The sequence below is a fragment of the Lithobates pipiens genome, unplaced genomic scaffold (assembly GCF_037356315.1).
Source record: "Lithobates pipiens isolate NorthernLeopardFrog02 unplaced genomic scaffold, aLitPip1_a1.2 Scaffold_22, whole genome shotgun sequence".
NCBI classification, from domain to species: Eukaryota; Metazoa; Chordata; class Amphibia; order Anura; family Ranidae; genus Lithobates; species Lithobates pipiens.
This window is the reverse complement of record NW_027507784.1, coordinates 310,083,179-310,155,267: the sequence shown is the minus strand read 5'-3', so window position 1 is coordinate 310,155,267 and position 72,089 is coordinate 310,083,179. Positions and strand designations below refer to the sequence as shown.

The 72,089-nt window shown below is 44.5% G+C and overlaps 1 protein-coding gene across 1 annotated transcript; it reads right to left on the bottom strand.

The window, feature by feature from the left end:
- Positions 1-12,451: 12,451 nt before the first annotated feature.
- On the bottom strand, positions 12,452-53,783 carry ZNF598 (zinc finger protein 598, E3 ubiquitin ligase). The gene is made up of 13 exons (XM_077449373.1): positions 53,695-53,783; positions 51,513-51,694; positions 34,842-34,954; positions 34,612-34,738; positions 33,343-33,554; positions 27,021-27,238; positions 24,653-24,755; positions 23,486-23,673; positions 22,876-22,975; positions 19,578-20,365; positions 17,608-17,743; positions 16,002-16,146; positions 12,452-13,194 (listed from the first exon to the last, which is right to left on the bottom strand). The coding sequence occupies exons 1-13, from the start codon at positions 53,720-53,722 to the stop codon at positions 12,844-12,846; spliced, it is 2,691 nt and encodes an 896-aa protein (XP_077305499.1). The 5' UTR covers positions 53,723-53,783; the 3' UTR covers positions 12,452-12,843.
- Between the last annotated feature and the right edge of the window lie 18,306 nt (positions 53,784-72,089).

The following is a 72,089-nucleotide window of genomic DNA, read 5'->3' as shown; positions in this document are numbered from 1 at the left end:
TACCTGGCAAGCACTTTGTCCTTGAGCCCTGCTAACCTGCACCTGTTGTACCTGATCCTGTCTATTCCTGCATCCCTGGAACCTTGTCCTGCAACCTGATCCCTTTCTCCTAATTCCCCCATCTGCTGACCTCCTGTTTATGACCCTGGCCTGGCTTGACTACGATTCTGGTATCCCCTTTGATATATATATACTCGTTGGTTTGTTGTCACTGTTATTTGGTTTTCTCACTCTGTTTGGTATTGGTGGCGTATTCACATTATATGCATTTATCTTAATAAAATCACTTACTTCCACCTACTTATGTTTGGTTTACTCTGTCGCAGTCACACAGTTCTGGTCACGTTCGCTTTATGACAGATTCTATTGGTGATCTCATCTTGAAAATGGCACTTTACTAAGCCCACTGGTTTAATAAGTTTTATGTTTTTGACCGCCAAGAAATATACAGATCAGGAGTGGCAGATCAAAGTCAAATCTCCTTATCTGAGTACTTGATCTGGGTCAATGACTGGCATTATCTAGCAAAGAATGTTCAGACTGACAGCCAGACATCTGAGCAATCAAAGCCTTAATGCTGTTAAAGGTGCAGACTGCAGGGCTACCAGCCCCATCCGGGTTTTACTACTTATTGACCCCAAATGTGTATTTGGAGCAGGAATTCAAACCGTTAGGCTCCATGCACACGAGATACGCAAAAACTGCTGAAAAAAAACGCTGGTTAAAAACACTAATATTTGGCATTTTTACCAGCGTTTTTGCAGTATTTAGGAGCGGTGGCATTTTTGTTAAGGAGTGGGTGGCCGCCGGCATCCTTAACCAGTGAACAGCTGGTTGTTAAGGTTCCCCACTGACAGCTGAATAAAAGCGAAACAACCGCCAGCAATAAAAACAATAAAAAAAAAACAGTGTGGCACCTTTGGACAACAGTGTTGTTGATCTGGTGGAAGGGGATTATTAGATGTACTTAGCAGTAGATACACTAACAAATTGAATCCAAACTCCAGATCCTTTGCGATAACTGCTACATTTGCAGGACAGCTTGTTCTGTTGAAAAACAACAGATTTACTGGCAGGATCACCAAGTGAAAATAAAAGAGAGCCTCAAAAAGGAAACAATGCAGCCATCATATTCAACAAATTGGTAAGCTGCAATATAATAAATATTTGGTTTAATACCCCCTTAAAGAGGTTGTAACCCCCCCCCCCCAAAAAAAGATCTCAAAGACATAATGAGCTAGTATGCATCGCTTACCAGCTCATTATGAAATACTTACCTTAGATGGAAGCTGTTGCACACCACTGTGACCAGAGACAGTTATTTCCAGGTTCGCATGCTCTGGCGATGTGATTGGTTGGAGCCGCAATGACGTCACTCCACCGGTCACGGCATGGCTGCTAAAGAAACGGCATGAGTGGCCCTTTTCTTCAGTGCGCATGCACCGATAACGTTGGCACAAGCATATATATGGGAAATATCCCCTAAACCGTACAAGTTTAGGAGATGTTTACAGTACCTTCAGGTAAGCCTTATTATAAGCTTACCTGTAGGTACAAGTGGTGTAACTAAATTTACAACCATTTTAAAGTGGTAGTAAGCTTAAAAAAAAAACACTTCCTGGAAATGAATGTCATAATGTGCTAGTATGTATCGCATACTAGCACATTATGAAAGACTTACCTGAAAACAAAGACTTCCAGCAGTGCACGGTCACTACTGAAAGGGCTTCCATCTTTACCCGGTCTTCCTTTCAGGTTCGCGGCCAACCGCTGTTTGACTGGGCAAGCCACAATGACGTCACTCCCGTGCATGCGCACTGGCGTCACAGCCATGGCACAGCTCTCTCTATGGGTGGCACGCTGTCCATTAACAGCACAGTGTACACGCGCCAGTGATATCATTGGCAATGCTAAAGTAAATATCTCCTAAATGTTGCACGTTTTGGAGATATTTACTGTACCTACAGGTAAGTCTTATTATAAGAGAGGAGGGGGAGAGAAGCGAGGCTTCGAGCGGCCGCATTGCTGGACCGTAGGACGGGTGAGTGTCTGTTTATTAAAAGTCAGAAGCTACACTTTTTGTAGCTGCTGACTTTTAAATGGGTGGAAGTCTGCTTAAAAAAGCCTTTACTACGACTTTAAAGAGGAAGTAAACCCTGATGAGTTTACTTCCTCTTTCATTCCCTGCAAAGGTAAAGCATAATGGACTACTATGCATCGCATAGTAGTCCATTATGTGTCACTTACCTGACACAGGAGCCAGCGAAGTCACCGCTGTCCCCTGTAGTCCGGAGCCTCCATCTTCTCGGTGGGTCTCGCTGCTCCGGTGCTGTCATTCATCGGAGCCGCGATGACGTCACTCCCGCACATGCGCATGGGAGCCGCCACTCGCAGCATATCGCCGTTAACTGAGGTGCGCTCAGTACGCCTGCGCGCCGCTGTCTACGGCGCATGTGCCGTAGACAGCAGTTCCTGTCTTTCCGCAAATATCTCCTAAACCGTGTAGGTTTAGGAGATATTTCTTAGACCTACAGATAAGCCTTAATCTAGGCTTACCTGTAGGTCAAAGTGTGTTGTAAGGGTTTACAACCACTTTAAGTGTTTACAGCTTTCATGCAAACTGATGCTGATAGGCAACTGCAAGCAGTAATAGAGCCCTGCTGTGCCAGACTGAGCAAACAGCAGCTCCACCTTGTGACCAGTTATGATTACTGCATACCAAACCAATTTCAGTTTCTAGGACCTGACATTATTTTAATTGTGCAAAAGCCTTGCAAATCCTGCAATGCTGTATGAATACAGCTGCCACCATTTAGAGAACTCACCTAATGGGAATGGGACATGCATAAAATGTCTGAAAATTAAGGTTTTTGGTTTACCTGTAAAATCCTTTTCTTGGAGTACATCACAGGACATATAGGACTTCATATTCATGAACACTTTGTTTATGCTGCCGCTTTCAAATGAAAGGACACTTATGAAAGGACAAAAATAGTCAGGAATCCCCACCCAGGCATTTTGTAGCAAGTAATGAGGAACAGACAAGAGGGAAGGCATCTCTGAGACCTGGGATGTACTCCAAGAGAAGGAACCTTGCAAAGACCCTCACAGAACAAAAAGGAACTCGGACTGTCGGAAAAAAAATATAAACTTCAGATAAACTCGAACATATTCAACAACATCCTCAAGTGAAGCCCCTTCTCATTGGGATTAGGACAAAAAGGTGGTAATGCAATGTCCTGGTTCAAGTGAAACGAAGAAACCACCTTAGGTAAGAAAGAGTACTGAGGCCTCAACAGCACCTTATCGTGGTGATGAACCAGGAAAGGTTTCTTGCAGGAAAGCGCAACCAACTTTGAGACCCCACGAACCCAGGTAAGGGCAAACAAAAAAGACAACCTTGCGTGTAAGAAGCGACAAGGGAATCTATCAGAGAGGTTCAAAAGCCCCACAGAGACCATCCATCTAACACCCTGCAGAAAGGCTTTTTACCAAGGAATGAGATGTGATGGTTCTCTGAAACAGAATGGCCAAGGCTGAAATCTGTCCCTTGATGGTACCACACCAGGTCAAAAAGGCTCTCCACAAACCATGGTACAACTTCTTGAAGGTTGGCTTCCTTGCTTTAAAGCAGAAGTACAACCAAAGCTCGTTTCGCTGTACTTCTCCTGTGGATCACAGGTGTGCAGTACGTTTTGCACTCCTGTGACCCATTTTCAGTCCCTCGTCTGGCACCCAGTTCAGAGTCTGAGCTGGCTGCTCCCTCTACAGCCCAGTGCTTCAGTGAACGCTGGGGGGGTTGGGCAGAGCAGAGAGCCGCTGTCTGCTCATGGAGCTATGAGAACTGAGCGATTGGTGGTGTTTGATCGCTTGGTTCTCAGTGTTAGAGGTGGCGGGGGACAGATGCAGCATCGGACCAATGCTGCATCCATCTAGGTAAGTATGATACAAAAAAAACATACATCTCTTTTAAGGAGGGTAGGGATAAGTAAGTTTTAGATACCCCTGTATCTCAGGACTTTGGCTTTAATAACCATGGAGTCAAAACCAACAACCATAAAGCAGGATAAACAAAAATCCCTGTATCAGCCTGACGAGTTTCCACTTTTCACAGGAATGTCAACAGTGGAGAGAATCGGAACGCAAAGTTCTCCCCAAGACAAGATCAGTTCTGCTTGGTCTTTAGGTCTTCCTGAGAAGCACAACTTCTTGTCCCTCCTTGATGGTTGATGTATGCAATGGACATGGCATTGTCTGACTACACCCTGATGGGGAGACCTCAAAGGCAGAAAGGCCAGTGTAGTAGAGCCAGCTGAATCGCCCAATGTTCCAGGAGGTTGATCAGCAACTTCCACTCCTCTGATGACCATTTCCCCTGAATTTGGAGGCACTCCAGAACACCTGAATCCTCACATGATCCAGTGCTGTCCCCGGCTGCAGCACCACTGCTCCTTTTTTCTGATCTCACAGAAGACTCAGAGGAACGTGAGCCATAGGTTCCTGCTGCTGTCAGGCGAATCCTTTGAGGAGAGAGTAGCGGGTGTATTCAAGCTTTGCTGTGTCTATGGATGCACACAGCCAGGCTCGGGAGAGCACTCGCACGGGTGCTCTCATAGCACATGGCTTGCTATGGGGGCACCTGCAAGAAGAAAGAACAGAGAATGCCAGCAGCACAGTTTTCAACATCCTGAAAAAATGTATAGGGACACTTTTTTGTCTGTAGGTGGAGTATTATTTTAATCAGGGGGTGTGACATTCATTTGTAGGTGTGGCTTAGAGTGCAAAAATGTGGCACACTCAGAGTGAAAATGGGCATGGTTTAAACTATGAGAAATATTAGGCATGGCCTAAAGGGGGGTTTGGTTAAATAGAGTCTGAAATGAAAGGGGGCTGGAGGGAGAAGGAAGAGAGGGATGAAGGGAGAGAAAACGAAAGGGGGGGGAGAGAGAGTGCCAACATGATACAGGAGATGGTCAGGGACTGCAGACATGATACAGGAGATGGTCAGAGACTGCAGACATGATACATGGGATGTTCAGAGATTGCAGACATGATACAAGGGATGATCAGAGACTGCAGACATAATACAGGAGATGGTCAGAGACTGCAGACAGGATACAGAAGAAGGTTAGAGACCAAAGACATGATACAGGAGATGGTCAGAGACTGCAGACATGATACAGGAGATGGTCAGAGACTGCAGACAGGATACAGGAGATGGTCAGAGACTGCAGACATGATACATGGGATGTTCAGAGATTGCGGACATGATACAAGGGATGATCAGAGACTGCAGACATGATACAGAAGATGGTCAGAGACTGCAGACAGGATACAGAAGAAGGTTAGAGACCACAGACATGATACAGGAGATGGTCAGAGACTGCAGACATGATACAAGAGATGGTCAGAGACTGCAGACAGGATACAGGAGATGGTCAGAGACTGCAGACATGATACATGGGATGTTCAGAGATTGCGGACATGATACAAGGGATGATCAGAGACTGCAGACATGATACAGAAGATGGTCAGAGACTGCAGACAGGATACAGAAGAAGGTTAGAGACCACAGACATGATACAGGAGATGGTCAGAGACCGCAGACATGATACAGGAGATGGTCAGAGACTGCAGACATGATACAGGAGATGGTCAGAGACTGCAGACATGATACAGGAGATGGTCAGAGACTGCAGACATGATACAGGAGATGGTCAGAGACTGCAGACATGATACAGGAGATGGTCAGAGACTGCAGACAGGATACAGAAGAAGGTTAGAGACCACAGACATGATACAGGAGATGGTCAGAGACTGCAGACGTGATACAGGAGACAGTCAGAGACTGCAGACATACTACAGGAGATGGTCGGTGACTGTGGACATGGTAGAGATAGTAAGTGACTAGGGACACAGCTGACAGCAGAGGCTTCTCACATGACCATAATTGTGTACAATGTTCTGTGTATGGGGGAGGGATGTTAGTGCGTTAAGTACACTGCTCAGATCAGTGCAGTTTGCTCAGTATACAGAGTGTGTGTGTGTGTGTGTGTGTGAGAGAGAGTATTTGAAAACCTGCTGCTCGCCCACACTCCCTCACAAAAATAAACAGAGACAAACAGCCCACCTATATTGTGATTTTCCACAGACATTCACATACCTCCCAACTTTTTGAGATGGGAACGAGGGACAGCTACTAGGAAAATATGTAGGCATAGGACACGCCCCCTGCTATGCTCCCTTCAAGGAGAATTGTACAAAAAAATGATTGGTTAAGCCCACAAATTATTTTTTTTACCACTATTATTCCATTATTCTGGTTTTTGAAATTTACAAAATGCAGCAATTTAGAAATTGGATGCACTGGGAAACACTTTTCAAAAATAAAAAGTGCATTATATATACTATATAAACATACCTCCCAACATTTTGAGATGGGAATGAGGGACACCTACTAGCAAATGTATGTAGGCATAGAACACGCCCCCTGCCAAAAAAGGTTAATTAAATCCACAAGGGCTTTTTTTAACCACTATTATTCCTTTTATATTGGCCAGTGCCCCGGACCTCCCCGCATGCTAATTCATTGGAGAGGAGGAGGTGGGGGGAGGATCTGAGAAATCTCTCTGCTTAACCCGTGTGTTACCTCGGAGCTGCGGCCGGGTTTTCCGATGCACAGTCTAGGCTGGCTGCTGCCCGGGACATTGTTCCAATTTTTGGGATACTCCACAGGACAAAGAATCCCGGGACATCAGTCAGTTTCCCGAGAATGTCCCCGGGAGATCCGTTGGCAGCTATGCCGCAGGGGACTTTAGAAGAGGAGGTAAGGAATCACTCTGTGCAATATCGTAAGTACGGTGGCAAGCAAAATTTTGTGAACCCATTGGTATTAACTAGTTTTCTGCTGTCATTTGCCATAAAATGTGATCTGATCCTTGTCTAAGTCACAACAATAGACAAACACAATGTCAATCTATGTGCTACAAAACTTACACTCAAAGTACCATAAACATACTTCATATATTGTATGTATAAATATATTATATGGGTGCACCAAATGTTTTGGTGCCGAAACTGATACCGAAATGAAAAATACACTAGGCTGAAAACCGAAAATGAGCGATACCAAAATTTACTGTTTTTAAAAAATATTTTTATACAGGAGATGGTCAGAGACTGCAGACGTGGTACAGGAGACAGTTATAGACTGCAGACATGCTACAGGAGATGGTCAGAGATTGCAGATATACTACAGGAGACAGTCAGAGACTGCAGACATGTTACAAGAGATCAATGCAACCTCACCAGTGCCCTTCAAATGGACTTTTTGAGAAAATATAACAAAATACTTTCAGTGGCTCATTTAACATTCAAAAAAGAAGCAAATAATTGTTGGTAATTTGTAAACTGGTTGTACATTCTTAGATGTTTTTCGTTCAGTTTATGGGCAGATTTCTTAATCCATGTTATACAGAGTTTGTATGATGATACTCAGAAGGAGGAGCGGGTGGAGTATACCTAGCAAGACTCCTTTTGAGGCTAAAAGAACAAAACATGCTTCTTATACATGGACGTGCTCTGATGCTGTTAATCAGAAAATATCAGAGCGGCGATCTCCGTGTGTCAAGGAGCTGTGAATTGAATTGCCCAGGCGGCTGCAGTAACAATGTCCCGCCTCCTGTAATCACGTCACGCTGATTCAATATTCCGCCATTGGATCAGTGTGCCGTCTGTCACAGGAGGCAGCAGATAGTTACTGCAGCCCCCTGGTGTTGTTAGTCTTCAGTTACTGTTTTTTTTTTAAGATAGATTAGATACACTCCTCCTTACTTCAGGCCAGTTCACACCACATGCAGTCCAGGGCGTTTTTTTTCTGCTTTAGAAACACATGGATAGTAGGCTATATGGTTTCCAATGGCATAATTCACATTAGCAAGGTCAGTTTCAGTGCATTCCAGTACCAGGAAGAAAAAAAAAAAGTAGAACATGTGCCATTTTTTCTGCAACTGTACTGGAACATGGTAGAAAAATAAAATAAAATATATAACACACTGGAATGCACACGTCCCCATTTAAGGTGAAGAAACAAAGAAGGGAAATAATACACCAGAAAACGCATCAAAAACATGCAGGCAGGAAAGCATTTGGAACGCACCGGGACTAAGTTTTTATGGCGTGAACTGGCCCTTCGTCAATTTGCTCAAAGAGGACAAAAACATTCCTTCACATTGCATCTCCATAAAATATTGCCACCTTTATTAATAGGCGCAAATTTTGCACTTACATGAAATTGTGCACTACAACTGGTACACTAGAGGTAAAAATCGCATACAAAAACATTTGGATCTACTGGCCCCTTAAGGTATTTGCTCAGGCAAAACCCAACCTCACTAGCTTTTGTTGAAGTTATTAGTCTGTTAGTTCACTTACCCATTTATCCATTCCCCACCTCTCTGCCTGGCTAGTCATGGCTTGCTGAGGGTCTGTAGGCCTTTTATACGTTGCAGGGAGTGGCCACACAGCAGAGAGGAGTGTAGGCACAGCCAAATATTGAAGTGGCAGTTATTCCTCTGACCAAGTGGCCTTGGTATACTTGCTGTGCAGGTGTTAGATCTAAAGGCAGGAACACTGGCTGCCCCAAAGCTGCAGGAGTTGCAAACAAGTGCTGACTGCAAAAAGGAACTGGCCAAACGCTCATAAAGGCGCGCTTGATGACATCGTCACTCATGTGCGCAACTTCACCTTTATTGAACACTTACTTCAGTGTAGCACACCAAGGGATGGGCGAACAACAAGTGGCTGTTCGTCGAACTGATTTATTAGGACGTTTGACCATTTGTTTGGCCCGCCGAACAACCACAAGGCACTGCCACACAGTGCATTGAAAGCCCTGATTTTCTGAAGCAATGAAAGCTTGGCCCAATTAGGGCATATAGCACTGTCAGAGCCATGATTGGACGCTGTTATGATGACTGTATCCAATAATGGCTCATTGCTCTTAATCCCGCCCCACACTATAAAAGTATTCTTTCCATAGTGGCCATTTATAGTGTGATAGCGGCGTGGAGAGTGATAGAACAGGGCTTTGTTCAGTGCTATTACACAGTTAGTGTGCTATTCTGATTCTATTGTCAGTGTAGAATATCAGTTTAGTGTGCATTTAGGGATAGGTGTGTGTGTGTGTTGCAACCATTCATCTTTACATTAGTGTGAATGTAGGGCTAGTTCAGCCAGTGTGAGTGTAGTGACCGTTTGCGTTACTGCAAGGTTAATGCCGTATAATTCAGTGTGTTATGTGCCATTTAAAGCAGTACGTCAGTGCGTTACTGCAAGTTTAAGGTCATATATTTAAGTTGCATTACAGCAAGTTTAATGCCGTATATTTCAGTGTATTACGAGCTCTTTAACAGTACATTTCTTGGCGTTACTGCATGCTTAACACAGTAAATTTCAATTGCATTACTGCAAGTTTAACAGCATATATTTTAGTTGCATTACTGTAAGTTTAACAGCATATAGTTCTGTGCATTACTGCAAGCTTAATGCCATATAGTTCTGTGGGTTACTGCAAGTTTAACACTGTATATTTAATTGCAGTATATTATAGTGTATCCATGGAGTGTGTGTCTGGGTAGCGACTACTCTTAAAGTGTACCAAACACCACTTTCCATATATCATCCAGAGGGGAATACTCCCCCCCCCCCCCCCCCCCAACAAAAGAGCCATTACTCTTCAAGCATTTGAGCTTTTAAGTCACCAGGTATCAAACAAATGACAACCACATATCAACATACCCATTTTTATTTTTACATGATATATATATATATATATATATATATATATATATATATATATATAAAAAAAATGTATACATAAAACACATATTATAAGGGGGGGGGGGGGGGAGTCATCATAAGTGAACCCTAAACAAATATCCAGCTCTCTACACGCTTATTGCAGTTAAGTCATATCAAGACAATCAACTGCCCAGTCCCAAAATGGAACCTGTATAATGCTATAAACAATTTCATTTTTCACATAGAGGAAAGAGAAGAGGGTCACCAATGAGCTCTACATGTTTTGCAGCCAAGGCCGCTTCATCAGGGGAAATACATATCAGAATCTGTATTTCAATCTATAAAACAAAAACAGTACATTTATACAATAAAAATGTAAATACAAATGCACATTACATTTCTTTACATATTTTCTTACCAAAGATGTATTTGGTTATCCTTGTGTAACAAACAGCCCAGGACCCCCAGCGGGGGTGAAGTGACTTTAGCCGCAAAATGTGTAGAGCTTATTGGTGACCCTCTTCTCATTCCGGTTTGTTAAAATTTGTTTATAGCAGGGGCTCCCAAACTTTCTAAACAAAGGGTCAGTTTACAGTCCTTCAGACTTTGAGGGAGCCGGACTGTGGCAGGTGAGAGTAGAAAATGCCCTGGCGTCAATGGGGATAAACAATACCCCATCACTGTTATTTAAGGGAGGCATACTGCCCCATTATTGGCATTAGGGGAAGGAATAATGCCCCATCATTGGTGTAGGTGGGAAGAATAGTGTCCTGCCATTGGTGTCAGTGAGAGGAATTATGTTGGTATTAGTGGCAGGAATTATGCCCCATTGTTGTGGTCCATGGGAGGAATAATTCCCCCAAAGGCCAGATAATGGCAAGCAAAGGGCCACAGTTTGAAGACCACTGGTTTCTAGAATTATACATGATCCAGTTTTAGACTGGGCAGTTCGATATCTTGACTTAACAACTGCAGTAAGCGTATAGAGGGTTGGATATTTGTTTTGGATACACCCATATCAAATGACTCAATCTCCCCCCCCCCCTTTTGAATGTATGGTTTATGTATAAAAAAAATGTCATTATGCAAAAATAAAAATATGCATGTTGATATGTGGTTGCCATTTGTTTGATGCCATGTGTCTTAAAAGCCCAGAATGCTTTACGTGATACTAAACACACACTGTTTCATTTACGTTATTCATTCTCTTTTTGTATGGGGATGATGGCACTGTAATTATTTTAAATTAAAAAGACATCCAAGTACCTTTTTCCTAATTAATATACAGCTGTCACATGACCCAGAGCTTTGCCAGCCTGACTGCCGGGAAACATAAGCAGGAGGAGCTTCTAGTACACTGCTGCTGGTCACATATTCAAAAAAAAACAGCAAACTAACATCAATAAATATGTGAAATGATTATATTTAAATCAAATCTATAATTTTTTGGCAATAACATGGTGTGGGCAGATTTCTACCAGAGGCTGTGTCACACCTCTCCAGCCTGTGTGTTAGAATAAGAGGAAGGTGAAGTCTCCATTAATCTACATGCAATATCCCACCCCCATTAGTTTTAGCTGGTTAGTGGGCATGGAGGAGGAGGGACGGAGTGAGTTGTCATTTACCACTGTGTATACGCCCACATATTTGACTCTATAGTCACATGGGCTGCTCAGATGTGATGGGAGAAAATGCTCAGCATAAAAACTCACTGAAAACTGAGCATGTGCAGAGCTGCCACCAGAGCTGCAAAATCCCTAAATGGACATGAACAGAAGGGGTAGATAGAGAGCAGCAGGATCAGCCAAGTATTTGCAGAATACAGAAAACAAATCTCTTAAGCATCGTACACATGATCGGATTTTCCACAAAGCGTTGGACAGGAACTTGTCTTGCATACAAACGGCACACAATTGTCGACCAACAAACACAAACATAGTGACGCATTACGTGTTTTTTCAGCTCTTTAGCGCCTCCCTTTAGACACCTACTGCTAATGTTGCGTTTGGTGAGCATTGATTCCGAGCATGCACGTTTGTACTTTTGACTTTTGTCAGACTTGTGTACACACGATCTGAAATTCTGACCGTTGTCCGTGGAAAATGTATAAGCCTGCCGTCCAGCTGTCTGTGGAAAATCCGACAATTGTCCCATGGAGTGTACAAACGGTTGGATTTTAGGCTAACAGTCTGTCAACAAACAATTCACATTGGAAAATCCGATTGTGTGTACGAGGCTATAGTGACTGAGAACTAACAACATCCAATACAGCATTTATTGATAGCTTTTTATGATGTGGGTTTAGTGACAATAAGTGTTTTTGTGATTGAACCTGTCATGTTTATTGCCACAGCTGCACAGAGTCTCCATTGGTAGTGTGTGCGATAGGGTGACAACAGAGAAAACACAGCTAGAGAGACTGTTGTCACCTTGTTTTTTTTGTCACTGAATTTCTGGCAGGATCAACAGAATACTTTTAACTGTATATTTTTCAGACAAAACAGGGGCATAAAGGAAAGGGTCATTGTTTGGGTTTGCACACACTAGGGAAAAAAAAAAAAAAAAAAAGTTTTATGCCATTACCATATTAATCTGCAAAGCTTTGCGATGAATCAGCACAAAAGGCAGCTCATGATACTTGCAACAAAAATTCATTTGGCTTTTTTTTTTTTAATTGCACAAAATAATTTATGATCAAACATTATTACAGCAATACTTGTGCGGTCTCCATATAATTTTTGGGAGAGAGATAACAGCAAGAGAAAATGGCGCACTGTTGGGACCGACATGGCCCGAGGATGCCCCGGAGGGTCCTGGGACATGAGAAGCAGCACCAATCCAGCCTCTTCTTCTGAACTCTGTTCCTTCCTCAGAAACCTTTTCATTGGCCATTCAGAGCATTGTAATTAACTACAAGATAGCCAGGCAGCTAATCGCAGCCTTCACATGCTCATTCTCTTTACTATTTCTGGCATTTTTGTTGCATTTTATTCTCTTTCCTTTTAAGTGCAAATGCCAATATTTGGGAACAACCTGCCATGCTTAACTGATGATCCTGCTGATGGCTTGGAGTGATGGGAAGTCTTTATCCTCTAGGTGCAATGTTTTGTGATGGGAAACGTCCCGGGGGGCCAGCACCTGTCTGCAAGAGGGGCACACAGAATAGTCCAGGTCAGGCACCCTGGAGTCTGTTAACCAGGCGGACTTCTTGTTCTTCTTTATCTTGTTGGAAGTTTGCTTTTCTTGCACTCGGAGCTCTTGGTGAGCGGTGAGCAGTTCCTGTTGCTTGGCGTTATCAGGGAGCAGCACCAGCAGCTCATTAAAAATTAGACTGAAGTTGTCACCGAGAAGTTTCCTGCAGTTTTTATAATATTCAGAGGCTGAAATCAACCCCTAGAGAAACAAGAATCAGAATCATCAGATACTTTACTCTAAAAAAAAATTAAATGTAAAAAGGCAAAATTTACATGTCAACTAATGAGAATTTTTTTTTTGGTCTGCTTTGGCTGGAAAGGAATGGGGGCCTGGTATTGTGTGGATAGAGGTGCACCATGCCAAGTGTTTTTTTTTTTTTTTTTACAGAGGTCAAGCTCTGTCTTCCCCACTGCAGGCTGTCAATGATGAGACTAGACAGAGGCTGAAGCTGGCTATTGTTCGTTAACCTTAGCTACTCAGCTGGGAGAGGAGTCTGGGAGGGACACAGTTGAAAATGTTCAATGAAATATAACTGCAAAATAAAAAAAGACAAGTTCACCTTTAAGAGCATGTTACACCCATGTTTAGGGTGTAACATGTAACATGCTCCTATCCAGCCACCTTCCACCGCCAGCACTCCCCACTGTGTGACAGCAAATGGGGGGGGGGGAAATCTTCTCTCCGCCCACATGGCAAACTAGTTTTCCTGTATTCTAGCAATTCATTCACAGTTCCCTGTGAATGAGTAGCCAAAAAATACAGTTAGCCATTGCGGCTGATGGCTTGTAGTTCTCAATGAACTGTGAGGGTCCTGATAAACGCTCTCATAGGTCACTGAATCTTCCTTCCATTCGGTAACCGTCTGCCCGTATGGGAGATGAGTAGGTAGTGTACCGAGAGTCTGCAAGATCCAGGCATTGCCCCAGCGATCTTCAGATCACAAGTGCAATGCTTTACAGGATGCAATGTAAACAAATAATACATGTACATTTTATTACCTGCAAAAGATGTACATTTCCTATTTATTTTTTATAAAAAAGGTGAACTTAAAAGGTGTTCTTTAATTTTTGTTTGAATGAAGGAGATTGATACTCTTTCAGGGCCTCCATTAAAGATATTTCCACTCACTGTCAAAGTGACAACAGTTTCACCAGACCAGAAGCCTGGGAAACACTCCAACAGCAAAATAAAAATGCCATATACAACCTAGGCCATCTTTTTATTGCCATCTGTATTTTTGTTGTAGATTTTCATTCACTTCCTCTCTGGTGATGAGAAATCTCTCCAACAGCATTAAAAAAATGCAAAAAAGCATTTCGGTATGCAGATCCTTCTCTTGACTTTAGGGTTTTGTTTTTTTTCCTTCATTTTTGTATGTTTTGTATAATAGCAGAGACTCTAGGGAATAAAATAGTGGTTGTTGCAACTTTTTATGTCACACAGTATTTTATAAACGCTTTTTTTTGGAAAAAATTTGTTTATAAAAAATGTTTAATGAAAAAAACAAAAAAACAAAACAAACACACACCCTAAAGTTAGCCCGATTTTTTTGTATAATGTGAAGATGTTACGCTGAGTAAATAGATACCCAACATGTCAGGATTTAAAATTGTGCATACTCGTGGAATGGCCCCAAACTTCAGGAACCTAAAAATCTCCATTAGGCGACAATTTAAATGTTTTACTGGTTACTAGTTTAGAGGTACAGTGGAGATCTTGTACTAGAATTATTGCTTTTTGCGGCGATACCTCACATGTGGTTTGAACGCATTTACATATTCGGGCGCGAAATACGTAAACGTTCGCTTCTGCGTGCGAGCACGCAGGGAGGATTACATTTTTTTTTAGATGGTTTATTTTACTTTTATATTAACACTTTCCCTTGATTTTTTTTTTGATCACTTTTATTCCCATTACAAGAAATGTAAACATCCCTTGTAATAGGAATAGGGAATGACAGGTCTTCTCTACAGGGAGATCTGGGGTTTTACTACCTGAGGAAACGGCAGTGTTTAAATCTGCCAAGGCGGGACATGACATTAATGTTGCCCCTGGCATCCGAAGGTCATAGGGATTGCCAAGGACCATCTGGTTCACAGTATTCTCTATGGTAAGCGGCCGCTGCCGGCTGGTTTACCTCCCGGTTCACGATTTACACTGGTGAGCCAGTAGAAGCCCCGGAGGGCGTCACCTCCTCTCGCTGCCGCTATGATTATTTTTACTTGACAGAGTATTGCCGGAAGAAAAAGACGAGATCTATATCTGCACAGCTGCAGGCATCAGATTTAACAACTTAAAGTCTAGGACATTTTGACTTCCTTGGGCAGGAAGTGGTTAATGGAAGGTCACCTGATGCTTGTAATTATCCATGTGTATTTTTGGTAGCTTATGACCTTTCCTGAAATTTAACGTATATGTTGTGAAGTAACCGGGTATACCAGCTTAATTTTTGCTTTGTATTTGTATTGCAAACTGAAATAAATATTTGATCACAAAAAAAAAAAAAAAAATAATCAACAGGGAGTTCTAAACCTTCCTCATTCTATCCAAAACTATAAAAGAAAATGTTTTGGCTGGGCCCACACTTTAAGGCTGCTTTCACACTGAAAGCACCAGCCGTTAGCAGTAAAGCGCTGCTCATTTTAGCGGCGCTTTACCGTTGTTTAAGCAGTGCCTTTGACCCCCCAAAAAAAGTGGTTAAAAACTCCCTGTGTTGTGGCGCTTCCGAAGCACTCATTCATTGCAATGGGCAGGGGCGTTTTGGGAGCAATGTATACAGCCCCAAAGATGCTGCTTGAAGAACTTTTCCGAATGTCCCGCAAGCGCACCCATTGTAATTAAAGGGAGGCAGTTTTCTATTTCTGGCACTAAAACACCTGAAAATTGCCTCAGTGTGAAAGGGGTCATAAGACTAGAGCAAAAAGGTAGAAATGGGACAAAAATTCCTACAGCCTTGTGTAACATGCACCAGTACATGCATAAACTAGCAGAACCAGATCTCCTACCTGTCGAAATTGGCCAGATTGGGATTTAAATTCATTGAACTTGGACTCGTCGCTGTGAAGATAATCCTTGATGGAATTAATCAGGTCAATGTTCCTCTGCTGGAAATGTTCAGGTACCAAGTAAGTTTCAGGGCAGAACGACACCCTTAAAAATAAATAATATATGATCGTTATATGCAATACAAGCCATCATTTTCCTAAGTGTAACAGACATGTTAATCCTGTAAATAATAATCAACATGCAGACTTGGTATAGTACAAGAATTATTATTAGCATAGTTTATTTGCAGTGCTGTGATGGAAGCCAAATGAGGGCCCTTATACATAAAACCACTAGACACATCTAAGCACGTACACTGCCCCTTCTGACCATTCTACAATACTGAGAGATGTATATCCATGTACAGACAAAATGTAAGTTCACAACAGTCATTAACTAGATTTAGAATACAGGAGCTACCCAGCATTCAATTTAAATTTGCAAATCTCTCCCCCCCCCCCCCCACCACGCAGAATGTGCAAAGTGACATGGTTGAGTGCTGGGGAACGTTTGTATTTTGAAATTAACTGGGGGCTCTTGTTGTGCTTCTTCCTTGCAGGTTATAAACTGAATGGGCATTTTGTTGGCTTGTTGAATACACATGTAATTTCTACAGCTTTCTTAGGCATATCTGGCTGCATGTCCTGAGCCATAAAGTAGATCTAAACTAATGGAATGACATTTAGCTTGCTAAAGCACTTTGCATAATAAACACCTGCCTCTTTTTTATATATATATATATATATATATATATATATATATATATATATATATATATATATATATAAAAAATACTGCTTTCACCTGCAGCCTCACTAAAGCCACTTTCAAATTAGTTGCATTAAAACCTACATTGTGGTGTGTTTTGAATAGGTTGCCCCACTGCAACGCACCATATATTTCCACAATGCAGCAAAAATGTCCTAATGGTTTCCTAGTTTGTCAGTGCTGACTGCAAAGGTCCTATCATATAGGACAGTGGTCATCAAGCCTGTCCTCAGGGCCCACTAACAGGCCAGGTTTTATGCATTACCTTGGGGAGATGCAGACTAGAATACTGCAATCACTGAACAGCAAATGATATCACCTGTGATGTATTTTAGTTATCTTGCAAACCTGGCCTGTTAGTGGGCCCTGAGGACAGGGCTGATGACCACTGGTATAGGAAATAGAAGGCAAAATTAAGTTTCATAACCAACATAGTAAAAATCAAGCTAAACAAACACTAAACGTATGCTTACTGTTTAACCTATGAAAGATTAGTTATTTTGGCCAGCCTTTCCTGGGACATGTACACCTCTGCTATCCAAGATACTGCTACTTCCTGCTTTACATCACTGATTCCTGGGTCAGCTCCCTAGAGAGAAGTGATAGTCCTGATTTCCTGCCCAATAAGGAGATTGGAGTACATGTATTACAGCACTGCATTTATCTTGCCAGGAGTTTCCATCTAAAGAGGCTCTCACATTCCACAACCCCATGGATACACATGCCATATAAAATGGCTCTAGCAATTCTCTGGAAAACTGATAAATAGCATTAAGGCCATCACACTGTTCAACTCACTCTTTTACTGCTTTGATAGGAGTTTCGGCAGGAATGGGTGTAGAAGAGACACTGGCAAAACCTGGAGGGGGTTTACCCGCAGAGGACAGTCCTGGAGGTGGTGCCAAAGGGGCCACAGATACTACAGGAGAAAATCCTACAGGAAAAAAAGAAAAAGAATTATAGCACAGTCTATTTGTACATCTTTTGTTAACCAGTTTAAGTCCAGGGTAATTTTTAATTTTTTTGCAAAAAACTACTTAAAAAGTGAAACTGTAGGCTATACAGATTTTCTGTATATGTGAACTTACACTTTAAGGTAGTATGGCCAAAGCTTTTTTGACCATTATTTTATGGGTCACACTTACTCTTGCACTCATGTGACCCGATTATAGTGGGCTATTGCCAGCTGTCACTGAACATGGCAGAGCTGCTCCAGGGTCTGGAAGGACCCACCCAGCTGTCTGACAGTTGGCTCAGGCTCTCAGCTGCACCTACCCCTTCTAAGGTCCAGCACTCCAGTGAGAGAAGAGCTCTCTGCTCTGAGCAGACCATGTAATGAACGATCAGTGGTCATGTGAACACGCAGTTCAAGGTCTTAAAGCTGATATGGAATAGCTGCAGCATCACACCTATGCTGCAACATAGGCAAGTATTGATGATTTTTATACTATAAAGTATAAAATGCTGGTAGCTTAAACTATTCATTTGCACAACTGGTTATCAAACACATTTTCAGTAAAAAAAAAAAAAATAAAAAATAAAAATAAAAAATAATACACTAAGATTTTACTGCACACAATCATGACATAACACGAATGCTTTTGGTAACCAACGGTCCAAGTTAAAGTGGTTGTAAACCCCATTCATTAAATTTGACCTAAGCACATATCTGTTGGGTTTACTCATCTCTCTCCAAAGCTCCAAGTGCCGTGTATTTCTGCTGCTCTGTTCTGTTATCAGCAGAGTCACATCTGACAAGTTCTCCGATACAGATAAAAGCAGCTGGATATTTGTATTGGGGAGGGAGCCTTGAGGTAGATAAGCTGGGAGCTTGTCTATTCATAATACAGCTCTGCAAGTTGCTTCCTTCCTCTGCCTATGTGGGGAGGGGGCTTCGCGCCCTTTCTCCAATCAGCTCAAACACGGTGTAAGTTCAGACTCCACACCCACTGCTGAATAAGGAAGCAAGATTTGTAAGATGATCTGCACTTTCTAAAGAATGTAGAAAGGGAAAGAGCAGCTGTACAAGTTTATGTAGGGAGATTTGTTTCATCTCTGCGTATCATCGGAGGCTGTTCACTTTACTGGGTATAGGAGAGGATTTACATGCACTTTAAGTAAAAGTGCCTCTATAGCTCTTTACTGGAAAAGCACAGAGCCTGCTAAAAAAAAAAAGTGATACCAAGCTCAAAGTTGCAGCCATTAACTTGTTTTTTAACCACTTGAAGTCTAGGCCATTTATAAATGGACAAAGGACAAAGTAGTTAATTTTGTTCACTACAATAAAAAATTTAAAATTGTAACTTTTCGCCTTTAGCAAAATTAACATGAAATATATATATAATTTATATTATATTTTATAATTATCTGCCAGCTTTTTAGAAGGCTCCAGATTTTTTTGCGGCGTGCTTTACTGTGATCAGCTTGTATTGCAAGAAGATTTGAAATGCAGGAGAACAAAAGGACATGTGTATATGTACACATGGACTCATTTATTACATACAGCAGATATTGCTATACACTCTTATACACCATATTACCCAAACCCATGGTCTGCATTTTGCAATCCATTCATGAAATGAAGGCAGTAGTGTATAGCCTCATGGAGGTTATACACTAGTATGTGCAACACACATTTTTTCGAATGCTTCTCTATCTCTGTGACACTTTAAAATGATCAGATGCAACTCACTGATTGCTGAGGACAACACAGATATTTTATTACTAGAGATTATTTACGCAGTCCAGTTTTCCCTGAATTCTCTTACCCGGTGGTGGCTTTGTCAGGATGTTGTTGTTCACCAGTGCTGGAAAGTCCTCCTCTGGTAGAGGGTATTTTGGTACAGAGTTTGCCGTTTTACTAAAACCAGGAGGTTCCCTTTCTCTGCCCCCTTTTTCTGGAGGTTTTCGCTCATTAAGTCCATTTACAACAGTGTTTGACTTGTCACTGAGGATGGACGTGGCAGGTGGTGTTGGCATACGCTCGGTCTCTGAGACGTTTTCTTTGAAGGAGGAGACTGAGGACCTGTCTTCTGGCAGCTGAGAACTAGAGGGAGTACTTTGCTTCTCAGAGCCAACTCGCTTCTTCTTGTTGAGCTTAAAGCTGGTTTGTGGATTAGCTGTCAATAGTCTAGAGATATCCATCATGGTCGGAGCATTACGGAATTCTTGCGCGGTAATACCAGTGCCGTCATCTTCGTCTTCTGAGAGGGACAAAGCTTTTTTTGCTTTGGTCAATGCCCCTTTCCCAATGCTCGATGCTGCAGCTTTTTTTGAGATTTTGGCAGTAGAAGCCAGAGTGGGAGTTGTAGATTTTGTTGTGCTTTTTGAAGAGGAAGCAGCCCATGCAGAACCGACAGAGGAAAGTGGTTTTCCAGGCTTGCTTTTAGACACCAAAGCCGGGAAGTCCTCCTCTTGGAAGGCATTGGAAGACCTAGTAGTTGTGGTATATGACATTCTCTCTATACGTGGTGGGACAGACGAGGGTGCTGAGGGCACCGCTGCTCTCAGACTGGGAAAGTCCTCTTCTTTCAGTTTAGGAGGCGGCTTGGCCATGCTGAAAATTCAGTCAAGAACATGAATAATTTTTTTTGACAAATTTTACACAAATTATGGACAAATTAGCCATTTGCTTACCGGGCACCTAAACCGCCCTCCTGCCCAGACGAATTTTCAGCATTTAGCGCGGTCACTCTTTGAATGACAATTGCGCGGTCATACAACACTGTACCCGAATTAATTTTTTATCATGTTTTTTCCACAAATAGAGCTTTCTTTTGGTGGTATTTGATCACCTCTGGGTTTTTTATTTTTTGTTAAATTATTTTTTTTTTTTTTTAAAGAGCGAATAAAAAAAAAAAAAATAAAAAAAAAAAATATATAATAATAATAAATATATATATATATATATATATATATATATATATATATATAAAAAATACAAAACCGTTTTATATTGTGTTAATAGATTTCGCAAACAGGTAATTTTTCTCCTTCATAGATGCACGCTGATAAGGCGGCACTGGTGGGCACTAATAGGCAGCACTGGTGGGTGGCAGTCATGGGCGACACTGATAGACAGCACTGCTAGGTGGCACTGATGAGGCACCACTGGTGGGCATTGATAGGTGGCACTGATTGGTAGGCACGGGAGCGATGTCCCTTCAACAGGAGCTGGTGATCGGCTGTTTTTTCTGCTCATGCTGTCAGCACGAGAAGAAAAAAAACAAACAATGATTACCAATCCTCTGTTTACATCACGTGATCAGTTGTCATTGGCTGACAGACGATCACGTGGTAAGGGGTCAGGATCGACCCCATACTCCGATCTGTGATCACCCGAGTCTTGGGTGAAAACAGCGTGGGGCACGGCCAGCTTTGAAAGCGGATTACGTTTATTGACGCCCTCCCGTCAAAGCAGATCCACGCTGTAGCCGTCATTCAGATATAGCGCGGATCTGAAGGAGTTAAATAGACCCAGTAAAAAACAAACCAAACAAACACCCCCTTAAAGCAGAACTATTCCAACTTCCGCTACAGCAATGATGCTTCCCGAATCTCACCGCATGGCCGACTTTTTGGTCTCAATTGCTGGATGCTTTCATTGGCCGGGCATGAATGATTCACTTTAGCACATGCACAGGAGTTCAGTCAGATTCAGGTTTGCCAAATTTGTACAGTTAGCTGTGCCTGCGTGGCTCACTGTACAGGGGCAGACAGGCAGGTAAACAACTTTAATGTGCAAGAGGCAAAGCATGTCTCTTCTGCATTAAAATTCCTGCCCGTTTGCCCCAAAGGCGTAACTAGAATCTTCAGGGCCCCAGTGCAAGAAGCCACAAAGGGCAGCCCTAATTACATCAGGGTCCCCAGAGAGCCCCCCCCCCCCCTTTACATCAGGATCCCCAGAGAGCAATCCCCTTACATCAGAGTCCCCAGAGAGCCCCCCCTTTACATCAGTGTTCTCAGAGAGCGCCCCCCCTTACATCAGTGTCCCCAGAGGGACCCCCACCTTTACATCCTCAGGACCCCCCCCCTTTGCAGTGGTTTCCCGTGTACCTGGTTGGGGAGGTGGGAGGCGACGATCGGCAGCTCTATGGTGTCCACTGTGCGTTGGGACCTCCCTGGGGCTAGTAGTTCTCTTCCCCAGTGTTTACAGTGGAGAGGGGAGGGGCCTCTGACCCAGGCATGTATCAGTAACAGTGTACAGAGCCGACCCACTTGAAGAGTGAAAAAACTGCTAGATGCCCGGGTCAGAGGCTCCTCCCCTCTCCACTGTATAGAATCAGGAAGAGAACTACAAGCCCCAGGGAGATCTCGCTGCCCACGGGCAACATAGAGCTACCGATCGTTGCCGCTCACCTCCCCCCATTGCATTCTAAATGGACAGCCAGAGGTGTGGGGGGAGTGAGATGCCGGTCTTAGGGCCCCCCACAGCGACAGAACGGTAGGGCCCAGTAGCAAGTGCGAGACTGCAGCGACCCCTATAGTTCCGCCACTCGTTTTCCCCTTTATTTTTGGCCTAAAGTTCCACTTTAAGCAGATGCCCTCTGTAAAAAAAATTTGTTGTATAGTTACTATTCTAGCAGGTGAGTAAACTCTTTACTCTTGCATAGATTAACAATTCAGGCACATAGCAAATGCTCTGCTGGGCACAGTGAATTACTTTTAGTGACCCCTATGTCACTAGAGAACACAATAGTGATGAAGGGTCCCATAAGTGGAAACAAAATAACCCAACTGCCTGCCAGACTGGTACGTATTCTAGTTATAGATAATATTCAACCTATACCTTTTACAGAGGGCAACTGCTGGATATGTTCTATACTACTATCAGGATCACTTTACCGCAGAATTCACAGCTAGTCAACCTTATATGGCTCAAAAGAAAGAACCAATGCTTCATCCGATCATAAGAAGCTGAAACATGGGCAGCAATTTTTTTTTTCACTAGTTGCTTGGTATCTTGGCTGCTGGACTCAGAAGCTAAGACTACATACACAACAAAGTTGAATTCAAAGAATATAGTTTTGATTAATCTGAACTGAAAAGGAGAACCAACTTTCTTACCTTAGTAAAGGAGTGGTCACGGCTGAGCCGATGGCAGGGAAGTCCTCCTCCCTCAAGACGCCATTAGATACGCCAGTCACATTGCTGGAATCACTAGGGCCTAGAAGAAGATAGTACATAACCATGGCAGTCACTGACAAGTATTAATAAGTTGGCTGAATGGCATTGCTGGATATACACAAAGGGAGGTCAACTGAAATGCAGTCAACTTCCACCTTTTAGCCTTCATGTACACTGGAGCTTTTATAAATGCATATCTCCTGGCAGGAAAAAAAGAAGCTACATAAATGCTCCTAAACCAGGTTTTCGCAAACGCGTTTAGGCGCAGCAAACGCTTGGGAATTTACTTAATTGACCAGATTTTTAAATTTATTCTGGCCAATGAAATAAAAAAACGCTCACGCACTAAACGCACCTAGGGCTTAGATGTATTTACCTGCATTTAAGTGTGTCAGGCTTTTCTTTTCCTGCCAAAAAGCTTCTCTCAAGCAATGTTTTTTTTTTTTGAAAGGCCCCTAAATGGAACTGCGGGCAAAAAAGGCAAAAACAGAATCCGCAATGCATGTTGGCTGTTTCTGTAAAATATCGGAAATAACATGGCTATGCTCACCTGCAGCTTCAGCAGGGGGTTTTGGAACAGTCTTAGGTCTGCGCCCCTCGTCAGCATCCCGAGCCTCCTCTTTTCGAGATTTTGAAATATCAGAAACATCCAGTACTGGTTTCCTCCCCATCTCTTCCTGTCGCCTGGCTGCTACAGAGGCTCTTACAGCAGCTGCCACCTCCCGATCTTCTTCTTCCCTGCAAAAGCCACAAACATGTTAGATTTTATTTTTTAAACAGTTAGAAGTTTACCTTTCAGGACCCTTCCATACCAAACTAAGTGAGATGCAGTTGGCTGCATTTTGGACTGCACTCCAACTGCATAGATAGTCCAAAATCCAGGCTAGCCTATGGGCATAGTTCACACCATTGCAGTGCAGAAAAGTACAACATGCTGCATTTTTCCACACCGCAAAAAGGCAATGCATCACAGTGAAGCCCAAGGAAAGAAAGAAGGAAGTGACCTCACAGGACAAATTCAGATAGAAAAAGGCACATCAACATAGGAACAAGGAAAAAAAACGTGCAGTTACTTGCAGTTTCTGGTGTGAAAGTGGCCTTAAGGTCCCTTTTACACTGAACGCAATTGGCTGCTGTTAGACGCATTTTGAACTGAACTCCAACTGCATTGATAGCCCAAAATCAAGGTAATCCTTCACATTATTGCAGTGCAGTTAAAAATAAAAAGTAGAGCATGCTGCATTTTTCTGCACCACAAATGCAAGGAACAAGCTACGAAAGTGCCGCAAAAGCACCGCACCCCTTTTAAGCAAAGAAAGCTATGCCCAAATCTGTATAGAAAAATGTACTGTAAAACGCAGTGCTAAACGCAGCGCAAAATGCATTCACACGCACTTCGAATGCATGTAAACATGCAGTCAAAAACACAGTTATGTGCAGTTTCTAGCGTGAATGGGCCCTAAAAAGGATAAGTTCACCCACATGGTCGCGTCATTCATTCACACAGCTCTGTGTGTATGGGATGTACGGGCACAAAGATAAACAGAAAGATCTGCATGGCACAAACAATCAGCTGATCGCTGGTGCAATGCTTTACAGGCTCTCCAAAAAATAAATAAAATGCTTTTTTTTTTACCTGCAAAAAAATGTGCATTTATTTTTTAAAAGTGAACTTATCCTTTAAATAACGGATCTAAAAGTAGAAGCCACCGCTCACCGTTTATATCTCCAGCTTCCCCTTCTGTTTTGCTGGCCTCCACGTCCTCTCATCTGCCTGTTAAATCTGTCAACCTCTACATAGTCCTCTCCTCCTACCACCGCTAGAAAACAGCACAAAGTAAAAATGGTCAAAAAAAAAAAGAAGTTACATGTCTTTAAAGATGGCAAAACAGCTAAAAGGATATATGGGTGCTGTTGCTGCTAAAAGATTTGTATTTCTGTCCATGCAGTCCTAATGTTTACGCAGCTCTGCCACACAGCACAGTCCTGTCTGGCAGGGCATGAAATCAGATTTCTCTTTTCTATAGTTAAACATTTACAGGTCTTGTCCCCTCCCCAGCTCCTCTCTCTGTTCTCTCCTCCTAACAGTATTAGCTCATTGTTAGCACATGTGCAATGCAAGACACTGAAGAGCAATTTGTGCATTTGTGCATCTTCTCATTCTCCAAGAGGACTGCAAGAGACCAATACCAGGCCACTGATGTATTACTGAACACAGAGCTGCACTGATTTAGAGCTCTTATTTCTGCCTGCAGTTCAGAAGTACTAGGCCCAACCAATTCCAGTTCTTGCAAGCTGTGACAAGCTTTTAGCCTTAAACAGATTATTTTATTTCTACATCTACTGAAGGCATATGTACCAGACAACAGAATGGAGTTGGGGAAAATCCTCCAACAATCTTGTGGTACTGGCTCTTAGGAAGGACATAAAGACTAAGTTTGTAAAGCAGATCTAAACCAAAAAACTAAATTTTATAGCTTACCAGTTTATAGATGATGTGATATGTGACTGCATTAGTTAGTTTTTTTCACTTTCATTACAGTAACCATGCATATTTTTAAACACTGATCGCTGTATTAGTATCACTGGTTCCCACAAAGTGTCAGTGTCCGATGGTCCGCCGCAATATCGCAGCCCCATTATAAGTCTCTGTTATTATTACTACTATTATTACTACTAGTATAGAAAAAAAAAATCCATAAAAATATTCCATCGTTTGTAGATGCTATAACGTTTACGTAAACCAACCAATATACGCTTATTGGGATTTTGTTTACCAAAAATATGTAGCAGAGTACATATTGGCCGAAATTTATGTTTACATTATATGTTTTATAGCAGAAAGTAGAAACTATTGTTTTTTTTCTTTTCAAATGGTCAGTCTTTTTTGTTTATAGCGCAAAAAACAAACAAACAAACAAAAAAAAAAGCAGAGGTGATCAAATACCACCAAAAGAAAGCTCCATTTGTACGGGAAAAAAAATGAACAATGTTATTTGGGTACAACGTTGCATGCCCGTGCAATTGTCAGTTAAAGTAATGCAGTGCTGTATTGCAAAAAATGACCTGGTCATGAAGGGGGATAGATCTTTAGGAGGTCAAGTGGTTGTAAACCCTTACAACACACTTTGACCTACAGGTAAGCCTAGATTTAAGGCTTACCTGTAGGTCCAAGAAATATCTCCTAAACCTACACGGTTTAGGAGATATTTGCCGAAAGACAGGCACCGCTGTCTACGGCGCATGCGCCGTAGACAGCGGCGCGCACTGAGCGCAGCACCGTCAACGGCGAATATGCCGCGAGTGGCGGCTCCCGTGCGCATGCTTGGGAGTGAGGTCATCGCGGCTTCGCCGAATGACAGCGGTGGAGCTGCGAGACCAACCGAGAAGATGGATGCACCGAACTACAGGGGACAGCGGTGACTTCGCTGGCTCCTGTGTCAGGTAAGTGACACATAATGGACAACTATGCGAGAGATTTCAAACCAATAAACAGGAAGTTACAAGGACACTGGATATCTGGCAGAATCAACAGCCATTTTCTGAATTTGCAGAAAATTTACTTAACCTGAAAAAGAAAACAGATGCAGCCACCACATCAAAGGACTAGTAAGGTGCAATATATTACATCAACACAGCACTGCTGACAGGGGAATCAGCAATTCTTCTCCCGGCAGAAGACAGCAATTATTGCTAGTGGCTATAGGAGCCGCTAGCGATAACCTCAAGAGAATCCCACAGGCTGTACCCAAGTTGATCGATCAACTTGGTACATTCAGCCTGCCCATTAACAGTTCAAATCTCAGCCTGTTCTTGCTGAACCAGTTGAGATGCAAAACATGTATGGTCAGCCTAAGGCAGTAGGGATACCATTTTTTTACAATAATGTTATTTTTCTCACACTTTATTGTAGGTATGTTGTGAAGAAATGTCGGATACAGATAGTTAAAGAATGAACTTAAATTTGTGGTTAAAGAGACTAGTTAGAGATACAGAATCATAAGACAGAAGATTAGTATATGTGCTCTGACTCAGTCTTGTGACATGTCAAGAAGATAATCCAACAGATCTTTGTCTCACGATACCTTCAGCCCTGCGGTTATGCCGAGGAACGTAGCTGAACTGGATGTCGATCTGACGGTTCTGCCTGGCCTCTGCGCGGTTCTTGCTGTGACAGGTGGTCTTGTGGGCCTTGTAGTCTATCTCAGAACGGAATGCGTGTGTGAACTGCTCTGTGTTGCACCGACCCTCTTCACACAGGAAATGACTTTCACGGAAGTGTTCCCGGAGAAAATTGTACTCGCTGCAGGAAAAAGGATAGTTTCAATTTTACGTCTAGCCAAAAGTTTTTTTTTTTGCCGCAGACAGAGAAACAGGTAGACCTTTTTCAGGTGTGTATTGCAATGACCAAACCATTTCCCTTCCATGCGACACCAAGACAAGAAATCAACTCCCCCCCCCCCCCATTTTGGATAGAACAAAGGGACGGTTATAACTCCTGTCAAATGTTTTTTTTCGCCATCTGTGTCCCATTGCAGAGATTTCCCTTCACTTTCTGTCTCAACCAAACAGGAAGTGAAAGGAAATCCCAGTAAAACAAGGGCATTTCTTGGGGACCATCAGGTCACCAGAACCAGTGTACCCATTGAAAATTTTCCCTTCTATTACTTTTCTGGGGACAACCCAAAATGTAGGATTTCCTTTTACTTTCAAGGATAATGGTAGTAAACAGGACCAATAGAGAGGGGGGAATCTCCTTAATGGGAGCACAGACAGCAAAAAAAAAAAAAAAAAAAAAAGTATAACTAAAAAGGCAAAACTTCTTCTAACAGAAGATTCTTTAATTATAAAATGAGCTTCTGTTCTACTAAAAACACAGTTCTTCCTTTAAACATTTCATACAACTAGTTTTTTTTTTTTATTCTAAAGCATAAAAGGTTTTTTTTTTAAAAGGTAAAAAAAAACATCACCAATCAGAAAAGGACAAAATAAATAAATGCACATTTTATTGTAGGTAAACGTTTTTTTATTTTAGGAGCCCGGAAAGCATTTCACAAGCAATCAGCAATTTGCAAAACATTCAGTGGAGCCCAAAAAGGAGCCATGTAGGGTCTTTTAGACCCTGCAGGTCTCATTAAAGAGAACCTGTCACCTTAAAGTCCCCTATGTGTTATAAAAACAAAAAACAAAAAAAAAAAAAAAACATGAAAGCAAAAAAATAAATAAATTAAAGTTACACCCAAGCACTTAAAATCCCCCAAAAACAAATTTGATGTGCCTCCAACCCCACATGCACGCACAAAAGCAAAACACTTGCGTTGGGGGCACCTACACGTGAAAACGTAATTTGAGATACACATTACAGATCAACGCGCAATAATTCTTGCACAAGACCTCCTTCATAACACTAAACTGATGACTCATAGCGTTTGAAGCATCAACTATAGAAAATATAGCGTCCCGAAGTTGGTTACCATTTCACGGGCGCACACATATTTTGAGTATTTACTCAGTGCAGCCTTGTCTTAAAAAAAAAAAAAAAAATAAACACACAAACACACACACACACACACACACACCTAAGGCGTTAAAATTACCGTATTTATCGGCGTATAAACACACACTTTTTTCCCCTTAAAATCAGGGGAAAATTGTAGGTGCGTGTTATACGCCGATCCCCCGCCGATTGTGAGCCTGTGTGTGGCTTACGGCTGCCTTCGGCTGAAAGCCGCCGAGAGCGGCCAAAGGCGGTTCTGTATCACGGCAGCGCCATTTTTAAATGGCAAGGCTGAAAAAGACCCTGACAGGGCTGCATATGGACACTAAGAAGGCTGCATTGATGGGCATTTAAATGTAAGTTTTTATCCTTAAAATTCCCACCTAAACTTGGGGTGCATGTTATACGCTAATACGGTACTTTGCGCTGGCCATAAATGGCTCAAATTTCGTTGATTTCTGCTGAATTGGAAGTATTGGAGCTGTGGTCCTGCAAACACCACTTGGGTGGTCAAGTCAATTTAAAAGTCCATTGAGCAATGCAAAAGGTTATCGGATGAAAAGTAATCGCTTCTGATGCAGTCACTTTTCAGGTATTCAGGCAGCTGTAGGTGTCAAGGCTGGATGAACACAATAGCTGGCAGTGAAGAGTCCCTCCAGCAACAGCTGTTAGTCTGGGTGGGGGAAAACTACAGATTTTTTTTCCTGTTCGGCCGGTGGTCTGAAAGAGAAAAACGAGCCATGTATGGCTACATTACAGTGAAAGTAAGCCCACCAATTTAAGGCCTTGTTCACACCTTGTGCATGAAAACTGATGGGAAAAAAAAAAAAACACACAGATTTCACTTGTAGAGACATCATTTTACATCAGTTTTCAGTTATGTGCCCTGTTCACACCAATGTTGTTGTCATGTCTGTTTTTTCATGTGCAAAAAACAAAACAAAAACTGCATATATGTTGCAGATTCCTGCGCAGAAAAAAAAAAATCTGCACATTGTGGTGTGAACAGGGCACATAGAACAATTGTTTTTTTTTGGTGCCCTTGCAGAACGCATGCAGAAAAACAGACATGTCTGTACCATGGTGTGAACAAGGCCTGTTTCCCAAAACAGGCTCGCTCACACCACGGCGCAGAGACGTTAATTTTTTGCATGCATTCTGCAAGGGTACAAAAAAATAAAATAAAAAAACGTTCTTTATGTGCCCTGCTCACACCACACTTCAGATTTTTTTTTCTGTGCAGAAATCTGCAATGTGTATGCAGTTTTCTGCATGGGAAAAAAGCTGACATGACAGCAACAATAGCGTGAACAGGGCACATAACTGACAAGCATGAAAACTGAGGTAAACTGATGTGAAACTGATGTAACCTTAGGTCTCTGCATGTAAAATCAGTATTCATGTAGGTATGGTGTTGAACGAGCCCTTAAATTCAAGGCATGCTATGAATGAGAATGGTCACATTTGCTTTTGCCCTGAACTGAAATGTCAAGCCATCGAATGACTGGTGTCATAACTGAGCACGTGTGCAGACAATGGAAACTACAGATTAAACAGAGGCTAAAATGGCAACTTGCTTGGTTGTAAAGGATTTAGTTCTGTTTTAAAAAGGAGAAAATTTCACCACCTCAAAACCGGGCGCGTTCACCCCCTTCCTGCCCAGGCCACTTTTCAGTTTAAAGTGTTGTCGCACTTTGAATGACAACTGCGTTCATGTACCCATATGAAAGAGCAAACATTTTGAAAATAAATAAATAAAAGTTTCTCTTAGTTTCTGTTATCAAATTTTGCAAACAGGTAATTTTTCTTCACTGATCGGTGCTCATAGGCTGCACTGATGAGGAGGCACTGATCAGTGTAGATTATTAACAGTGCAGATGTCCCCTTTCACAATTGTTGGTTAGGGGCGAGGCTTGCCAACTACGCGGATGGCCGCATAATCCCGTAGCTCCGCTCTTCACCCGGCTATAGGCGGCTCTATAGAGCAGCGAACAGGGTCCAACACACCCGAGAATCTCCATCAAGGACTGGACACCTGAGGGGAGCAAGGTCGAAGCAGAGCAAGCAGCTGAAACTTCCCCAGAAGCTCACAAAGGTCTTCACCTCAGTGAGAACGAGCAGCAGCCAAGATGGAGCCGGCAGCTTACACGGGGACGCTGCCCCCACCCCCCAGGCTGGCCATCACAGTCCATAGCAGCCTGAATTCTCCATACCAACAGCAGCAAATCGTGAATACTCCGCTCCCTGCTTACCTTCCACAGTTTCCCCTGTAAAATCAAAGCCAAGGAGGGAAGAGGAGATACCCTAGCAGCCTCACAATCTCTCCTTCACTCTGCCTTCTTCTGACACTCAGCACTCTCTATCCATTGACCATTTCCCTGCCTCTGAGCAGACGATGGAAAGTATGCCGATTTCTCTGAAACAGACTCTGTACTTAGACCCCTCAGCTACTGTATCATCCCTGGCTAATATGGTGCAACAACAGACCAACGTCTCCACCATGCTGAAAATAAGGTCTCTGGTCTTCACTGCCCACAATGAACTGGTAGGCAAATGCACAGAACATGAGGATGAACGACAATTAACTGCTTCAGCCCCAGAAGATTCTACCCCCTTCCTGACCAGAGCACTTTTTGCAATTTAGCGCTGCATCATTTTAACTGACAATTGTGTGAACGTACGGCATTGCACCCTAACAAAATTGATGTCCTCCCCCCCCCACAGATAGAGCTTTCTTTTGGTGGTATTTGATCACCTCTGCGGTTTTTATTTTTTGCGCTATAAAACAAAGAAAAAGCGTCAATTTTGAAAAAAAAAAAAAAATAAGCATTTTTTGTTATAAAAAATATCCCCCAAAAATATATATTAAAAAATATATATATTTTTCCTCAGTTTAGGCAGATACGTATTCTTTTACATATTTTTTGAAGAAAAAAAAAAAGCATGCCCCCTAGTGGCCACAGGGAGAAGCGATGTTACATAACGTTGCTTCTCCCAGCCGTACCATTCTGCGTCGGCATGTGGTTAATTAACCTTTAAGCGGACTTTCAGTTTTTTTTTTAACTTACATCTAATAAATCTACCCTTGATGTTTTAACTTTGGATAGCAAAAAAAAATTTTTCTGCCAGTAAATACCTTATAGTCCACTTCCTGTTTCTTGTCTGGTCATTAGCCTAGGCTTATGACATCATACACAGCTCTCTCTCTCTCTCTCTCTCACTCACTCTGGTGAGAGTTTGCCAGGAAGGGAGAGGGAGTAGTCATAAGAGGGCCAATGAGAGCTGTAGAGCTGCGAGATGTAGGTGTGCCTCTGTAAATCCAGGAACCGAACAGGCAGCAGTTTCAGCTGCCCACAGTTAAAATGGCTGTAGCCAGACCTAGTGGAGGTAAATTTCTGTAGCATATTTGGCAAGTACAGAATATATAAAATATGCAAAGTGGTTGGAGGGAAGCTTCAGAATTTCAAAGATGTTTTTATTACAAATTATGCGAGCAGACTGCAGTTCCTCTTTATAAAGCGGAGTTTCAGGCTTTTTATGTTTATTAATAGTCAGCAGCTACAAAAAGTGTAGTTGCTGACTCTTAATAAACAGACACTTACCTGTTCCATGGCCCAGCGATGCGGCCAAACAGAGAGTCGCTCCTCTCCTCCGCCGGCGCCTCCATTGCCACTCTGGGCACCCGGCCGTGACAGCTTTTGGCTTCACGGCCGGGCATGCACGACGCATGTGAGAGTCGCGCTACAGGCTCCCGGAGTGAACGGGCAATCTCCTGGGACCTGTCACGTGTACCAGGAGATCGCCTAGAGGGAGAAAGGAGGAGTCGCCTTGGCGGTCCCTGGGCGGAAGGAGGAAGTGGGACAGAAGTCCCCCTCCTAACGAAGCCCCCACCCCCCAAAAAAATGACATGCCAAATGTGGCATGTAAGGGGGCGAGGAGTGCTTAAAGTGGAAGCTCCATTTTTGGGTGGAACTCCGCTTTAAACTGGCAGACCTTAAGGACCAGTCCCGCCGGAAAGTCATCAAATTTTCGCAACATACCAGAGTTAGTACAGCAACCTGAACTGGCGATTCCTACAATCCATGATGCGTACCCTAGTACCGGACAGACTTAGAATATGATAGAGCACACAGGCTACCGAAAACGTCCTCACCTCCCTGCAGAGAAACCTCATGATGTGCTAGCATCCATTTTTAGAACGCAAAAGTGATGCTTGCCGCAAAACGTGCCAGAATTCTACCAGAATCCCTTTCAACGGTATTGCCCTCTATGCAGACCTATCCAAGGCGACCATGGAGAACCACAGCCAATTATCCACTATCACAAAGGCACTCCAAAACCATCACATACCCTACAAATGGGTATTTCCCACTAAGCTGCTGGTCATTCACCAAGGCAATACTCATGCTGTGCGCACGCTCTCTGCTGGCCTCCAGCTAAGGTCATGGAGAATAATACCTGAAGAAAGTCAGAGACCACACTTGTTGGTTACCGGCTCCATCCTCACGTTGTAACAGTGTGATGAAAGGAATGCTGCAAACCAGACACAGCTGATAACATGGTAAAGAGCTGCTGCGATTGCTTTGTTACCCCGATCTGTGATCAGCCATGTCTGAATGGCACAAATCGATCACAGAGCATGCCTGGTTGCGGTCCTGGGAGGATGACAACAGACGCCCTACTAGTATTGGCTAACCGCGCTGTAGCCGTCATTCGACTATAGATCGGTTGGAAAGTAAAAGGACAACATGAGGAATACCAGGGAATTTGAGATAGTTAATATAAATGCTCAGACCACAACAGCCTAGATAGTAAACGCTCTGTGATAGTACGATACTGTCCACCACAAACTATGAAGGGTTGGTCTAATTTCTGGTTGTAATTTATATGCTTAATTTACGGACACCAACCTATAGTATTCCTGGGCCCCCTCAGAGTCACAGAAGTGGCAGAAGTAATGGTCCCTGCGTAAATGTTTGAGCAACTCGTCGTTGTCGAGATATCGTTCATCACAGAATTTGCAGAGAGGATGACCACGATGGGATGTGTCCTCCGGGTCACCGTGGATACGATGGCGAGCCAGATCCTTGCGGCTGTACCACTTCCTCTCATAGGTAAAATTCTGAAACAAAAAGACTGTTCAAGCAAACCAGACCAGGACTTTATACAGTGCAAAAAACACTGGCTTGTTTATATGGAGCAATCACATTATGGACTCTTCATTATTAATGCATTCAGGGCCAGTTCACACTATGCAGTCCAGAGCGTTTTCTCTCTGCATCAAAAGCGAATGGAAAGTTGTTTATATGGGTTTCAATGGCATAGTTCACACCAGTGCTTGCAGTTCCAGGGGGAAAAAAAAAAAAAAGTAGAATATGCTGCATTTTTCCTGCACTGGAACACTGTACAGGCATACCCCACTTTTAAGTACACAATGGGGTTTATTTACTAAAGCTGGAAAGTGCAAAATCAGGCTCACTTCTGCATAGAAACCAATAAGCTTCCAGGTTTTATTAGCAACGCTTAACTAAACAAGCTGGTGTTAGAAGCTCATTGGTTTCTATGCAGAAGTGAGCCTGCTTTTGCACTTCACAGCTTTAGTAAATAAACCCCATTATGTACTTAAAAGTGGGATATGCCTGTAAATTGCATAAAAAACACACTGGAACGCACATGTTCTTTATGGCTAGGGAAAAAAAAAATGCACTGGACTGCATCAAAAAAAAAAATGCATGCATGCAGAAAAGCATCTGGAATGTATCCAGACTGGGTTTCTGTGGTGTGAACTGGCACTAAAAATATTTTCAATAAAGCTACATTCTCACTACAGGTTTTAATTTATGTTAAAAGCAGAGCTAAACTCTTCTGGGCAAACTGGACCATTTTCAGACCCACCATTACCCTTTTAATAATTCCAGCATACAAAGCTGACAAAAAACTTCCCAAATAAGTTTACTGTACCACTCTACAGCTACTGGCACTGGAGTACAGCCAACTGTGGTGGGCAACGTGGATGCTTATAAATACAATCAGGACCAACTAATCAATGCTTCTGCATGAACACAGACTCCTCTCTTTCAGAGTGACCACACGTCCCCATCACAGCTGTTCTCCAATGCCAGTAGCTGCTGGGAGGCTGAAGCTGCTATCAGCTTTTCCTGCGACTTTGCTGCCCTTACCTTTAAATAATTCACGCATAGCTTACAGCAGAACAACTCATGATATTTTCTCATATGTTGCTCTAGGTCAGCAAAGGTGTGGAAAGGTCTGTCAGGGCACAGCCAACATTCATGTTGCAGCAGCCACCTGCGGAAACAGATACAAGAGATGAGGCGAGACATGCGGTGGAAAAAGGCAGATCACAAAAAAGAAACAAAAAATAAAAATAGAAAAAAACTTTGTGCGTTACCTGTAGAGAGAAAATACTTTGCCATCACTGAAGTATATATCATATTTCTTGTCACTCTGCATCTGGGTGGTGTTGATACTGGAAAAAGGAGACACCTTTTTAACAAAAACCACCTGAAAAACAAAAAAAGACCAAAAAACATTTATATGAAGAAAAATGTCTGTAATAAATAGCTGAAAAACACAGTGGAGAAACACTCATGGTCAATATATTCAGTCACACAGATTTACCAAGCGTATAAGCTTATGTCATTTTTCAGTGATGCTTTAACATTATATATCCCATGATGCATTGGGAATATTAGATGTGGTTCCATCTACAGCTGCCATGGCATCCAATACATGACTGGACCTGCCATGACTTGACTCAACCCAGTAAAAAAAACTAAAACCATGACCCATGCATGACAGTGGAATCCAACTGGTTGTCATTGGCAACATATCCACTTTTCATTTCATTCCATTTCCATACAACAAAATTTTATTGTAAATAAAAAAGAGCAAAGTATAAAAACCAATAACAAGTCCTTTTCACTAATGTGACAGCAGGAAACCGCTAAACTGCAGGCAGATAAAAAAAAAAAAAAAAAAAAATATAGAAAGCCATTCTCTTAACTCGTAGGGAATGCTTAAAAGAAAAGTATGGCCTAAGCTTTTTTGGTCATACTTCTGTTCTGGATCATAGCAGTTCCCTTACGTTTGCTCTCCTAGGATGCTGAGAGCCAAAGCCAGCTGTGCCCGCCCCCTCACCAGCCTGGTGCACTAGTGAGCAATGGAGGAGCAGAAAGGAGAGCAGCGACTGACAGTCACCACACTCCACCCTGAGCAACCAGAACCGAGCGATCAATAGTCATGTGATCAGTTATTGGGCTTAGAGCCAGCAGGGGACAGCTGTAGCCTCACACAGATGCTGCAGCATGGAGGTGTGTATGCAGGTTTTTTTTTTTTTATATACCCATACATCTCTCAAACAACTTCAGACTGCTTGCGTTTCAGTCATTCGTCCAAGGGCGCATAGTACGGATGCACCGAAATTTCGTCCGCCTAAATATATCGGCCAAAAATGGCCCTTTCGGAAAAAAGCCGAAAGAGAATTTTCACCGATACTGGCGCCAAAAATGGGACGGGGCCTGCTGGGATTGGCACCGCCCATCACAGGGGTGTCATTCCGTCTTTAGTCTCTCCTCCTCCCCTCCCTCCTCACCTATGCTGCAGGCAACCGTGGGGTCTCGCTGTAAAGTCCCCCTCTCCCCAGCGGTGCCTGCATATGGCTCCTCAGCCGATGTGTAAATCGGCTGTGCAGGGGCTCGGGGCACGCGGTTTACTATGAAAGTGAAAGCAAGGGAGAGGCGTCTAGCAGTGTGTGCCAATTTTTAAAGACTACCTCTATCATAGAGAGATAGATAGATATCTATCTATCTATCTATCTCTATCATAGAGAGATTGTGTGTGTGTGTGTGTGTGTGTGTGTGTGTGTGTGTGTGTGTGTGTGTGTGTGTGTGTGTGTGTGTGTGTGTGTGTGTGTTTATATGCACTGGTGAGGCACAGGTAGGCTACATGACGGGCACTGGTAAGCTGCTGGGCACAGTGAGGCTGCATATGATGGGCACTGGTGAGGCTGCATTGATCTCCTGTAACACGTCCCCAGTCTCTGACCATCTCCTGTAGAACGTCCCCAGTCTCTGACCATCTCCTGTATAAAAATATTTTTTAAAAACAGTAAATTTCGGTATCGGTGCCATTTCGGTTTTCGGGATCAAGGAAGATTTTCGGTTTCAGTTTCTGCACCAAAAAACCCATTCGGTGCATCCCTAGCGCATAGTGCCACAAACGTTAGTATAACCTAAAGTGGTTGTAAAGAAACATTAATTACTGTGTATATCTCCGTTTTAGATCCCTGTTCAGTACAGTGTGTGTTTTACTAAATTATAATGCTAAATACCTTCTATGCAAAGCCCTGCTGTGCCGTCATGTGACCTCCCTTTGCTTTCCTTCCTGATGCCAGTACAGTGGGAGGGGCTGAGATTCCCCTATGATGACTGCAAGCTGGCAGAAGGAGGTCATGTGTCTGCACAGCAGGGCTCTGCAAACAAGGTATTTAGCATTATAATTTTAGGAAAACACACCGTACTGAACAGTGATGTAAAACAGAGAGGATTAAAGTAATTAATATAAGTTTCTCTACTTTATAAGCACTGGATCAGCTACAGGCAGTAGAATTACGCAGGCATGAGAGGAGAGAGAGGAGATCGGCTCACACACAGACTACAGAACTGACAGGGAGAGAGGGAGGGGGAGATGCAGAGACACTGAGGAGATAGCTGGATGATGGAGGCCACAATAAACCGACCACACTATCAGAGATCAGCAGCCATGATAAATGTGGTCAGTTTACAGAAGGGAAAACAGGAACAGACAGGATCAGCCACGTATTGTACAACATAGAAAGGGACAATTGATATGACAAAAGCACTGTGCTATATCTTGTGCCTTAAAAAGGGACAGAAGCCTTAAAAATGGATTGGCTGCTAGAGCACCCTCATTATTGGTATTTGTCCTTCCTTATAAATAAGCCAGTCCGTTTGCTGGGCCCTGTGGCTGCTCCATTTATTGCTTCCTCAGTTGTGCAGTAGTCAGTTCTTCAAGGATCAATATCATAAACATTCAGAATAAATATTACAAGTACTGAATATCTGACACTGGCTGGTGCAGCAACTGTGTTACTGCTAAGTCTAATGCCGCGTACACACGATCAGATTGTCCGGCGACTTAGTCCGCCGAAACGCATTTCAGCGGACAATTCGATTGTGTGTGGTGTGGCAGCACGCAGGTAAAATCACCTGGTTGTATTCAGGATGGGAAATATGTGTGTCCTAGATTCAGGCTTTATGCAGACTTTTACAATTAGAGGGGAAGAGTTAATGAGCCCAGCTGTAGTAAGTGGGCTCATTAAGACCTCTACAAAAAAACCCCAGCATGCATAGGGAGATGCTCCATCCTGGAACCAGTTTTGTGTGTGTAGACTGGGGAGTCTGAGATCTGTTCTGTGCGGTGAGTTAACGCCTGTGTGGCAAACCCCTACAATAGGGACAGGGATTGGGGCAGCACAAGGCTGCACCCAGTTGTTAGACAGGGAGTCTACGTGTGTAGTTAGAGGTCAAGCTGACCAGGATTTATTTTCTTGTTTTATTTTGTTTGGCTGTTATATGTATCACTGCATGTAGCTTAAATAAACCGGATCTTTTGTTTTTGCACCTACACCGCTGTCTGCTGTGCCTGACTTTGTGTTGTGAACCCATCCAGGGGGTCACACACACCCGCTACCGAGCGAACCCCCTCACAGTTGGTGGAGAATTTTGGCAGTTTTTTTTTTCAATTTTTTTTTTTAAAAGGCCAGCATGGAGGAGATACTGAGACAGCTGGTTCTAGCAAATGCAAATCAGCAGCAAACAAATGCGGCTTTACAAAAGAGCCTTGCAGCTCAACAACAAGCCCAGCAGCAGGCAAATGCAAATCAGCAGCAGACAAATGCAACTTTGCAGCAGAGTTTGGAAGCTCAGCAACAAGCCCAGCAGCGATCTGAAGCCCGCTTCATAGACCTGTTGCAGAAGCAAGAGCAGAATTTTCAACAGCAAATAGAGACATTGATACAGCAACGTCCGCAGACCAATGAAGCAAGTGGGTACAATAATACCGCATCCTTTGGTGTGAGCCGTTTACTGACAAAAATGACTGGAGATGATGATCCGGAGGTGTTTTTGACCACATTTGAAAGGACTGCTGAAAGGGAAAAGTGGCCTAAGGAGCAATGGGCTGGACTGGTGGCCCCTCTGTTAACTGGGGAATCGCAGAAAGCTTATTATGACCTAGAGCCTGACCAAGCAAAAGACTATGTGGTGCTAAAAGCAGAAATATTGGCACGGCTGGGTGTCACCCTGGCAGTCCGGGCTCAGCGTGTGCATAACTGGACTTTTCAGGTTGGAAAACCTCCCAGGTCTCAAATGTATGATCTCATTCACCTGAGCAGGAAGTGGCTGCAGCCAGAGATTTTGACCGCACCAAACATTGTGGAACGTGTGGTTATGGATCGTTTCCTGAGAGCTCTTCCTACTGCCATCCAAAAATGGGTAAGCCATGGAGATCCAGAAAATGCAGATAAACTTGTGGATCTGGTTGAGAGGTACTTGGCTACAGAGAACTTGACCACCTCTTCCAGGGACTCACGGACTTTCCCCCCTAAGACCAGATCATCCCCAGTGGCGGGTAAGATGACTCCAAGGGGTGAGGGTGGAGAGAGTGAGAGAGTGGGAGTTCTACCTAAGGTCTGGCGGGAGCAGCCCAGGAAGCCCATGCTGCAAGAGGCAGCGAAAAAAATTATTTGCTACCGCTGCCGGCAAGAGGGACATATTGCAGCCAATTGCCCAGTTGTGGATGAGCCTATGCAATGTGACTTTATAAGGGAGAGACGTCAGTCGCTGTTTGCGACAGTTGCATGCACGGCCATTCGGGGACCTGAGAAACATTTATGTAAAATGTGTATTAATGGTAGACATGTTGATGTGTTGCTAGATTCAGGTAGCCTGGTAACATTGATAAAAGCTGAATTAGTTACTACAGAGGTCTCTGGGAAGAACAGGGTGGCTGTTATTTGTGTGCATGGGGACACCCGAGAGTATCCTGTAACTTCAGTGTTTTTTGAGACCCCCAAAAGGTAACCTCTCTCATCAGGTGGGGTTAGTGTCTCAGTTACCACATGATGCTATTGTGGGAAGGGATTTTCCAAAATTCTGGGAACTCTGGGATTGTCCTGAGGCCCCCATTGGTGCCCCTATAAACCAGGAAGATGACCAGAATTCCTCTGGGAGTGGTGAGGACTCTCCTGAATTTCCCTTGTCGGTATTGGCGGGGGAAACTCGAGAAACTGGGGAGGAGCCAACATCCTCAGATGAAAACATGCCGTCTGTGGAGTTTTCGGATCTTGAGGTTCACAGGGAAAATTTTGCCACAGAACAGTTAAAAGACCCCACCCTAATAAAGGCACGGGAAAATGTGGTGAAAGTAGATGGCAAGTTAGTGAACCCAAATAAGACTTGCCCTTATCCTTACTTCACTATGGAAAGGGACCTGCTATATCGAGTGGCTCAAATACAGAAGAAACCATTGAGCAACTTGTAGTACCCAAACCTTACAGGAAGTTGGTGTTAGAATTGGCTCATGGACACATTCTGGGAGGTCATCTGGGGACAGAGAAAACCAGAGAGAGGGTATTGCAGAGATTCTATTGGCCTGGGGTCATGAAGGAAATAGAAAAGTATTGTTCCTCCTGCCCTGTGTGTCAGAAGTCGGCACCTATGCCACATTTCCGTAACCCACTGGTACCTCTTCCTATCATTGAGGTCCCCTTTGAGAGGATCGCAATGGATTTGCTAGGTCCGATAATGAAGTCTGCTAGGGGGCATCAGTACATTTTGGTTATATTGGACTATGCCACCCGTTATCCGGAAGCAATTCCTCTCCGAAATACCTCGGCCAAAACCATAGCCAAAGAGCTATCCCTTGTTTTTAGCCGCGTGGGTATTTGTAAGGAACTGCTTACGGACCAAGGTACACCCTTTATGTCCCGGGTTATGAAAGAATTATGCAAGTTGTACAAAGTGAAGCAATTGCGTACATCTGTGTATCACCCCCAAACAGATGGGTTGGTTGAAAGATTCAACAAAACCCTAAAACAAATGTTAAAGAAGGTGGTGGATAGAGATGGAAAGAATTGGGATTGTCTAATACCCTATCTGATGTTTGCCATTAGGGAGGTACCCCAATCCTCTACGGGTTTATCACCCTTTGAGTTGCTCTATGGGAGACACCCAAGAGGGCTGCTGGATATCGCCAAGGAAACTTGGGAAAATGAGAGTTCTCCTCACAGGAGTGTGATTGAGCACGTCGCCCTGATGCAAGATAGAATCGCACAGGTAATGCCAATTGTAAAGCAACATTTAACCCAAGCGCAGTTAGCACAGCAGAGAGTGTACAACCGTGGGGCCAAGACACGTACTTTTTCCCCGGGGGATAGGGTCTTGGTGCTAGTCCCTACGGTTGAAAGCAAATTTCTGGCCAAATGGCAAGGTCCATATGAAGTAATTGAAAAAATTAGTGAGGTGAACTACAGGGTTAGACAGCCAGGAAGGCGAAAGCCGGAGCAGATCTATCACGTCAATCTGCTGAAAGCCTGGAGGGATAGGGAATCCCTAGTCGCAGAGACTTTGTCACAAGTACAGCCTGATTGCTAAGTTCCTGAGGTTGGAATAGCAGACACCTTATCGAAACCCCAACAACAGGAGGTTAAAGAGTTTGTACTTCGTAACAAAGAGATTTTCTCTGAGCTTCCGGGACAAACATCTGGCGTAGAGCATGACATTATCACCCCGCCAGGAGAAAGGGTAAAACTAAAACCTTATAGAATACCAGAGGCCCGACGGGAGGCAATACGTGGGGAGGTTCAAAGGATGCTGGAATTGGGTGTGATAGAGGAGTCCCAGAGTGACTGGTCCAGTCCTATTGTACTAGTGCCCAAACCTGATGGGAGCTGGCGGTTTTGTAACGATTTTAGACAATTAAATAAAGTTACAAAATTTGACACCTACCCCATGCCACGTATAGATGAGTTGATTGACCGGCTGGGAACAGCCCGATATATGACAACTCTTGATCTCACCAAAGGGTATTGGCAAATTCCCCTGGCCGAGTCGGCCAAGGAGAAAACTGCGTTTGTAACCCCAGATGGGGCATTCCAATATAAGAGAATGCCGTTTGGGTTACAGAATGCACCGGCAACATTCCAGCGGAAAATGGATAAGATTCTGAGGCCCCATCAGAAATATGCTGCAGCTTACCTGGATGATGTGATTATCCATAGCACAGACTGGGTCTCACATTTGCCAAAAGTACAAGCAGTCCTAGACTCTATCCGGGAAGCTGGGTTTACGGCCAATCCAAAGAAGTGTACCATTGGACAGGAGGAGGCCAAATATCTTGGGTACACTATTGGGAGGGGGGTGATAAAACCCCAAGTCAATAAAGTCGAGGCCATACAGAGTTGGCCACGTCCCAACAGCAAGAAACAGGTACGAGCCTTTCTGGGAATCGCTGGCTATTATCGACGATTCATTCCCCATTTTGCTTCTCAGGCTGTGCCCCTCACCAACCTGACAAAAGGGAAAGAGTCGGTTATGGTTAAATGGTCCCCAGAGGCTGAAGAAGCATTTCAGTCCTTAAAAACAGCCTTATGTAGCCAGCCAGTGTTGTACTCACCTGACTTCTCTAAGGACTTTGTGGTACAAACTGATGCATCAGACGTTGGGTTAGGAGCAGTGTTATCCCAGGTCTGGAGAGGGGAAGAGCACCCAGTCATTTACCTCAGCAGGAAGTTGAAGTCCCATGAGGTAAATTACTCCACGATTGAGAAGGAATGTTTAGCAGTGAAGTGGGCTCTAGATTCCCTTCGGTACTATCTGCTAGGTAGGCACTTTGACCTGGTGACTGATCACGCTCCTTTAAAGTGGATGGCTCAAAACAAGGAGACCAATAGAAGGGTAAATAGGTGGTTCCTGGCCCTACAGGAATTTAACTTTACAGTTAAGCATCGCCCTGGTGTTAAAATGGGGAATGTGGATGCTTTGTCTCGGATACATGCGTGTCTGGCTGCTTGTGTTACAACCCCAAGGTTGAAACAAGAGGGGGGGGTATGTGGCAGCACGCAGGTAAAATCACCTGGTTGTATTCAGGATGGGAAATATGTGTGTCCTAGATTCAGGCTTTATGCAGACTTTTACAATTAGAGGGGAAGAGTTAATGAGCCCAGCTGTAGTAAGTGGGCTCATTAAGACCTCTACAAAAAACCCCAGCATGCATAGGGAGATGCTCCATCCTGGAAGCAGTTTTGTGTGTATAGACTGGGGAGTCTGAGATCTGTTCTGTGCGGTGAGTTAACGCCTGTGTGGCAAACCCCTACAATAGGGACAGGGATTGGGGCAGCACAAGGCTGCACCCAGTTGTTAGACAGGGAGTCTACGTGTGTAGTTAGAGGTCAAGCTGACCAGGATTTATTTTCTTGTTTTATTTTGTTTGGCTGTTATATGTATCACTGCATGTAGCTTAAATAAACCGGATCTTTTGTTTTTTGCACCTACACCGCTGTCTGCTGTGCCTGACTTTGTGTTGTGAACCCATCCAGGGGGTCACACACACCCGCTACCGAGCGAACCCCCTCACAGTGGGCTTCAGCGGACTTTTCCAGCATGAAGTCCGGCGGACTAAGAAAGTATTTTTGCACTCCAATCTTCCCGTCAGACTTGGGTTTCAGCGGACAATACGTTCATCAGTATGCTAGTACGGCGGACTAAGAATGACGCATGCTCAGAAGCAAGTACGAAAAAGGAGGCTATTGAACTTCTTTTCTAGTCCCGTCGTACGTGCTGTACGTCATCGCGCTAGCAAACGCCGGACTTTGTGTGTCCGTGTGTGGCCAAGTCCGTTCGGTAGAAAAATCTGGCGGATAGTCCGGCCGACTGTTTGCCGGACTAAGTACGCCGGACAATTTGCGCGTGTGTACGCGGCATAAGGAATGATTCAAACCAAATGCACTGCTATTTTTTTTTCAGTAGGACATCTTACACGGACATGCTACTTTAACCACTTTCAGACCGGACCAATTTGCTGATCAAAGACCAGACCACTTTTTGCGATTCGGCACTGCGTCGCTTTAACTGACAATTGCGCGGTCGTTCCGACGTGGCTCCCAAACAAAATGGACGTCCTTTTTTTCTCACAAATAGAGCTTTCTTTTGGTGGTATTTGATCACCCCTGCGGTTTTTATTTTTTGCGCTAGAAACAAAAATAGAGCGACAATTTTGAAAAAAAACGCATTATTTTTTACTTTTTGTTATAATAAATATCCCCCAAAAATTCTACATATTTTTGGTTAAAAAAAAAAAAAAAAAAAAAATCGCAATAAGCGATTATTGATTGGTTTGCGCAAAAGTTATAGCGTTTACAAAATAGGGATAGTTTTATAGCATTTTTATTAATAATTTTTTATTATTTTTTTTTACTAGTAATGGCGGCGATCAGCGATTTTTATTGTGACTGCGACATTGTGGGGGACCCATCGGACATTTTTGACACATTTTTGGGACCATTGTCATTTATACAGTAATCACTGCTATATAAATGCAGTGATTCCTGTGTAAATGACACTGGCAGTGAAGGGGTTAACCAGTGGGTGGCAGTGTAGGGGTTAAGTGTTCCTAGGGGTGTGTTACTAACTGTGGGGGGGTTGGGCTTTCATTTAGTGAACACTGATCTCTGCTCCAATCACATGGAGCAGAGATCAGCGTCACTAGTTGCTAGGCAGAATGGAGAAATGCTGTTTACAACGGCATTTCTTCATTTGGCCGCTCCGTGAGACGATCGCGGGTATGCCCGTGGCGATAGAGTCCGGACTCACGGGGACCAGCGCTCCCGACGGCGCGCTCCTGATGGCAGGGCAGCAAATTTAAAGGGACGTACATGTACGCCCATTTGCCTGCCCGTGCCATTCTGTCGACGTACATCGTCGTGCGCTGGTCGGCAAGTGGTTAAAAAGAAAAGTCCTGCGGGTTTCATTCTTTCACCCTAGCAGGGTGAAGTGGAACTGAATAGAATCTTTGCAAAAACACAAAGCCACAGAAATTAATGTCATTGGGCTTATGCCTTCATGCACACTGCAGCTTCTAAACTGACCTTTTTGGGGCTTATGGCATTTTTTGCCTAAGCCCCTGAATGCACCTCAATAAACAGCCTATGGGGTTTGATTTACTAAAACTGAAGAGTGCAAAATCTCGTGCAGGTCTGCATGGTAGCCAATCAGCTTTTAGCTTCAGCTTGTTCAATTAAAGTGATTGTTTTTGATTTTAACAACAAGGCTTGGTTTTAACCCTTTCTTTGCCGCTAGCGTGGGGGGGGGGGGGCTAGCGGCGAAATGCTTATAAATGTGAAAGCCATCTAACGGAAGGGGATTGATCCCCTCTGTTTTTTTTTTTTTTTTTTAGGGAATAAGATTGGTGGTAGGCAGGTGTAAAAGGACACAAATCTGTTTACATCTGCCGTTTCATAGAGATGAATGGAGGGTTTGATTGAGTTGGACCGATTGTTTGAAAGGGGCCTTTCACACTAATGCAGCGCAGTGCACCTGTGTCTTTCCTGCGGATTAGCTACACTTTGCCAGTGCACTGAGGCATAGACTATTATATTCTGCAGGTGTGGTGCACGTTCTGAAAGCTCACCAAACCCGCAGGTAATAACAGAAGTCTATGCCTCAGTGCAGGTAACCGGATCAGTTTGAAAGCAGCCCAGTAACCACTGCCTAGATATGCCCATATACACACTGCAAACTGACCTTTAATAACAGTCTTCCATTCAGGTATCGCTTGCTGTTGCTGTCCCTGGCAGAGTGCATTTGGTATCACTCCGCCTGTGGCAAGAGACGGCACTATACAGGAAGCATCAGCTTATACAGCTCTGCTCCACAATTCCTTGCTTTGCCGGCTTCATTAACAACACAGATGTTCTGGGATGGCGGGTCTGTAACACGTGATCTGGGCTTGCCAATCTGCCATCGCACAGGAGGTCGTGGGCCACATCAGAGGGCTTCGCAGGCCACATGTGGCCCCCGGGCCATTGGTTGGGCACCCCTGCTCTAGGAAGACGAATACTCCTCCCTTGCAGCGAGTCTGTGCCCAAACTGGGTTAATGGCTACTTTATATCTAGATGACTTGGTGAAGCACTTTTACATACCCAATCCACTGCTTCCGCAGGCCCCTCCAAGCTGCTAGACTGGTCTCTGCAGCCTCTACTTTTCTATCCAACGGCAATCTAAAGTCCTTTCATGTCATCAAAACCCACATCCCTGCATTGGCTATGAGAGATTGCCAAGAGACATTCCATTGCTAGAGCATGGGCGAGCAAAGGATCATGTAAGTGACATACTTTCACCATTCCCTAGACAGAAGCAAGCAGTTAACTGAGGAAAATCAGAGCCCTGCCAGATCATTTTTCATACAAATACATAGTACAGCAGGAACAGAACTTTGAATTATTGGGGTAACAAACATTTTAAGCTGGTCATTCGAACCTAAAAAAAGAGAAATCCATAAATTCTCCCATAGATGGTAAACAGCGTACAGGTAGTCCCCGAGTTACAAACATACGACTCCTACTTACAAAACGGAGGAAGACAACCGGAAGTGAGAGGAAATCTACCCCTAGGAAGGGAAATTCACTCCTGTAAGAGTTATTATGGGAAAAAGGTGTATCCACTGAAGCTTTATCACCAATCCTTGTTTCCACAACCACCCAAAATTTTCAAATTGTCACAGGGACAGAAAGCGAGAGGTGAAATCTTCTGACCAGGGGGCACAGACCGCAAACAAACCTTACAGGTGTGTTCACTGTTCCCTATGCCATCCCAAAAAACTACATTTTTTTTGGGCTGGCTGGAGTTACACTTAAATGGGTTGTAAAGGTAAATGTTTTTTCACCTTAATGCATTAAGGTGAAAAAACATCTCACACTGCCGGCGCCCCCAGTCCCCCCGTTTTACTTACCTGACCCCTCGAAAATCCCGCGCTCGCCCCCGCCGTCCTCTTCGCCGCTCAGCCTGGCCGCTGATTGGATGGATTGAAAGCAGCGCAGCCATTGGCTCGCGCTGCTGTCAATCACATCCAATGACGCAGCGCGCCGGGGGGCGGGGCCTTGTGATACAGCGAGCGGCTATAGCCGCCGGCTGTATCACGGGAGCGCGCCCGCAGTGCTTCTCACCAATGCGAGGGAGCTCGCATTAACGTGAGAAGCACCTGCGGGAGGAAGCAGAGACAGCCGCCGAGGGACCCCAGAAGAGCAGGTTCGGGGCCACTCTGTGCAAAACGAGCTGCACAGTGGAGGTAAGTATGACATGTTTGTTATTTAAAAAAAATAAAAATTTTTACTTTACAACCCCTTTAACAGCTTAAAGGAGACTGCCCCATGTACATATACTGCAGCAGGGCGATCCTTTAGCGCGAAATCACATAACAGTACATAATTCCTTTTGGGCCGCGCATGTGCGCCGCCAGCGACCTGCTCCTGCTGTGATTGGACACAGTGGGAGCCAATTAGTGGCTCCGGTGGACTCGATGTCCACCAGGACCCACCAATAGTTCCAAGGCAGGTAGAATGCCGATCTACCTATGTAAACAAGGCAGACTGCCATTCTGGGACAAGAGAAGTCAAAGATCTTGTGTTTCTCTTGTGTCTCCTTACAGTACAAGCATACACCCCCCCCCCCCCCCCACAGTTACAAATCACTCCCTAGGGACACATTTATCCCTCTGATTGCCCCTGATGTTAACTCCTACCAGTGTCAGTGCATATTTTTTTTAGCACTAAGTGTCATTAAAGCCCCATACACACTATCAGTTTTTCTGCTGAGTTTTTCCTTCAGGTTTACCAAAACCATGTAATAGAAGGGCCTGCCTGATTGCATACACATTGAAACTCCTAAGGTTTGATCTTATATTATATGGTTTTGGTAAATCTGAAGGAAAAACTCAGCAGAAAAACTGATAGTGTGTATGGGGCTTTAGTGTCAGATTTGTCTTCCGCAGTACCGCTATAAGTTGCTGATCGCCACCATTACTAGTAAAAAACATTAAAAATTTCATAAAATATCCTATAATTTGTAGATGCTATATACGTTTTGGGCAAACCAATCAATATACGCTTATTGGGATTTCTGTACCAAGAACATGTTGCAGAATACATATTGACCTAAACTGATGAAGAAATTTAAAGCCGCGGGGAGGAGCCGAGAGAGCCGCCGGGGGACCCCAGAAGAGCAGGTTCAGAGCCACTCTGTAAAATGAGCTACACAGTGGAGGTAAGTATGATAGGTTTCTTTTTTTAAATAATAAAAACGAACCCTTACAATCACTTTAAACAACGTCCTGTGTATGTGAAACCCAAGGTGTCTTCTTATTACAATAAAGAAAAGATCCTCCTTTTCACACAGCTTCTTATTCAGGTTGGATCTTTATTCACAAAAGTGATTATTTACTAAACAATCTGCAAAGTTGGTAACGAAGTAGGGAGATCGTGAAGTTTGGCAACAATTCTAATGCCGCGTACACACGTAGCCGACTATCCGGCGGACTTAGTCCAACAGACTTCCTGCCGGACTGTCCACCGGACTTTCTGAACGGGCTACTTGCCCACACATGGCACTTTTTCGGTGGACTAATACGGCGTAATAAGTCCGCCGTACTTTTGAAATGAACGGACTCGCCCACACACGCAGAGGAAAGACCGCTCATTTTGAGCACGTCTCCAGGTAGGCGGGGCCCACGAAGGAGACGTAGCTAGCCCCGCCACCTGGTATGGACTTAAAGGGGAACCCCAACGCCGAAAAAAATAAATAAATCGGTGTGGGGGTTCCCCCAGGTCCACATCAGACCCTTGTCCGAGCACGCTACCTGGCCGGTCAGGAAAGGGGGGGGGGCGAGCGAGGTGAATGGGTAGGGGTACATTGTACCCCATACTCATTCACATAGGGTGGGGGGCCGGTATCCGGGGGCCCCCTTATTAAAGGGGGCTTCCGGTTTCCGATAAGCCCCCCGCCCGCAGACACCGAAAACCAACGGCCAGGGTTGTCGGGAAGAGGCCCTTGTCCTCATCAACATGGGGACAAGGTGCTTTGGGGTGGAGGGTCCACATTGCTAACCTTCTCTGTTGATGATGCTTATTCCATAACTTTCTCTTCAACACTATTAGTCACCAACACGAAACAAGTTTAGGACACAAGAGGTTCTGACATTTTCTGGCACTAATTTTCAGCACTCTTCTTCTGGGTCTCAGACTCAAAAATACCAATGTCAGGCTCCACCAGGCCTCTAGCATCTTCAGCAGAAGGTAAAGCAGCTGGTAGTACTTTTCTCATGAAGAGTATGATGACATGGCCTCTATATATCTGACTAGATGGGCAAAGGTCAGAACACCACACTGTTACCAGCAACAAGGTCATGTGTAGAAGTGGGATGGACCGATGTAACATTGCTATGGCTTGACAAATAATGGAAGCCCTGGCCAGTTACATTGCATTCTCAATTTTGAATGGCAGTGCAGCAGCCTGTAAAAAAAAAACAAATTGGGACATCACCTCTTGTATAGTGAAAATAAAACTTATACCATGTCTTTAGAAAATAAATGCCACACCTTTTTTTATCTCAATGACAGCCAAGCCCTGTGCAAAGCACTGAATCATCCTTCTCCAGGGCATGACGTCACGCTGACATTCCTATATACTTGATCATACGGGTACATATCCTAGAAACACAACATTCAAACACAGGACCAAATTCTGACAGAAAATTCAACTGGAGCATTGATAAGCCTCACTTAAAGTTAACCTGTTATTAAAATATATCTAAATGAAAAAGTTATGAAACCCTCCATGTGAAACCGATGTAGCAGCATACCTTAGCTCCTGCATTTCTGTGTGCATTTTGTTGACAGCCTGTCATTTCTTTTATATTCAGCCTGTATAGACTTTCTTTCTCTCTCTCTCCCCCATTGCTGACAGTAGGTGGCTCCACCCCCTTGTCAGCACCCCTGGGCCACCCTTAAATGTGTGCTTCAGCCAGGACTACATCCCGATAGGCTGGCAGCTCTCAGTTCATAGCCAAGCCTCCAGTGGCTTTTCCAAGACAATGTTTTTAACAAAAGATAATCAGCGATGCTGTGAAGATTGGAATGTAACAAGGTGGATAAAAAAAAAAAAAAAAAAAGGAAAATCTGATTTTTATGTAAATCTGATTTTTTTTTTTTGTTTCTAATCAAATTTATTTTAATAAAATGCTTTGGAGTAAAAATCTAAAAGATTTTTTTTCGATTTAAGGTACATTAATAACTTTTTTTTAGTCAGCATGAAATGGAGCTTAAAGCGGAGTTCCACCCAAAAGTGGAACTTCCGCTCATTTGTCTCCTCTCCCCCTACGGTGCCACAATTGGCATCTTTGACAGGTATCCTTTTCCCACTTCCGGGAGTCTGGGCCACTCCGCGATTCCGCCGCAGGGCTCTCTCCTCCACACCCGGGCCAGTAGGAGAGAGGAGCGGGGCCTCCCACATGCGCAGTAGGTTTCCCGGCGTGAAGCCGTAAGGCTACACTGCCGGGTACCCTTACCAGCAATGGTGGCAGCAGCACCCGACAGCTAATGAAAACATCTGCTGCGGTGCCAACAGTTTTAATTACTGTATGTAGCATGAGGCTGTGTATTCTACACTATTTACATTTTGGTAAACTCATTCAATTAATCCAAGCTCCGAAAGCTGAGATAACAACATGTAATGGCAATGTTATTGTTTAAATTAAAGAATTTGAGTAGTTCCCTAACTATGTGTGATTAACATAAAATTAGTTCGGACATCGCCGTTTTACTAACATGACAGATTATTTTTCTAAATAGGAAACCTTCATTTAGTTTTCCAATATTAAAGCCTAACTACCAGCAAAAATAAGTCCTTACAAATAAAGGGCACCTGTCATTTCAGATCCATCATGGCAGCACCCGTTAGCGAGCATCCACTCACCTACTGCCGACACGTCCCTCATCTTGTTGTGACACTGCCGCATCACCAGCCATACCATTAAAGTGAATGGGACTGGCGGTGAGTCAACAGCAGGTCAGAAGGAGGAGCCACTGCGGGACAGAGATGACAGTTGCTGTTTAAAAATTATGATTTTAATCAAGTTGATTTAAATCAAGCCTTTTTACTACCGATTTAAAATGGACTTGATTTAAATCACAACCAATATGGAATGTTAGTTCCCTGAACTACCTGTTCAAGTAGTGATCAGCTCACACATATTCAACCACGAGTTTAAAGCCTGAGCGATCCTGCCAGGAAGCTGTCAAAGTGGACAGACAATCAGAGACGGCAAAGTCAGTCACTGCCCTGCAACCACATATGTACACAGGCAGTGCAGGGAGCTAAAGAGCGATGCATTTTTACAACTTTGACATGATTAAGTATTTTATTAACACACGTTATACTTACCTACTCTGTGCAGTGGTATTGTACAGAGCTGCCATGAACCTCATCTTCTGAGGTCCCCTGCCAGTGCTCCAGGTCATTCCTCTTCTTGGTGCGCCACTATGGGAAGCTGCTTCCTATGGGGGGGGCACATCTGCAGGCTCGCTCTCAAGCCAGACTGTGGGGTTTATTTACTAAAGCTAGAGAAGGCAAAATCAGTCACACTTCTGCAGGGAACCCAATCAAATTCCAGGTTTTATTGCCAAAGCTTAAACAAGCTGAGGTTAGAAGCAGATTGGTTTCTCTGCAGAAGTGTGACTGATCTTGCCTTCTCTAGCTTTAGTAAATAAACCTCACTGTCTGTATTTGATGTCCCCGAACTCACACTGTCTGTGTTCTGGATGTCAAATTGGGTGCAGCTGCTATGACCCAGTAGACATAAATGGGACTCCCTGCAAAGAAAACCTGGGCAAATACAGCCCTTCACACAAACATACATCCAGTACGCTCATGTGAATGAGGCCTTTGTAATTTTTTCATAGTCACATTTATCAACACTTTTTAGAGGTACCTTATCCAATTCTTCTCTGCACACGGCGCAGTACTTCTGTTCACACAGCACCCTCATCTTGGTGGAGCAGCGGTAGCAGATGGGATGGTCACATTTGCCCACAGCGTATACATCCAGCTCTTGACAGCACAACACACAACTTCTCTCCGGATCCAAGGCGTTCGCTGACTTTGATGCCATGGCTGTCTCAAGAGGAACAAATACTGTACTACTAGTCACAATGAAGAAAATACTGATCCAAAGTTATAGTCTTTAAGATACTGCGTGTATATATAAGGTGAGATTAGTGGTTATTGGAAGAACTTGGCTACAACTAGTGGCTGGGAAGACACTGGAAAAGTGAAATGCAGTCAATTCTAGGCAGATAGGATACAGTAAAATAGGAATGGTGCAATACCGAGATCAGTATAAAGTAAAACAAAGTTAGGCTTATTGGGTGAAAAAAAAAAAAGACTGTGTGACTCGAGAGGTATCTAGTGAAGAGTGTGAGCCACAAATAACACCGGACTGGTTATCAAGAATTAATGAAACCTCCAAAAGTATTAAAAAGTTAGATGAAGAATGGTGAAAAGTGACCCTGATGGATATAAAATATCACCCAGGAAAACTTCTTGAGGGGGAAGATCTGAGCAGCAGGGAGTGAGATTATGAGAGCGGATATATAGATATATATTTAAAAAAAAAAAAAAAAAGGTATATAGAGGTGAAATAAAATGTGAGACTGAAATCTAAGTCTAAATATAAGACTGGTGTGATTGAAGGGCAGAAGAGAACAGTGATATTAGGGGGCTGTAAGGGGATTAAATGAAAAATACTGAAGGAATATGAGGATGTGGGGTGTTGGAGTCAGCTAGCAGGGACTGCGTATGTAAAGTGCAGGTTGTGAAACTTTGGCAGAAGGGACAGGGGAGAGCGGAAATTGGGGTGGGAAGGCCCAGAAAGTTGGCTGTTGTATTAAATGATGTCTCTAGTTCCGCACTAACACTAGAGGATTCTGGGAGATCAGGAGTACAGGGAGTAGCACTGGCCCCAGAGGATTCTGGAAGAGCTGAGTACAAGGAACAGGACTGGCCACTAAATTCTAGAAGAGCAGACTTCAAGGAGCAGAACTGGCCACAGAGGATTCTGGGAGATCAGAGTACAGTAAGTAGGGCTGGTCCCAAAGGATTCTGGAAGAGATAAGTACAGGGGGCAGGACTGGCCACTAAGAATTCTGGGAGATGAGTACAGGGACTAGGACAGACCAGAGGATTCTGGGAGATCAGAGTACAGGGAGCGGGATTGGCCCGGGAGGCTTCTGGGAGATCAGAGTACAGGGAGCGGGATTGGCCCGGGAGGCTTCTGGGAGATCAGAGTACAGGGAGCGGGATTGGCCCGGGAGGCTTCTGGGAGATCAGAGTACAGGGAGCGGGATTGGCCCGGGAGGCTTCTGGGAGATCAGAGTACAGGGAGCGGGATTGGCCCGGGAGGCTTCTGGGAGATCAGAGTACAGGGAGCGGGATTGGCCCGGGAGGCTTCTGGGAGATCAGATTACAGGGAGCGGGATTGGCCCGGGAGGCTTCTGGGAGATCAGAGTACAGGGAGCGGGATTGGCCCGGGAGATCAGAGTACAGGGAGCGGGATTGGCCCGGGAGGCTTCTGGGAAAACTGCGGCAAGCTGTAAAGGAATTTTAAAAGGTACTCTAGTACAGAGAGCAGAACTGACAACAAAGGATTGTGGGAGAGACAAGTTCAGGGAGCTGCTTTGGCCGCACAGGATTGTGGGAAAGACGTGGCAGTCAGTAGGTCTCCAGCAGCAGAGGATTGTGGGAGAGAGGTGTACGGGGAACCAGTCAGGCCCCAGAGGATCCCTCAAGCACAGGGAGCAGAACAGGCCGCAGAGGATTGTGGGAGAGCAGAGTACAGGGAGGTCTGGTGGCAAAGGATTGTGGGAGAGCTGTGGTGGGTAGTGGTAGGTCTCTGGCCGCGGAGGATTCTGGGTAAGTTGTTGCGGGCGGTAGGTCTCCGGCCGTAGGGAGTTCTGGAAGCGCTGGGCCGGCTGTGGGAGCCGCAGAGGATTCTGGGAGCTCCGGCGTTGGTGGGACACGGCTGCCGCGGTGGAGTCCCACGATATCACAACCCGCCTTCCCACAGGCGAGCCTAACAGCGAGCACACGATACCGGCTAAGGAAACGTCACCCACCTGCCGCTCCACGCCGGAAGCGCGCCATAGAGTCCAGCGGAATCGGGTACCAGAGCGCCTCTGCAGGCGACGCTCTGTGCGCGCCGGAGGTCTGAACTCGCTTATCTCTGTCAGACTTCAGCTTCGCTCCTCTCACAGGGCGGTGACGCACACACAGCGCAGCGCACTCAGGTGAACGGGGACACTGACACCGGATGTGTTGTCAAAGAGAACCAGTCATGACTGGGTTTATGTGGCAGTATGAGTAATTACAACATGGAGAGGAAGACACAAAAAAATGCAGCAATAAGGAGGAAATGTATGTGTGTGGGAGGGGCTGATAGTTCATGTTTATTTCTATATTTATTAATTTTTTCATCTCTTTCTGGTTGTGCTATGAGGCCCCGTGTGGCAGCGCAGCCCGAATTAGGTTTAGGCTCCTTTCACACTTGTGTGACTTTGGAGATCCGAGTTGCATGACTAGTCGCTCCCCCCCATGATTCCTGATGGTGATCATTCATATCTGTGCAACTTCAAGTGACACCGACATCAAAGTATTCCCTGTACTAACTGATTTGGTCCGACTGATGGGGGTTGAGGTCCATAGACACAAGAATTCCCTGAAATCACGGTAAAGTCGTTCAACTTTCAAGGCGCAGCCGTGTCAAAGGGGCCATAGGTGGGGTATAATAGATGGGGTATAAGTGGGGTACACATTATAAGACAATCGGGGCGAACGTTCCTCCGATTTCTCTCGATGTCTCACAGCAAATTGGAAGCGATGAAAGAAAATTCTCGTGTGGCTTTTATTTTTCATTGTTGTTTATTGTCTCTGATCATGCGCAGTCTTTTTTTTCTGACTTTTCTTGTATGAAAATCATATGAAAACAGTACACATTAACTGCTTCAATACAGGGCGCTTACACCCCCTTCCCACCCAGGCCAATTTTCCGCTTTCAGCGCTGTCACTGTACCCAAACTGAATTTTATCATTTTGTTCCCACAAATAGAGTTTTTTTTTTGATGGTATTTGATCACCTCTGCGTTTTATTTTTTGCTAAAGAAATAAAAAAAGACCTCAAATTTTGAAAAAAAAAATACGTTTTTCTTTTGTTTCTGTTATAACATTTTTAAAATAAGTTTTCTCCTTCACTGATGGGCACTGACAAGGCGGCACAGATGAGGTGGCACTGATGGGCATCGATAGGCAGCACTGATGGGCACTCATGGGTGGCACTGATAGGCGACATTGGGCACTGAAAGGCTGCACTGATGGGTACTTAGTGGCACTGATAGGCAGCACTAATACGGGGCACTGATAGATGGCATTTATAGGCACCACTGATGGGCACTCATGGGTGGCACTGAAAGGCTGCACTGATGGGTACTTATGGGTGGCACTGATAGACGGCATTGATATGTGGCACTTATATGCGGTACTGATAGATGGAATTGATAGGCATCACTGATAGCACTGGCAGGCATTTCCCTGATGGTCTAGGGTGGTATACCTGGTGGTCCTGGGCGGGCATCTTGGGGGGGGGGCTGTGCTGATAAACAATCAGCACAGACCCCCCCTGTCAGGAGAGCAGCCTATCGGCTCTCCCCTACTCACTTCTGACAGACGTGAGTGAGGAAAAGCCGATCAACGGCTCTTCCTGTTTACATCATGATCAGCCGTGTTTGGACACGGCTGATCACATGGTAAAGAGCCTCCTTTAGAGACTCTTTACCGAGATCGGTGTAGTGGTGTGTCAGACTGACACACCGCACCACCGATCGCCGCAATGCGCGCCCCCACGAGAGCACCCGTTCTGGGCACCGTCATATGACGTCCATCCAGAACAAGAACCGCCCCGCCGTCATTTGACGGTGGGCAGCGGCAAGTGGTTAAACTAAAATCATTCGCTCTGTTCCCGTACTAGAAGCATTTTAGAGTTTATCCCTTTGGGAATTTTCATGTGCAAATTCGGAATTTGCTGTCAAAAGTTGTGTACACATAATACAAAAATTCTTTGGATGAAAATATTCACCCAATTAAAAAAAAAATATATAATTTCTAGGGTGTACGAGCTTTTAGACACTCGATGGGTTCGGAAGCATGTTCAGTGATCCGTGTTCAGGTTGCCTTTCAGAAGTGATTGGCAGGTGGTGATGTGACGCCCCCTCAGAGTTGGTCTTAAAAAACACTTTGCCAAACAAACTTTACATGTGGTTGTGGTGCGTTTGTGGCTCTTCCCCCTTCACCTTAATTCGGTTTGTATTCAAGTCCCAAAGTAGAACTGAAGCCTTGTACACACGCTTGGATGACACAGTATATGTGCATGGGGTGGTCCTCATGTGGTTAAAGTATAACTAAAGGTAAAACTTTTTTTTTAGTTTTGAATAGTGGAGAGAGATTAGAACAACGGTCGGTTTTTATTGCCATCTGTACCCCTATCAAGGTGATTCGCCCTCTCTATTTGTCCTGTTTACCATTATCATTGAAAGTGAAAGTAAAAGAAAATCATACATTTTGGGTTGTCCCCAGAAAAGTAATCTAGGGGAAATCCTCCAGTGTGGATACTAGTTCTGGTGACTTGGGGTCCCCAAGGAATTCCTATGACACTGTCCCAGAATCACACTCCCATGTGCCCCCTGGGGCACACACCCGGGAATGTCCATGACCGTCGGGTCTCCCAGACCCAGCGTGTCACGGATCAGGGTAAAAGGCCAATGACAGCAGTCCTTTACCACGTGATCACACTGTCCAATGATGGCGTGATCACTTGTAAACCAACCAAAGCTTGTCCTCACGCAGATTGGTACAGCATGTGGGGGGGGGGGGGGTGTAGCTGGGTGCGGCAGCGCTGTGGACTGGATCTAAATTTCCCACAGAGCTGATCTGTGCCCAGCCATGGCTCATCTATCTGTGCTCTGCTCCATCCATTCGTGCTCCATCCATGGCTCATCCATCCATCCATGCTCCATTCATGGCTCATCCATCCCTATCCATAGCTCATTCATGCTCATCCGTGCCACATCAGTGCTCATCCGTGCCACATCAGTGATCATCCGTCCCACATCAGTACTCATCAAATCCATGCCACATTATCAAACAGACAGATCCCCATTCTGTCAGGGGAGTAGAGAGAGATCTGCTGTTCCTAGTGAATAGGAACAGCGATCTCTCTCCTCCTCCAGTCAGTCCCATCCCATCACAGTTAGAAACACCTCCCAGGGAACACATTTTAACCCCTTGATCGTCCCTAGTGTTACCCCCTTCCATGCCAGTGACATTAACACAGTAATCAGTGTATTTTTATAGCACTGATCACTGTATAAATGTCAATAGTCCCAAAAATGTGTCCGATCTGTTCGCTGCAATGTTGCAGTCCCGCTAAAAATCGCAAATCGCCAGCATTACTATTAGAAAAATAATGATAAAAATGCAATAAATCTATCCACTATTTTGTTGACAATATAACTCTTGAGCAAACTCTTACCGAAAATATGTAGTATACATATTGGCCTAAACTGATGAAGAAGACATTTTTATTTTTTTATTGGATATTTATTATAGCAAATAGTAAAAAACATATTTATTTTTTTTTTCAAAAAATTGCCGCTCTTTTTTTGTTTATAGCTCAAAAAATAAAAACTGCAGAGGTGATCAAATACCACTATTTGTTTGTTTAGGACATTTACTTAACCACTTATGGACCGCCTGCCATCATTATACGTCAACACTTTGAAGAGGGGTATCGTTGTTATGGCAGCAGCTAGCTGCCGTAACCCCGGTATCCTCTTCTTCAGTGGGCGGTCCGTTTTCTAATAAAAGTGGTCTCTGCAGCGGATTCGCCACGAGATCACTTTTATCGGCGGTGGGAGAGGGGCCCCCTCCCGCTGTGCTCGGGTGCCCTCCGCTGCTTTCCGGTAGCGGTGGAGGCAATCGGTCCTGTCACATCTGTTGTATGGAGGTGAGTGAGGGGAAGATGGCCCCCACCCGTCTCCATATTAGGTGATCAAATACCACCAAAAGAAAGATCTATTTGTGGGGAAAAAAAAGGACGTCAATTTTGTTTGGGAGCCATGTCACACGACCGTGCAATTGTCAGTTAAAGCAACGCAGTGCCGAATCGTAAAAAGTGCTCTGGTCAGGAAGGGGATAAATTCTTCCAGGGGTGAAGTGGTTACAGAGAATTTTTTTTTTTTTCAAAATTACATTTACATTTTTATTTTTTATTTTTTTATTGCATTTTCGTGTAAATATGAGATCTGGGGTCTTTTTGACCTCAGATATCATATTTAAGAGGTCCTGTCATGCTTTTTTTCTATTACAAGGAATGCTTACATTATGTAATTTTTTTTTTTTAAAAGAAGAGGGTAAAATAAATAAGAAAAAAAAAATTGTAAACGCGCCCCGTCCCGCCGAGTGAAGGCATATTGAGTAGCGCCCGCATATGAAAATGGTGTTCAAACAACGCATGTGAGGTATCGCCGCGATTGATAGAGCTAGAGCAATAATTCTAGCCATAGACCTCCTCTGTGACTTAAAACATGCAACCGCTAGAATTTTTTAAACGTTGCCTGTGAAGATTGTTAAGGGTAAAAGTTTGTCACCATTACACGAGCGGCGCAATTTTGAAGCGTGACATGTTGGGTATCAATTTACTCAGCGTAACATTATCTTTCACAATATTGTAAAGAATTTGGCTAACTTTACTGTGGTCTCATTTTTTAATTTTAAGAAAAAGTGTATCAGCACAAGTACCAAGGTCACAAGTACCTTTACTGATCTGGCCCCCATCACAGTGCAAAAGAGGCGTCAACTAAAACCATACACTTCAGCTCTGGCGGAACGCCACATCAAATACACATGGGGCTTTCCTTTTCGCCTCGCTTTCACCTACCAAGTTTGGGGCTACACTGTGCGCACCGCGGAGGAAGCTCAGGCGACTTTTGAAGCACTACATTTGCTCCCCCCTTTGGATGACCCCAGCCTCTGTGAGAGGGCTTCAGGCCCTAAACCCACTTCTAGGCGCTTAGGCCGTGTATGGGAACCAGTCAGCAACCGGAAACGACCCCCACCTGATACCCAGCCACATGCACGATCCCCCTATTCAGATCCAGGATGATGAGCCCATCCATGATTCTTTGCTTTTTGCTCGGTTGCCTTCCCCAGGCCTTTGAAGTACTTTTTGTCTCTTCCTGGTGCTGGATTTTGTCTAATACCAGATGATGTAACCAAGCTCTTTTTGTCCATACCTCCCCCCCTCCCCCTCCTTGTTCTTATTTTACAAACTTATAGTTGGTTTTACTTTTGGTTTTTACTTAATCCAAAGGCCTTATGCACCTTCACCTTAGACTTTAGGTTTCTGCCGGTGATCCAGCCCTGCTAAGACTGCCTAGTTTTGCCCAGACCACTCAGCTAACCTGTGGGTCCTCTATCGGGACAATTTTTTCTTCCTTTATAAAAAAAAAAAAAAAAGAAGTAAAATAGGATCATACCCCTGGTGGGATAGGGGCAGTCTGGGGGGCCGGTTCCAGGGATTACTGTGTGTAATGTCTAACTATTTGTGTATGCTGGTTGTTTTCTGGACCCTGAGAACCATACGGGGCTTTAATCTTCCATTTTTTACCCTTCCTTCCCTCCTCATCCCCACTCCCTCCTCTCCTTACCCATGCCCCCTCCCCGTTTCCCTTTCATTCCCCTGCTCCCCACACCCTGCTCCTCTCTTCCCCCCTTCTTGCCCCTCCCTTCTCCCCCCAGCTTCCCCTCTTACTTCCCCCTCCCCCCTCCTCATAACCCCCTTTCCCCCCTCTCCTTTTAACTCCCTCCCCTTCCCTTGCCTCTCCCTCCCTCTTATACATTTTTCTATTTATTTTTTTTTATTTTTTTTTCTTTACCCAATCCCTCCACTTCCTCCCTATCCTCCCTTCCTTGCTTGGGTCAAGCCATGGTTTATTTTAGGTATACCCCCCCCTTAAGGGGACAGGTCATGATCCGCGCTGGTGGCTCCCCGCTGGACTGTGGCCCTAGGCCTTGCGGGGTCCCCTTTCTTTTTGTTGGACTCCCGGGGGCTTGGCGGCCCTCCAGCGCGGGGGTCACGTTCGGGGACCGGGGTTGCGTTCTCTCCTCGGGCGCTCCCTGCAAGGCGGCGCCAGGTGGGGAGAACCTTTAGCCCTATTGTCAGTTCTATTCACTGCTACTCGGTAGTGGTTCTATGAGATGGGCTACTCGTCTCGCCTGTTTTTGTTCAAGTTTTAATAGCCCTGTGCAGGGGCGGTAATAGGGTAATAAGGTAGTAATGCTCTAGTAATATTATAGTATTATTGTTGTTAATGCTGTTATGTTTTACTATTTGTTAGCCTTGTGGTTGGTGGTGGAGCCACCTCCTTTAGTTTCCTGTAGCAGGATGCCATGCCCACCCATTGTGGTGTTTGTGTTTTACTTGTCTACTCAGTGTTTCCTTTTCTCTCTCTTTCTCTTCTCCTCTGTGTTCTCCTCCCTCCCACTCCCCTACTCGGGCTCGGACTGCCTCGCCATGGGATCAGGGTAAGTACGTACCTTGTTGGCCGCGTTATAATTATATAAACCTTCCTTTACCCCCCAGATGGCTCAGAATGTGTTGAAAATATTCTCGCAGAACATCCATGGGTTCAATTCCCCCATTAAGAGGTAAAAGGTATTCCGCCATTTAAAATCTCAATCTATTGATGTAGTGTGTCTGCAGGAAACCAGGTTCTCCCAATCCTCATCCTCCAAATATTTGTCCTCCCATTATCCAGTGTTTTTTACGGCCTCCGCCTCTGAGAAGCAAATAGGGGTGCTGATGGCCTTTTGGCGTAACCTTCAATTTACCTGTTCTAAGGACATAGCGGACCCTACGGGTAGATATTTGATTTTGCAGGGCACCCTGTGGGACCAGGAGGTCACTTTGGTTGGATACTACGCCCCTAATTCATTTCAGCAGAGGTTTTTCTCCCATTTATTCCAAGTGATCACCAGGTACCAAAAAGGCCTTCTGATTATGATGGAGACTCCAACTCTGTTTTTAACTCCTCTTTGGACAGGCGTAGTCTCAGGGAAGTGCCTCTGTCCCGTGATGCCTCTCAAGAACAAGTATTGCGTGATCTCTTCCAATCATATGGCATGGTGGACGTGTGGCGCGAGCAACATCCATTGTCTCTGGAATTTACCTTTTTCTCTAACCCCCACCAGAGTTTTTGTAGAATAGACCACGTGTTTCTGCAACTTAGCTCCCTGCCATTGGTACATAAGATCGCTATTGCCGCCTCTCCATGGTCAGATCATGATCCCCTGATCTTCGGAATCTCCTTAGCGGGATTCTCCCGCCCGGCCTACCTCTGGCGGATTAACAAATCCCTCCTGAGTACGCAAGCTACATCCTCCCAGATAGAAACACATATCCAAACTTATTTAGTGGAAAATGTAATCTCAGTCGATTCTCCAGTTGCCTTGTGGGAAGCCCACAAGGCGACGGTCAGGGGACATTTGATCCAGATCTCTTCCCGTACAAAGCGGACCAGGGAGCAGCGGATACAGGAATTGATCTCCCCTTGTTAGAGGAGGCGGATGCAACATGGAAGGCGCATCCTACGGTAGCCCATAGGCGGACATGTGACAAATTGGCCACTGAGTTGGACTTGCTCGCCTCTGCTCAGGCGGAGAAGGCCCTGCGCTGGTCCAAGTATAAATTTTACAGTTGCTCGAACAAACCTGGTCCTATGTTGGCTAGGAAACTTAATTCGGTGGGATGTCCGGGCAGGCCGGTTCGACTACAGGTGACAGGAGGGGGAATCCATCTAAAGTAGCAGCAGGCTTTGCCTCCTTCCTCTCATCCCTATATAATAGACCGGCAGCCTTCGACCGAGATAAGGCTGAGAGATTCTTCCAATCGATTAGCCTTCCTATATCGTCTTCGGCGGCACGAGATAATTTGAATGCTCCTATAACTGAAATGGAGGTCGCCCAAGCCCTAAAGTCCCTTAAGCCTTCCAAGGCCCCGGGTCCGGACGGCTTTACCGGTCTATACTATAAGACATTTGCATCCCTGCTCACGCCCCATCTCACGTCTTATTTCAACGCCTGCCGGGAAGGTGCGAGACCCTCGTCAGACTCGCTGAAAGCCCATATCTCTATGATCCCTAAGTCACCTGAGGAAGCCACGGACCCGCAGTCCTTTCGTCCCATCTCCCTGTTGAATGTTGGCCTGAAGGTTCTGGGAAAGGTCCTGAGCACGCGAGTCAACAGATATCTTCAGGCCCTCATTCACATGGATCAGGTGGGCTTTGTGCCCGGTCGCCAGGCGGGGGACAATGTCCGCAAGGTGGTCCATCTCCTCCATATACTTTGTCAGTGTAAAATACCAGGACTCTTGCTCTCCCTAGATATTTATAGAGCGTTTGATTCGCTCTCCTGGGACTACCTTTATTTTGTTCTAACCAAATGGGGATTTGGTCCACATTTTCTGCAATGGATCCAGGCCCTCTATTCCGCACCGTCCGCGTCGGTAAAATATGCGGGCTTCCTTTCTGACCCTTTCCCGATACTCCGGGGGACTAGACAGGGATGCCCCCTGTCCCCGGCACTGTTTATCCTGGCATTGGAGCCGCTGGCGGCGGCGATCGGGGCCAATAGTGACATTTCGGGAATCCCTCACTCAATACAAAGTGAACCTATTTGCGGACGACGCCCTTTTGACTATATCAAACCCGCTCATCTCCTTGCCCAACCTGCAACTAGTATTAGACCGATTTTCAGCCTTCTCAGGTCTTCAAATTAACCCCTCCAAAACCACAGCGCTGAATGTTAACCTCCCTCTGGAACTGGTACAGCGACTTCAGGACCATTTTCCTTACCGTTGGGCATCCCACTCGATTTACTATTTAGGTGTCAAATTGAGGCCATCTTACTCTTCCCTTTTCTCGGCCAATTATTATCCCCTGTTAGGAATGGTGTCCACCCTTATGCAAGCCTGGTAATTTCCCACACTCTCATGGGTAGGGAGGATCTCAGCGTCGAAGATAACGATCCTTCCCAAAGCCCTTTATTATTTTCGCACTTTGCCTGTCCGGGTACCTGCTTTTTTCCTCCATCTCATGCAGAATAGGATCCTCCAATTTATATGGGCGCGCAAACGCCCCAGGGTACCTAGAGCGACCCTTTATACCCATAGGCTCCAGGGAGGCTTTGGGGTCCCCAATATCTCTAAATACTACACAGCGGCCCAGATCTCCCCGTTGACTATGCTTCATGCAACCACGGATGTTCCTCTGTGGGTGCTCCTGGAGGTGCCTGGCTGTGACCCGTGTTCACTTCAGGCACTCCTCTGGCTCCCCAGGAATCTGCGCCCTCCCTCCCTGAGCCCCATGCTGCTACATGGTCTGCAGGTGTGGGACTCAGTTCGCTTTTCCAGCAATCTGATGTCCCCCTTCCTACCCCCTACTCCCCATCACCCATAACCCTCTTTTCCCACCGGGTCTGGTGGAGCCCCAGGCATTCTCCTGGTGGCCTTCGCATGGCTACCTACAAGTCCAACATTTTCTTTCCTCACGTTCATTCCCCTCCTGGGAGAGTATCCGGGAAACACAAGGGGCGCCGGCTACAGAGCATTATTACTTTATCCAATTAAAGCACTGGATTGCAACATTGCGCCGCATGTCCACCTATCCCTTCCAAAAAACTTTTTTTGAACATACATGCCATCACGCCCCAGGGTCCCCAGGCCATATTTTGCCCATTTATGCCTACCTGAATGGTCGCCCGCCATCGGCACCCCTCTCTTATATGACTCAATTGGAAAAGGACCTTCAGCCTCCAGTAGACCCAGAGGACTGGAACAGGGCCTGGAAAACGGTCGCCAAATGCTCGTTCAACACAAATACCCTAGAGGCCGCATATAAAGTAATGTGCCGATGGTATTGGGTACCTGCCCGCACAGCTCGGGCATTCCCTGGGAGTACTGACAGATGCTTCCGCAACTGTGGACAGCGAGGTGATGTTATGCACACATGGTGGGCTTGCCCAAGGTTGGTGGGGTTCTGGTCTAGGGTTTTTGGCTTGCTGCAGACACTCTTTCACCTAACGATCCGAAGAGATGCTAAGCTAGCTCTCCTACATTGCCTGGTTCCTGGCTTGCGAGGCCCTCAACAGAAGCTGGCTACCTATCTATTTATAGCGGCCAAGCGGACCATTGCCCAAGCCTGGAAGTCCCAACGGGTAGATTTTCAAGGGGTTAAGACCAGCATTACTGCTATGCTACTTCAGGAACGTATGTCCAGTATTGTCCATGATTCTCATGCTAAATTTCTAAAAATCTGGGAGCCGTGGATCTCCTATGAGTTCTCCGCGCTCCAAGCTGCATGCCTGGGCTTGGTCTAATTTCTCTTGGCGAGGCGTCCGAGCCCGAGCTCCCCCCCTCCTTTCCTCCCCCTCTCTTCTCTTTACCCTTCCTTCTTCTGTTCCCTATCTCTCTTTACTCTCCTTTGTAATCTCTCCCATTGCTAATAAATACTGCTGCCACCCGTGGGACGGGGGTAGTGGGAAAAGGGCTCACCCTCCAGAAACAATAAGGGAACAAGTTGTTTGGTACTGGAACTAGTCTCAATATCATCCCCTACTCATTTACCTTCCTTATCTTGTGTTTATTAGAAGTATATTGTGATGGTTTGCCCTTTGGTTTTGTATTCATGTTTTGTGGCCCCTGTGAGGGCACTCAAGGAGCAGATTGTAGTCTCTTGTTTATTTCTGTTTATTCAAATTTTCAATAAACATATTGAAACAGAAAAAAAAAGTGTATCTTTTCCAAAAAAAGTGCGCTTGTAAGACCGCTGCGCAAATATGGTGTGACGGAAAGTATTGCATCTCCTTAGGGTGTTAAAAAAAAAAATATATATATATATAATGTTTGGGGGTTCTAAGTAATTTTCTAGCAAAAAAATAAATAATGTTTTTAACTTGTAAACACCAAATCTCAGAAGGAGGCTAGTCCTTAAGTGGTTAAACAATTATGCAGAAAAATGTGCCCCTGCAAAGATGATGGTAAATACTCTGCACCAACGCAATCAATGTCTGCTGAAGATAAACCACTGTCTCAAGAGCCTTCAGAATCTAACACTTTTGGTAGTGTGGTATTCCAGGTTACTTGCTGCACCGTGGTTCCTCCTGCTGACCCCTACCTCATTACAACACAGTGCTGATACAGAAGTTTACAGGAGGAACTACTAAGCCTGGAAGTATCTGTTTTCAAACAGATTCACGATTCAACTTTGATCAAATTTATTTTTGCTCAAAGCTGTGTTTGACAACTCGGGCAGTGGGAGAAGTAATTACATTCTTCTTTTACAAGGAGAGCTTGGTGGAGTTTGTTTTTGACCTGACATAGTTGCTTTCATAAATACCTATGACTATTGGTATAATTTGTTTTTGTAATAAAAGCCTCTGAAAATATATTTGTTTTCCTTGATGCCAAACTCTTTTGTAGTTCTTAGAGCTGGACGTTCCACAGCAGAGTATCACATCACAAAAGGATGCTACCGAGGATCACTACTAAACCAGCTAAAATTGATTAGAGGGAGAATTTAAAGCCCCGATTGAAGGTAAATAGAGCAGCATTTGTCATCGTATGCACAGCTGCAGTGTTTTCTGAATAGCATTTGCAATACACTGATGGGCTTGGATTGTAGGACGGAAGTATTAACCTGTTAGAGAGAAAATGCAGTACTGAGTTAGACATACCTGTTTGCCCCAATTACTACAGGATCGTGTATCCCCTCTTTTGTTACCAAGAACAAACTACCACAGCGCACAGTGAACTACAGTTTCCAGCCCACAAAGTGGAATATGAACCAGCAGTTGTAGTCTCAAAGAAGGAGAGGACCATCTATTAGTTTTCCAGGTGTCCTGCAGCTTCCATCAGTGATCTGGGCAGGTCGGAGCAGAGCATGAAAACAAAAAGACAGGAGCGTGGGATCCCATTAAAAACATAGTAACCTTCATTGACTGTAAAAATAAATACACTTGTATCAAAGTAGCTCTGTATCAGCATAGACAGGTACAGGGCAAGGTGTCATCACAGGCAGGAGCTGAATCTGACTGCTGCAATGAGCAATCCCAATGCTGGCTCAGGAAGACCCACTTAGTATGGCAGCTGGTGTATGTTTTGTACAGTGTCTGCCGCCTCTGTTCTACCTCGTAGCTGCACTCTACATCTGAATGGGGGGGGGGCTACACGGTTGAAGGTGTTATTTTTCTTTGTCAAGCCAGTCCCTTCAGGGTTCTCCTCTGTGATCTTTAGACCTCTGCAGAGGAAATTCAGTTTTACCAATCTCCTTTAGGTAGAATGAACACAAGCATGCAGCTCTGATCACTTCTAGGTTTAGAGCTTTGAAATCCTGGCTGCAAAGGACAGGTCAGCAGCAAATCAGGGACTTTGTATCTCCAATCTGCACTGGCCCCCAAAAAAATTTATGTCAGCAGCTACAAATACTGTATGGCTTTGCGAATGGTCCTGCAACCTTCTTGGACCTATGACGTTTCCCAGTAGGCTGTGGTCAAAGAGGGGGGCAGGCCTCCGATCAGATTGCCTAGGTGATCTTGGCAGAAGTGGGAGTGGATACCTTTCAAAGTTACTCACTTCCCCCAAAAGTGTCCAAAAGCAGTAGAGGATAGAGGGTTTTTCTTTTTGCATTAATAGATGTTTATTGAGATTTTCAAGAAAAGTACAAGAATTCAGTTAACAGGAACAACAGTGGTCCACCAAAGCACACTACCTGCACAAGTGCAAGAGGTTACAAGTTAACATTCCTATGTTACAAAATTTGCGGTTATAATCTGGATACAAGTAGGTGTATCATAGCAATTTTATTATTTATAAATAAAGTAAAAAATGCAATATAAATGAATATATAGCAAAAAAAAACAAAAAATTGCTACTATTTTTTCATCCCATGCAGCTGGGAAAAATGTTCTAGAGGGAACACTGCATTCAATTAATGTAGTTGGTTCTGGAGACATTTGTGAGTTCAGCTAGTTTATTTCAAACAATCCACCAGGACTCAATTTATTCCCAAATGTGTTGTTCAGCATTGAGAAAGCTGGCTGGCCCCGAGTTGAGTGTACATTGCAGTGTTACATTTACTTTCTGCAGGGTTTTTATTTACCCTCTATTGGATTTGTCTTTAACCACTTGCTGACCAGCTTGTGCAGATATATTGTGGCAGGTTGGCAGCTCTCCGTACCGTACCGGGACAGCGACTAGTGCCTTTTGCGGGCAGGCGCGCTCCCGCCGCACGCTGCAGGAGCGTGCCCACGGGTTCGGTGGACTCATTGTCAGCCGGCAACCTGTGATTGCCTAGTACAGAGGCAGAACGGGCATCTGACTTAGTAAACAAGGTGAATACCCGTTCTGACAGGGAACAGCTCAGAGATCTACTGTTCCCAGTGATCAGCAACAGTGATCTCTGTCGTGTCCCAGTGAGCTCACCCCCCCTACAGTTAGAACACACCTAGAGAACACACCAGTGTCATTTTTACATTAATCAATGCATTTTTATAGCACTGATCAATGTATTAGTAAATTACTCCATGTATTACTAAATCTATTCCATAGTTTGTAAACACGATAACTTTTGCACAAACCAATCAATATACACGTGTTGCAATTTTGTTATACCAAAAATATGTAGAAGAATATATATCGACCTAAACTGATGAATCAGTGTGTTTTGATTTTTTTTGGGGATATGTATTATGACAAAAAGTTTTTTGTTTTTTTTTCAAAATTGTCGTTCTTTGTTTGTTTATAGTGCAAAAAATAAAAACCGCAAAGGTGATCAAATACCACCAAAAGAAAGCTCTATTTGTGGGAAAAAAAAGGACATCAATTTTGTTTGGGTACAGTGTCGCACAACTGCGCAATTATCAGCTAAAGCGATGCAGTGCTGTATCTCAAAAATGGCCTGGTCATTAAGGGGGAAAATCCTTCCAGGGTTGAAGTGGTTAAAGTGGACCCGTCTCTACAGAATTCAACTAAGCCACTGTGGATTCTTCTGCTGGCTGCTTTGCCACTACAGGACGTACAGTGAGGGAATTTTGCTGATTTTGTAAATTTTCCCACTGACAAAGAAATGATCAGTCTATAATTTTAATGGTAGGTTTATTTTAACAGTGAAAGACAGAATAACAACAATAATGGGGGATTTTAACTACCCAGAAATTGACTGGGGCAATGGCACTGCTGGGACAGTTAAAGGGCAAATATTTATAAACCTATTACAGGACAATTTTATGGTCCAGTTTATTGAGGCCCCAACTAGGAATGATGCTCTGTTGGACCTGGTAATCTCAAACCATGCAGAACGTATTACTAATGTTCAGATAAAGGAACACCTGGGTAGCAGTGACCATAACATGATTTCATTTGATGTTAGCTGTAATCAAAAATCACATACGGGAAAGATAAAAACACTTAAAGCGGGATTCCACCCTAAAGTGGAACCTCTGCTGATCGGATCCCTCCCCCCCTCCGGTGTCACAATTGACACCTTTCAGGGGGGAGGGGGGTGGAGATACCTGTCAAAGACAGGTATTTTCACCCACTTCCGGGCATAGACTCCCGTGGGAGTCTGCGCCATTTCCTGCCCTACAGCGCTGTCTGCTGGGACACACACGGGTCCCAGTGACAGCGCGGAGATTTCCTATTGCGCGGCGCGGCTCGCGCATGCGCAGTAGGGAACCGGGAAGTGAAGCCGATTCGCTTCACTTCCTGATTCCCTCACCTAGAATGGTTACTGCAGCAGCCGAGAGCCGAGCGATTGATCGGCCTCGGCTGCCGGCATCGCTGGAACCCGGGACAGGTGAGTGTCCATTTATTAAAAGTCAGCAGCTGTAGTATTTATAGCTGCTGGCTTTTAATATTTTTTTTTTTGGTGGAATCCCTCTTTAACCACTTGGGATCCGCGCTATTGCCGAATGACGGCATTAGCGCGGACCTAGATTGCCGGGACTACGTCTATTGACGTAGTCCCGGTTACGAGCGGCCTGCGCGCCCCCTGAGGGGCGCGCGCGGCGCGCTCTGTGATCGGCGAGTCCGTGAGACTCGCCTGATCACCGATCCGTGTAAGGGGTCGATCCCGACCTCTTATCACGTGATCAGCTGTCAGCCAATGACAGCTGATCATGTGATAAAACGGAGCCGGTAATCGGCTAGTATTCCTCCTCGCGCTGACAGCGCGAGGAGAAAAAAAAAAAGCCGATCGCCGGCGGCCGTGTTCGGGACATCAGTCCCGATCACGGCCAGCAATTCAAGCGGACACCTGCCCCCTGCCAGTGCCCACCTGCCACCCGCAGTGCCATCCTGAAATAAAGTAAGTGCCCCCCTGTCAGTGCCACCCAGCAGTGCCCATAGTGCCCACAGTGCCACCCAGCAGTGCCCACAGTGCCACCCAGCAGTGCCCACAGTGCCACCCAAAATCTGCCTCAAAGGTGCTGCACCCCAGTGCCGCCCATCAGTGCCCAGCAGTGCCACCCATCAGTGCCCAGCAGTGCCGCCCATCAGTGCCCAGCAGTGCCACCTATCAGTGCCCATCAGTCCCATCTATCTGTGGTACCTATCAGTGCCCATCCGTGCCACCCATCCGTGCCACTTATCCGTGCCACCCATCCGTGCCATCTTATCTGTGCCCATCGGTGCCGCCTTATCTGTGCCTATTAGTGCCGCCTTAACTATGCCTATCAGTGCCCACCAATGCAGCCCATCAGTGCCCACCAATGCAGCCCATCAGTGCCCACCAATGCAGCCTATCAGTGCCGCCTAATCAGCGCACTTCAATGAAGGAGAAAAATGACCCGTTTGCAAAATTTTATAACAAACTATTAAAACATGATTTATTTTTTATTTTTTTTGCATCTTTTTTTGTTTGTTTAGCAAAAAATAAAACTCCAAGCTGTAACTAAATACCACCAAAAGAAAGCTCTATTTGTGGGAAAAAAATGATAAAAATTTCATTTGGGTACAGTGTTGTATGACCGCGTAATTGTCACTCAAAGTGCATCAGCGCTGAAAGCTGAAAATTGGTCTGGGACTGAGGGGGGTTTAAGTGCCCAGTAAGCAAGTGGTTAATTTCAAGAGAGAAAATTTTCCCAGGATGAGGGCTGCTCTTCAGGACCTAGACTGGGAGAGAATATTGGCATCAATGGGCACAGAACAGAAATGGGAATTCTTCAAAAAGACTGTTTGTGATCTCACGGCAAAGTATATTCCCATGGGCAATACTTTTAAAAGGCTAAAAATAAAACCGATGCTATAAACTATAAAAAAGAGCTTTTAAAAAATATAAAAATGAAGGAACGCTAGTGTCATTTAAATGCTACAAAGAATATAACAGAATATGTAAAAAGGAAATCAAGGATGCAAAAATTCAAAATGAAAGACAGATTGCAAAAGATAGGACAAACCCCAAAAAATTCTTCAAATATATTAATAGTAAAAAGGTCAAGTCTGAGCATGTAGGCCCTTTAGAAAATAATCTGGATTGGGTGACTGGGGACAAAGAGAAGGCTAACTTATTAAATACTTTCTTTAGCTCTGTGTATACAAAGGAGCATGGGGGAGCGCATGTCCATAATGGGGGTGGTAGTGACGCAGCCCCAAATACACAATGGCTCAAAAGTGATATGGTCCAGAAATATTTGGACAGAATAAAGGTGGATAAAGCACCTGGACCTGATGGCATCCACCCACGGATCCTAAAAGAATTGAGCTCTGTAATTTCAAAGCTATTGTATCTAATTTTTAGGAACTCATTAATGACAGGAATAGTACCACTGGATTGGCGCAGGGCCAATGTGGTGCCTATATTTAAAAAGGGAACAAAGTCTTTACAAAGTAACTATAGACCTGTTAGTTTAACTTCTATAGTTGGGAAGATACTGGAGGGATTAATAAAAGACCACATAGACGAGTTCTTGCAGGAAAAAAATATTTTAAGCAACAGACAGCATGGATTCATGAAAGACAGAAGTTGTCAGACAAACCTGATTTCTTTTTATGAGGAGGTAAGTAAAACCTTGGACAGAGGGGTGGCGGTGGATGAGGTATGCTTGGATTTTGCAAAAGCGCTCGATACAGTTCCCCACACACGGCTCATGTGTAAGGTAAAGTCTACAGGTTTCGAAATATCAGTTTGTAAATGGATAGAAAACTGGCTAAAAGACAGAATTCACAGAGTAGTGGTTAATGATTCTTACTCTGAATGGTGGTCTAAGGTTATCAGTGGTGTACCCCAAGGTTCAGTGCTGGGACCCTTACTTTTTAATATCTTTATAAATGATATTGGGTCTGGGATCAAAAGTGACATTTCTGTCTTTGCAGATGACACCAAGCTGTGCAGTGGAATAACGTCCTTACAGGATGTCTCCAATTTACAAGCCGACCTCAATGCTCTGTCTAATTGGGCGACTATGTGGCAGATGAGGTTTAATGTTGATAAATGTAAAGTTATGCACTTGGGGGCTAAGAATATGCATGCATCATACATGCTAGGGGGAGTACAACTGGGGGAATCCATAGTGGAGAAGGATCTGGGGGTTTTGGTAGATCATAAGCTCAATAATAGCATGCAATGCCAAGCTGCGGTTTCCAAAGCGAGCAAAGTCCTTTCCTGTATTAAGAGAGGTATGGACTCCAGAGAGAGAGATATAATTTTGCCCCTGTTCAAATCATTAGTAAGACCTCATCTGGAATATGCAGTTCAGTTTTGGGCACCAGTTCTCAAAAAGGATATCGGTGAACTGGAGAAAGTGCAGAGAAGGGCATCCAAACTGATAAGAGGCATGGAGGAGCTCAGCTATGAGGAGAGATTAGAGGAACTGAATTTATTCACTCTTGATAAGAGGAGATTAAGGGGGGATATGATCAACATGTACAAATATATAAGGGGTCCATATAGTGAACTTGGTGTCGAGTTATTCAGTTTACAGTCAACAAAGAGGACAAGGGGGCACTCTTTACGTTTAGAGGAAAAGAGATTTCATCTCCAAATAAGGAAAGGTTTCTTCACAGTAAGAGCTGTGAAAATGTGGAATAGACTCCCTGCAGAGGTGGTTATGGCCAGCTCAGTGGATTGCTTTAAGAAGGGACTGGATTATTTCCTAAGTGTACATAATATAACTGGGTACAAACATTTATAGGTAAAGTTGATCCGGAATTTTTTTTCCCCTGCTTTAGTAAATTGGATCATGCTCTGCTGGGGTTTTTTGCCTTCCTCTGGATCAACTGTGGGTATATGGTAGGGATTCCCCTGAAATTTCGGCCGAAAGGAAAAAACTTCCGATAATTGAGCCGAAAATGGGGCGGGGCTGTAGCCGCCCCCGGTGCCACCCATCATGGGAGGTGTATAGCGCAGATTGG

Excerpts from the sequence above, each read along its gene's own strand:
- ZNF598 (XM_077449373.1), bottom strand. The coding sequence starts at position 53,722 with ATGGCGCGCTTCCGGCGTGGAGCGGCAG. Across the intron at positions 20,366-22,875 it reads GTGACCACTCCTTTACTAAG|CATGGCCAAGCCGCCTCCTA; the intron begins GTAAGAAAGTTG and ends CTGAATTTTCAG. Across the intron at positions 17,744-19,577 it reads CCTGACAAAGCCACCACCGG|GATTTTCTCCTGTAGTATCT; the intron begins GTAAGAGAATTC and ends TTTTTCCTGTAG.